A 72,089-nucleotide genomic window follows, 5' to 3' on the forward strand; every position below is an offset into this window, starting at 1 on the left:
TGTGTGAAACACCTGCAAAGTCATCCATTCACCTGAAAAACAAAACCATGTGTGGTCATGCATCTGTGTCTTTTGCAAATGTGTATAGTTAATTCTACTTTCCATTCAAACTAGTTCCATTTTGAAAAAATAAAAATCAATGCCCTGTGTCTGCACTTTTGATTTTGGCTATCTAATAAAATATTTAAAATGTTTCCTGGTTACTATTATCCACTTATATCTAAATACCAAACAGCAGGTATTCAATGATACTTTTCACCCAGGTTTCCCTGTTACCTGATTCTTCAGTCCCTGCAACCCCAATCCCACTCCTGCCTCCAGATTATCAGCCTCTTTGGTTACAGGCTCATATTTTGAGGCCAGGCTATTTATCAGCTGGTGCTCCTATTAAGCACTTTTCTTGCCACATAGACACTGTAAATGATGCTGAAACACCTTGTTAAATCATAAGTATTATTGATAGGCAGTAACTATCTCACTGAAACAGGCATGGCAGAACTTTCCCAAGCAAACTGTCCCAATCATATATTTAATATGTATTGATTTAATTGTATAAAAACATGTCTACACAGTTAACTTTTTTGCACTCCTCAGAACACAGTGAAACCACTGATCAGCACCTGCACCTGGTTGCTATGGAATCCTTAATTCATGCACAACCTTTTCGCAATCCTTTCAACAGGTGTGATGGAATACAGAATGGTTCTTCCATCCATCCATCCAAACAGAACAGCAGGGCTGAGGTTTCATTTCTGGGAGTGTACCTGTAAGAGTAGAGGTGATTGTCATGAAAATGGGGAAACCATTTTTATGACATTAAAAAAAAAAATCCCAACAACTTATGTTTCTCTGTTACACAATTTCTTGAAATAAAAAGATGAAGCCTCCACAGCATAGCCTGTGTTAATATCATAACTTGACTGAGAAAGCCAAAGGTCATTTCCAGTGGGATGCCAGCAAAGCTGATGCCACATTGCAACACAGCATGTCTTATTTAATTCCCTAGTGAAGAAGCATGTAGTGGGATGGCTGCTGTCCTGTTGGAAGGCAAAGCTTTGTATTGAAGGAGCACAGCAGGGAAAATTGCTCTAAGGAACAGATACAATGTCTGGCTCCAGTTCCTATCTGGGATTACACATTTGATTTTCTGGTTTCTGAAAAAGTGAGCATGAATGCAACTGTAACTTGTCTTTATGGCTGGCAGAAACCTCTCACATACTCCTTGCATCTCTGAACCACCTGGTATGGCAGGCCTGCTCCTGTGCTTCACTAAAAGACCACCAAACCCGGTATGAACCACAAATAACCTCAAGTTTTACAAAAGAGTCAGCCCTGCCAAGTCTTTCAGATCAGAGAAGTTCAGAATAACATTTGAGTGCATCTGAATAAAAATTTTCAGGGCCCTGTGGGGCCTGCCTCCTTCCTTCCCTCCCTCGTTTCTTCCTAGAAGGAAGGCTGGGCTGTTGTACCCCTTAAAATCACCAGATTATCAGAAAGACAGTAGTCAAAGCTTTGGACCACAAGCATTAGGATTACAAGATGATAATAAATTTAGTAATATGGGACTTAGCTTTTAAAGAGTGTCACGTTTCTGAATAAATCTAGCCTAACAGATTTTGAGAGTAGCATTAAAAAACTATATCCTTTCTATCTACCAGTAAAAATGAAAATAATATACTGTACACACAGTCATTTGTTATGGGATTGAAAACACTGACAGTAGTCCCATTATCATAGTGCTGGCATCAGAAAACATTTGTTGTATATTAGAAAGAATCCAAAACAGCTAATACATTCAGAAAGAAAGAAAGAAGAAAGAACAACCACCTCAAAGAATTCTTGTAGACAAAATTGTTTCTTTTTTTTTTTTTCTTTTTTTTTTTTAACAACCTTCAGGACTAGAATATCTGTAGCTATTTTTTAGTCTGCTTTGTGAGTGAGAACACATCCCATCCTTCCTGCAGAACTTCTCTGTTTTTCAAGACCTCATCATTCAAGACCTACAAGCATAACCTTGCAGAGAATGGAACTGTTTAAGTGTGGCAATAGGTGGCCTAATGAAATATTACCATACTGTTTCTTCAAGGGCTCCTTTGGCTTCTTGTGCCATTTATCATTCTCAGGATCACAGTGTTTACTTTGGACCTTTTTTCTGAAATTGCTCCTTGGTGTCTGATTGATTTGATGAATCACTGGGCCACCACTGCCCCTTGACCCTGTTCAAGAACAGGAATGTTTCTCCAAGGCTGGCAGCCCGTGCTCACTCCAGGCTCTGCTCCAGGTCTCTAAGGAGGAGCAGTCTTTCATGACACACAGTCTGCTTGGAGGAGTCCTGTTGACATCATCAGAATTGGCTTCCCTTGCACTCAGGTGGTAGGAGATGCAATTCAAGGAGGCATGAAAGATACAGGAGGATGGGGGAAAGAATGGTCTTCTTCCAGTCACAGATCAAATGTATTTTTTCATCACCAGACCAGAAATAGATTGCTTCAAATTGCCACTAAGGATCTGAGGCTGTTGGCCTGAGTGCAGCTGGGATTCCAGCTGAGCTGCTGTTGTTTGTTTAGGAACAACAATTGTTCTCAGTCAGGAACTTCAGAAAACAGCATGTGTTTGGAGAGGCAGGAGGATGCTGTCATTGCTGTGAAGTACCGTGTCCTCATGTCCCTACTCTGACTGCAGTGAGAGCTGAGACCTCTCAGCACTTTGTTGGCAGTGATCACCACCTCATGATTAGGTCCATGGACAATTAAGGCTTTCAGATATTCCCACAAGAAGTGATGAAGAGTTGCAAACATGAGGTTCTGATTCTCACTACTGTTATGAAGTGTGACTGCTGAAACATTAATTTCCACTTTGAGTATTTATCCGAATGTGTACTCCTCTCCTGTATGCACACACAACATGGGGTTGCAGTTTGAAATCTTTGGCCAGCAGGATCTGCTGGGAACATTCCTAATTCTTCTATGTCCACCTGCTGTGATGCCAAACTATAAGGGGCAGTTCATGTATGATAGGTTCTTGATATGATATGAGCACAGGTTCTTCTCAGCAGTCCTTTTCTCCCAGGATAATCATTGGTACTATACTCAATAGATGCAGTAGGGTTAGTTTAACAGTGGTAATTAGGTAGCCGTTCCCTGAAAGTTCTTTAATCAGATTTAGTTTGTAGACAGAAATCAAATGAGATTCCTTCTTTGGGATAAGCTCCTCCACACTGGGATTGCTGGATTGAAACAATGCCCATCTTTTAAGAAAAATTATTTCTTACTTAAAGAAAGCATCTTTTTACCAAGAAGGACCTCAGAAACTGCAAGAAGTATTTAAGGAGACCTAGTCAGCATCTGTAACAATGTCCTTACCTAATTATCCATGTGGAGACTGGAATAACTGCTAAGCTTTTTTTACAGAGACCAGAGGCTTTGTTAAGTTCAATAATAGAAAGGAAATCAACATTATTTACTTTTGCTTCTTTACCTTATGTCCTTGCTGGTTCAGAAAGGAACTCAGAGCACTGAGTAGAATCACAGCAGCATTGGACATCCAGATCTTGAAAGAAAAGATCAGTCCTGCTCTCAAAGGGGCCAACCATTCTTCCAGTTCACCCATAGCAGGGGACAACTGATACAGACAAGTGGAAAAGCAACCAACCGTCCAAACAGAAAGTAGGTTGCACAGAATTGGGGCAGTACTGTACATGAGAGGTGACCACAAAATAAACTTCTGAAAAAATTAAACTTCATACTGGATACTTATAAACTGGAGAGTGGTTTTGCAAGACACATGATGCAATCCTTCTGCTTCTAATCAGATTTGGAGCATTTTTTGACAAGCATGTTGAGAAACAGGACACCTGAAAATACTACAGTGGAAAAAAGAAAGGTGTTTCTGGCCTATAATGTGCCACTTATGAGAATAAATTGATACTGGATTGCATGGGAGGAAGTGATATAGAAAAAAATAAGTCTTCAAATAGTTTGGTAGTGAAGTAGTGCCTATGTTCACTGTGGATAGGACACGAAGTAATTGATTCATAGAGCAGCTAGAAATACTTCATAAATTAGGGAAATTCTGTCTGCAGCTGTGGTTAAGCATAATATCTAGGGCAGTTGTGAAATTCCTTCTCTGAAGAACAGACCAAGAAAATAATCTGTCAGGAATGGGTTAGATAGATGCTGCCCTGTCTTGAGGAGGAAGCATGGATCTGGACCATGGATCTTTCCTATTCTACAGCAATGATTTGATAGAGTATAAAACTATTTTTCATTGAAATAGAAGCAGCAGACCCTTGAACTACATTATTTTTTTCCCCTAAATATTTTCCTACCTTTCCCCCTGAATGCATGCCTTTTACTTTTATCCATGTCAGTGTCCAATACCATGAAGGAAGATAATTAGTCTAAAAGATCTTACCTGCTAGAGGACAAACTAAACTCATTCCTCTCGGCTGTTCAAATCCTGCCTAAGACTTCCCATATAGATACTAATGAGAAAGAACAAAACCTGACATTTGGGAAAATTGTGTTCTGTTCCTCCATGACCTGTGGAAATCTGGGGAAACTCCCTTGACCTGCCTATTACACAATTCTCCATCTGCCCTTCTCTCCTCTCTTGACTTCCACACAGGTTTAAACATGTGTACCTTTAGTCTATCTTGGGCACTCAACAGATTTTCCAGGACAGCAAAATGCACCTCAAACTGTGCTTGTGCAGTACCCAGCAAGTTATCCATGAGTCTTGACTAGTACTAATACAGAACAAAGAAATTGAAACTTGGTTTTGTTTGTTTGCTTTAGTTCCACAGGAATAGACCACCTATGAGGGTTCTGAGGTATTTCCAGGGAGACATGCAACTCCATGGGCACTGGAACATCCCTCAGGAGCTTTATAAGACATCAAAGAGAAAGAGATTAAAGATCTGCCAATTATGAGGAAAGATTTCAATCTTTTTGTAACTTACTAGTAAAAAAGAGAGAATCCACATGGAAGAGAAAACTTAATCAATCCTATTGGCACAAAAATCATATATACTTTATAATCTTCAAAATGTCTGTAAAATTCAGCTCTGTCAAGTCAATTAAAAAACTTTCCAATGAGCTTAAAACTTCTGCTAGTAAGTAATTTACTAGCAGGTGATAGGCAGATGGAGAGCGTGGTTGTGCCAGCTTAATTTCTTTGAGAAACTAGGATTTGTAAGAACTCTACTCCAATTGCTAGTTAATTTTTCACAGTAAGATGGATACAAAGCATTTTCAGTATCTTTAATAGTTTACTGCTTTTGACTGTGTTTATTTTTTTCTGTTTTAAACTTTTCTTATTTTGACTGCTCTCAAAACAAAACCTTTTCAGTCAGAGAAATAAAGAGATAGAAGTCTTTGTAAAGATGCATCATCACAATTCTATCCAAGTGTCTAATTTTCTGATGGAAAGCAGGTATCTTGGGACCACTCAGGTAGTCCTGTTAGTAGTTAAAAGCAGTTCCAGCTCTAGATATCTACTGGTGTAAGTAGGACTGTACTCACTTCCTGCATCTGTCTAATAGAGTAGTCAGGACCCTGTCTTCCTTCGAGATCTGTGTAATTTGATAGTCTGCATGTGGTACTAAATACAGGTTAAATAGAAGATAACTGTACAGCCTCGCACATATCACTGTCTTAAACTCAGATTTAAGTTCACCACTGATTACAGATTTTCCTGCTCAGTCTAGTTTGCTGTTGAAACTTTGCTATTAACAATGAAACACCTGAATACAGTGCTTCTAGGAGTCTGTGTAAGAGCTCCTTTATTTTTCCATCATTTTCTATACTGTCACAGAGTGGCTGAAGTGGAAATGGACTGCTAGAAAATGTTTAGCCAAACTCTCTGCTCCAAGCAGAGCCAGCTGGAACAGTTACTCAAAACTGATTTTTGGTTTAGTGATGAGGTCTCTTACATCCAAGCAATGGCCTATATCTCACTGCAGCATTGCTAAATTTTTGGGAGATGACTTGTAGCTATTCCAATATTGTTAATAACTCTAAAATTAGCAATGTCAGGTGAATGCAGCTGTTAGGATCCAGAATCACAAACCTTTGGGTCCTTCTGTCTGATCAGAGATTTTTGCTTCAGTTCAGAAATAAGTCATTATTAAGTCATTCTATTCAAATGCCTTAGTGCAGGGATGTGAGTCAAAGACAAGGTCATCTTGGATGAAGTCACTCCAGTGAGCACAGGCAGTGAATCCTCCTGAATCTGCATTGTCAAACAAACACTTGCTCTCATCTGCCTGGATAAAATTAAGTGCATCTTGAAAATAATGATTTTATTTATATCCTGTTAGCGTTCAGGAACACATAGTCACGGAATGATTTTATGTAGGTGCTTTTATTGAAGAGCTCTGGGTGTCAGGGGTACAGACCCAAATCTGGCTCCTCCATGGGTTCGTGATGAACATGTTTGAATATTCTATCGTTATATAACTTACATATTAATTATTAAAATTACATTGTTCTACTGTATACATTGATTTCATCCAAGCATAGGTTTCTCGTGATCCCCCTCAAACCCTTGAACATAGTTTCTCATGATTCTTTTTACTATTAAACAATAATCATATCTAAACAATCATCACATCTAACAATTGTATCATTTATCATGTACTGGTTACGCAGGTGCAATTTCACATGACCTGGCAAACACAAGGCCTAATGTTTCCCAGGGCCTATTTTAACATTTTCCCAGGGCCTACTAAGCCTAGGTTTCTTTCTAACTCCCCAAATTTTCTATGATTTTAAAATGTTTTACTATCAATCCCACTAGGAGTTTGTAAGATAAATTTTCTCACTTAAAGGCTGTAACAGAAAGATATGGAATAATTATGATTTTATATTCACTTTTCAGTAGATCACAACAGGAATGGTGTTTTCCCTCTGCATCCAAAAGAACCGTTTTTAAAATCTTCTTTTAAGTCTTCTTCTGGCTTGGACTTGAGCTTTTCAGCTTTACTTGTCCTATCTTATATACCTAAATTAAAAAACAAAAAAAGTGTTCCAAGAAAAGACTGTTTTCCTATGCTAACTGAAAAGAATGTATAAAAAGTTAAGCCAGGTGTAGATATCTACTCAGATGGTTAAATGCCATTTCTGGTTGGGTTTGGTAGTTGGTTTTCTCTCCTTCTCCCCTTTCCCCCCCTATCCCCCTCCCATAACATCTTCTGTCTCACACATCTGGAAATAAATCTTTACTTACAGCTATATCTGCAAATGGGGCATTGTGGTACACAGACCAAATGGAATGGCCAATCCTTTATGACCGGCATTCCTTTGGGAAACTTGATTTAACAGTTGTCCTCAGTTCAACATTAACAATCTCAAATAATTTCTGTTTTCATCTCTAAGAGCCCTCAGTATTTCCTAGTTATGAACATGGATCAGTGGTCTTCATACTGTTCTGAAAGTATTAAGAAAACAGAAAAAGAGAAAAATCTCCCAAGCAAAAGGAATATAAGTGAAGAATGCCATCTCTGTAAACTCACTCTGAGGAAGATAATGTCTGTATTTTACATATACATCAAACTCTTCATCCTGCTTTTGCACAAGCGAAGTAAGAATTTGGCTTTCTGCTTTTATAGTTATTTAATAAAAAATGTACAGCAACAAAGAAAGCCTAGCAGCTGACTGCTGATGCACACAGCACAGCAGCTCCCCAGGGTATTCTGCCATGCATCTTAGGTGGTTCAGATAGTGGCTGATAGTCTCTGCAGACTAGACCATACATTTCTGCAAGTACTGCATATGACCTGGGCACAGTATTTTTCTCCCTCTGCCCACTTCTTTTGTGTGGTTTGTCAGTTGCTATAAAATTTCATGTGATTTTATTGCTGCTGCTTTTCCTGTACTCATTCCTCTAAGCCACATCTAGAATGTTACATGTCTGCATATGACAGATTTCTGCTGGCTTTTCAATAGCTTCAACAAAGTGATATCAGCATAAATACTGTAAAAACGTGGAGGCCCTTTGCAGCACAAATCATCACAATATGTCTCCATCTGCCACTGAAAGTTTAGTACTGATATTTTTTTGTCTATGACTATTTTGAGTCAGCAGCTATGCTGTTGTTAACAGGAATTGTGCAATAAATACATTTCTCATTGTGAATTGCATGCTAAACTCTGTTCACATGAACATCTACTTTGAATATGTCTAAATACAGTTTTGTCTATTTGTACATACATAGTCACAAGTGCTTTTTGCTTTTTGAATGACTCACAGGGTGAGTAAAGTGAGTAACGTTAGTATCCTTGACTCAGTAATCAACAGAAGACCTATATTAATAGACTTTATTAATTGAGTTTCCCAAGGCTTTGTGCCTCAGAGTTAAATCACACAAATTCAGATGCACTCCCCCTGCTCCTCACCATGCATTATCTTAGTCTCACCACAAGAGCTGGACTTCTCCCTTCCTCCATGGCAGCATCTCTGGCACTCATGAAGCTCTGTAATGCTTTCTAAATAAGCAAAAAAGCTCTCTCTGAGAGTTAAACAGTTAAACAATTTTCTTTATAGTACACAAAATGTGTTTCATTTAGTAGGAATATAAGGAGGATTATTTTTTTGCAATTTACTCCCTGGAGTGAAATATCATCAATAGAAAGGGAATGAAAAAGAACTTTCGATAGATAAGGTAGCAGATATATTGACATTCATAGTTCTGTATTAGACAAGTTTTACAAAAAGTCCCCTTGGCTTAATATACTTCAGGAAATAAAACTGAAGAAAATTTAGAAATCCCTGAAAGCCCCCATCAGGAACTGCTATTAGATGCTGTTGGACCTGGCAAGTAGCAGTAGCAATTCCTACCATCGGCCTTTTTATCTTAATTTTTCTTTTTTCACCTTCTCAGAACGTGATGGTCTGTAATGCTAAGTGACTCCCACCACCTTGACATTGCTATGCACTTCCAAGATTTGTGGCAGGTAAAAAGGGGAGGATTTTCTATCTTTCCTATAGGTTACCCTAAGAGAAATGGAACAACTTTTCATACAATAGGGACGTTACAGACATAAATCTGCGTCACAGCCTCAGATGATGAGATAGAAAATTATGGTTATGGCAGGAAATTAAAATGCTCTGAGATTGTTTCCTTTTGAATCAATAACTTTTTCACAGTTTCAGTTTTATTTTACATTTCAAATACAAAACATTTGCAACATAATTGTCAAGCTTTTTGCTAAAAAATGATGTATGTATCTCAAAATTTTGAACATGTCAATGGAAAACTAGCAGTCATGATAAAGCAAATTGCCAACATTTTCTTATCCTACAAGGACACATCTATGCAGACTATTGAATGAACAGTAGAAGAGGTAAAGGTACTTCCATTTATTACCTTATTAATCACAGTGAAATGTTTACAGTTTCTTGCAAAAATTAATGTTTCCTCTTGAGAAATACCAGTTCTGTGTCTTGAATTGTTTAGATGTCACACCCCAAAGGTTTTCCAAGTCATTCCCCAGTGTTAAAACTTTACTAGAATATTGCAGGAAGGGGCATAAAAATGTGCACTGATAATGTCTTTTCCATATCCATATGGAAATGCAGCATCAAAATTGGACAGAAAAGTGAACTTTCTCTTTATAAGAAGGTCATATGTGCCAACACACACATTAATCTCTTTTGAAACTATAGATATTAATGCAACCATTTTACAAATAATCTTTTATTTCTGAAAGTACTACAAAAACTAGTGGCTCCATTCTGTCTTGGGAATATGCATGAAGAAGTTAATATGAATAGTTGATATGGAATAGGTTGTGATTTACCAACTGCATTGGTAAATCACAATATTTAATACTTTGTCAGGAGAAACAACAGAGGGAAGAAAGTATGTATATAATTAGGGAGCTAAACAATGGACACTTTTTGAGAAATAGGACCCACCACATTATGAACTTGTCCTGGACAGGAAACAAAATGCACAAGCAATGATCCTTCCAGTATTATAACACTACAGTGGTTTGCACTGGAGTTTCCCTAAGAACTCTTTCAAATCATTCCATTCTCTGGGACATACAGGAGCACTATGAAACCCCGGTTCATAGAAGGAAAAAAAAAGCAGCACTGGCACAAATGTTCCAGAAATAAACAAGTAAGACTGTTTAATTTTAGTCTGTATGCATCATTAAGAAAACAAATAAATCTTAAGTGCAGTATTCAGGTGCTAAATCTGGAACTAGATTGTACGCAGATGCATTGCCGTAAGGCTAGGGGAACGTAATTTTAGTACAGGCAACACAGAAGCCGTGGAGCTGACCTGCAAATTTCAGAGGGTGAAATACTGTCCATGGTCTTGGCACATATTCCCCCTTCTCTGTACAAGACTGTACCCAGGACAGCTGTAAGCAGAACTTCTTACCTTGCCTATTTCTTTGGCTGTCATGACAGGTCAAATGGATTCGTGCCACAGATGCCAGGTTCTGATTTCAGTAACTCAGTTGTACTACATCTCTTATCAGAAGGCTATTAATGCCTTCTGGAAGAGAATTGGAAGAGAACAGTTCTTCCCCTCCACAGAAGAGTCAAATGGTTCTGGATAGAACATTCCTGCCCAGGACATGTGATTTCAGTAAAAACCAGACTTCAGATCTTCCATGCAGTTAAGAATGGTTGCTAATAACAAAAATAATCTCCTCATTTTTATGTTACTATAGATGGAAACAGAAAAAAAACCCACAACTCTAAGAACTGAAAAGGTTACATGGAGGATCCTTCAGTCACTGCAAAAAAGTGGGTATTATCCATGCATCTTCAAATATTTAAAACAGTAAATATTTCACCCCCACTTTGAAAATATTCCATAGACATTATTTGTCTTAATAATAAACTCAGATAATATATTGAATACCAGGGTAATTTTTTTAATTAGGCATTAGCTCCAAAGCATTTTTCTGCACTCAAAACTGCAGATATGTTTGAAAATCTGGACCTTACAGTGTATTGGTTTCAACCTGCCGAATATAACAAGTTAGCAGGAAAGAGTTCTTTTCATACGTGCCTCTAGCATAGTGCCCCACGGTTGAATGAATAACTAGAAGGTAAACAAGGAAATATGGAAGCATTCAGTTAAGATTGCCTATCTTAATTTCTCTTAAAGGGATGTCAATTCATTTTTAGAGGAAATTCTGAAACAGAAATAGCAGGAGATGATTTTTTTTCATATTGTCATAATGACTTGTGCCTTCATGTTTTAAAATAGATGGTCTTGTGATAAAGTCAATGCCTTAGTGTTCAGAATCTCACTGTTTCATTTCTGTTCAGCTACAGCTTCCCTTTTCCTTATGTTTAGGAGCAGGAGGATATTATCTTCTCACACCACAGCAATGGCTGATGCTAGGCACAAAGAACAACAGGTTTCTTGATTGTCCAGTGATGGACAATACAATTTCTATGCAGAGTTGAGAAGTCTTCCTGTCTATAACCACGAATGGCCTAATTTAATTCCATTTAATGAATAATACTGATTTAAGGTGTATTTCAAGTTTGGACACCAGTCTTTGGTGGAGACATCAAATAAGATGACCCAAAAAGATAATTTATCATTGCTGACCCTTTTAATATTGTTAAATAAACAAAGAAAGCTATAAAGTCTTCTACAAGAAGTAATTAACTAAATCCTATGGAGGGATTTGGAACTGCAGAAAAAAATAATTGTCTGAGTGTCCTCTGTGTAAAATTGAGTTTGCTTCCTTCTGAAATAAGTAGGAGTTTTACATTGATATGTAACAAATCTGAAAGCTAAGTGACTCTTTATTTCTGTCTTCAAATTAAAAAAAAACTACTTAAAAGAAATAATTTCCAAGAAGAAAAAACCAAAAAATAATGTGGTCTATTGCCATTTACTGCCTGTATATGCTCCATTTCTCTGAAAATTGTGTAGATTTTATCTGAGCATTTAATAGTGTTCTGGTTTCCTTCCCTCTCCTTTATAGCACTGGAACTTTTTAAATGGAGAACTGTTGTTTTCTAGAACAGTGATTGACAATGTCTTTGGAACTTAATCTCACTTGAGAAGGCAATTGATCTTCCAGTTGTCACTAGTTTCAGCTCCAAACACTGTCCCTATTTCTTCAGAATCCAGTGACCTACTACATGTAGTTAAACCCACTGGATTACATCCACATCCAGATGGGTGGTCCTTTGCTTCTGGCTGCAAAAACCTAGACACTGAGCTGAATCTTTAAAAACCAGGGCAGATTAATTTGCTTGGGCTCCACCTCTAAAATGCTGTAAACTCAAAAGTACTCCAGTCTCACCAGCAAGGAGTGTCTTAACAATGTCTTTCTAGTGGGTTATTGCTATTTGCAAGAAGGCAGAAGCAGCAACTCCAGGAAGTACACTGGATTGAATGATCAGTCCATCTTGCATGAAACTGAAACCATTAGGTTTACATGTGAAAAAAAAATTGATCAAAAATTATCTTTTGCAGCAGCTAACAGTGCCTGCAGCTTGCTATCCTTTCCTGTTTTCTTTTCCATCAATATTATTTAAAGAGAAAAAATCAGCTCATAAAGGGGGTGTCAAGACTATCTGCCAGAAGTTACTGAATGACTATGTAATCTCAATGATTAAAATAATTTTCTAAATTAAAAGTTACCTTATTACAGCTTTTGCTAAGATGCGAAGTGTAATTTGTAATGCAACCCTACAGCTTCCAGAGGCTGGTGCATTTAGCAATGCTGAAAAGAATTCAGAAATGACAGCAGTGTCTAAAAAGAAATTCACTTGCTTCTAAAAGAGAAACACCAAACACTTCTAGCTCTAAATATATGAGGAAGAACAGGTAATGATCAGTGATAATTGACAAGAGGAAAGGTTGTAAGAGATCTGTCCAACTCATTTACCTGATTCCAAGCGCGGCCAGCAGCAGCTGGCTAGGGAAGGCATTAAGAACAAGCCAAGCGCAGAATGATACTTAATCTTTGCAAAATATGTAGATGTTCTTCTCTGTGCATGTGCGTATATATATCATATCTGCACAAGATCTAAAATGATAGATTTGGAGAAGGCCATAAACATGGAGAGCATCCTGTACCTACAACAAAATATCAACAACACAACAGCTGATCTTTTTAGCAAGCAGAGGAAATTCTTCTACCTTTGATGTACCACATGAACCCATCACAGACACTTGCACAAAGCAGTAAAAGCAAAGTAGGATATTGTTTTTCTAACACAGCTTTATGATGAAATACATACTATTAATTCCTTTCCAAAGTCTGGGAGAAATCAAGCCTGTCAATGAAATTTAACTGCAACAGATGTGAAATTGGTAAAAAGGAAATTTATACTGCACAGAGTGTATAATCAATCTCCAGAGCTCTCAATAGGAGGAGAATTGGGATTAAAAATCTGGGATATTTTTATGAATAACAATAATATTTGCAGTTATGTTAGTGCAAAATAAACCACGCAGGCACAAAGGCAGACCCACCCATTTATTGCCTGCGACTAAGAATGATGTTTTCCTTCCAGGAGTGCTAATGTATGGTTTTTAATGATAAATACTTGACATCTTGCTCTAGTGAATTTGATATAGGCAGCTTTCAAGAAGTAGGATAATAGATTAGAAGAACCTTTGGTTTAATCAGCACCAGGTTTCTTTTCCTTCAAAGTCTGCCTTCCTCATCTACAAGGGTGGTCTCCACAATGGAAACAATGCTGTGCCAAGTTATTACATCATTATATATTTTTTTCAAATGGCTTTAGAGATCAGATGTTCCCATGCAAGCATTAGAGCTCTTGCTCTGTGGATGTCTGCAGCACAAACCAAACACTGAATATCATCCAGCTATCACTGAAGCAAAACTTTGAGCTGACCAAGACAAGGGTTTGGCCCACTGACCGTGATAGTCTGTTCATTTCCTGTCCTGTCATGTAGCTAGCAGGGAGTACACACATATGTTAGTACTCATGATATATTACTTGGGCTGCCTGATGTGCAAAATCACTGGTATAATCCTTGGGTGGAATTATTTCCTTTCTTTCTGGAAGAAACCATGGCAAATCTGCTTCTCTTATAATGGAGAAATCCTTAAATACTGTGAGCTCATCTTAACTTTTCAGTGGCTTATCCGAAGTGTACCCAAAACCCCCACATTTTAGAAGTGGTCAAGAAGTCTCACCAGAACTTAATTTTAGGAGGGTTTTATGATTTCACAATTTCCTGGTTTTCTGGCTGGCTCAAAACCAGTTAAATGCACATAAGATATAACAAATATTTTAAAGGTGAGGAAACATATCACTAAATTTTAGTAGGTGGGAACATGACGCCCAGGGAAGTGAAAAAAAATTCTGCCTAGTATTACTCATATATTAGTGGCAGAATCCTCACCTGCTCTACTCAGCTTCCCCTTGTGAGAAAAAACAGCCTCTTCACAGGAATTTCACACCTTCTTCCATACCCATCTCTTCTTGGGAACCAGATGTGCAGACACCATATAATTTTTAAATATGTGTTTTCACCAAATTATGCAAATGCTTCTGAGTATATTCAAAAACATTAAGAAAGGTAGTTAGAGCAATGGACACAGGTCAGAGGATGCCGCTGCTTTAGGTGAACCTGCTCATTCCCAGCAATTTTGCTTTTTTTGGTTCCTTCCCTTCTGTATTTCCGAGACTCTGTATTAGTGCTAAAGTGCTGCTGTGTAGCACTCACATTCTCTGGAAAAATCCCTTCGCCCAGAATTTTTCACCTGGGAAGCTGAGAAGCCTCAGAGAAAAGGAAAACAGTAATTATCTCATTTGCTTCTCCCGTGTTTTGCTCCTTTGGAAAGTGTTTGGAGATTGTTTAGGCAGTTGTTTCATTGGTTTCTGGTGTGAGTTGTTTTCACTCATTGGCCAATCAGTGCCAAGCTGTGTGGGGACTCTGGAGAGAGTAATGAGTTTTCATTATTATCTTTTGAGCTTTGTTTTTCATTATTATCTTTTCATTCATTCTCTTATTATCTTTTCATTATTATCTTTTGAGCTTTTTCATTATTATCTTTTGAGCTTCATTATTAGCTTTTCTGTATTCTTTAGTATAGTATAGTATTCTTTAATATAATATAGTATTATAAAGTAATAAATTAGCCTTCTGAGAACATGGAGTCAGATGCATCATTCCTCCCTGCCACAGGGATCCCTGCAAATACAATACTGCTGTTATCTTTTCATACCAAACAGTTTACAAAACTCTTGAGAAAGTGGAGAATAAGTTCTTGATCACATTCTATTAGCTGAATAATGTCAATCACTGATGTCCAAGCAGCTGTCTACAGGACTGAAGATTTGTATTTTTTTAAAGGACCCACCAAGAAATGTGCTGAAGGCTACATAGCTTTCTTGTGTAACGTTTCAAGTATTCTCATGGGAATCAAAAGCCAAGGAAACCAAATAGCTGGGATATTTGTAAAGTCAAGAAAAGTTAGAACTTGTGTTCACAGCTCAAAAGTGGCATTTGACATGCTTGGCATTCTTATTTTTCCTAATGCAATTCAAATTCCCCTCCCTGTGCGTTGTTTATATTCATACGAAAGATGTCTCATGCTAAGAATTATTGTCTTGTATTTTATTCTCTTTGGTTTGTAATGACTCACCGGTTCCTGAAATTCTCCAGAAGGAAGGCAATCCCCACTCGCACCAACGAATCCCAATGACTCAGATGGGACTCAGAGAAGCAGCAGTTGCAAAATAAGATATATTTGTTCAAACACATAGCCAAGACACGATACAGAGAAGCAGGACCAAAATTTCTCATTCACAACACTATAAATAAAATTTGTGATTGTTTGCCAGATAAAAACTTCATGATGAATGATGTCTTGTCAGAGATATTAGGAAACCTGCTGTTTACAAACTTAGAAGACAGTCAGTGATTTTTTAGCAAAGCAACAGATTTCTTGGTTTGCTTGAAATGAACTGGTTTCCAGCAAGGCAAGAGGCTTAGCTAAGGGCTTAGCAGAATGGAATATTTTCTTTAAAGAAAAACTGTAACTATAAAAAAGGTAAAGAGATTTTGGATTATAAAAACTTTTTGCAGTTTATTTCCTATTGTTAATTTCTTAAAAATATATATATATAAATGAGGATCTGACTAAATGAATCAGGACGCCAATTGATAAATGTCTGTCCTTATAAACAAATAAATAATTATTTACAGTCTTTGGCAAAATGAAATTTCATCAGTCTCACTCTCTCACACACACTTGCAAGGAAAAAAAAAGAAAAAGAAATTTAAAAACCCTCATAAATAATTTACATAGAATAGGAAAATTATGATACAGTCCAAATATTAACATCTTCATCCCTAAACTGATGTCTGTCTGACAAAACAAAAAGCCCTACACAGCCATTACTCATTATATTTAATGAAGTCATCCTCCCTTCCACTTAGAAATTAGGGATGCCATTTGAAACACCAAAAGAAACAAATATTAAAAAAACCTCATAAAGAGGATTTGTGAAAACAAGAAAAAAATCCAAAACAAAAGAAAAACCAGAAACAAAACAAACTGAAATAAAGTAAAAAAAATTTGATAATATGAATACTATAAAATGTGCAATAAAGCCAGCAACTGTTGATTCCTTTCTAATGAATATAGCCACAAAATCTATTTAAAAGGAGAAAAAGTTGATACAACATTTAGCTCACTGTGCCCCAGAAGAAGGCAGAGGTACTGTATTCTTCCATCAGGTATCCCATCTATGAATAAAATTACATCAGCCTGTGTTCTTTTTGTGAACAAAGCTCATACATCTTAAACAAAACAAAAATGTTAAGCATGTCTATACTATTGTTTATCTGAGTAACTGTTGTATCTGTTTAGAATAAACACTGGTACCCCTTCAGCATTATTTAAGAAGTTCTATATACAGCAGACATAGGTAACAATACAAAAATATTAAAATTAGGGTAACTGAATATATATTAAGGTTCCATTTGTAAATTCCTTATTATTATTCATTTAACTTTAAAGTATACATGACTATAACCCATGGAACTATACTTAAGACATGCTCTGACAATATCTACATATTGTGATATGCTTTCAAAAATAGCTTTAAAATACCATTATTTGTGAATATATTACTGATGGATTATATGCTTTAAAATCAATTATCAGAGAAGGTAGCTTGGTGTGATAATCACAATAAATACTAACAAAATATTTATAAATGGAACCTTAAATTCATATGTTACCAAATTAAGTAATGGCAGCATTGCCACATTTTCAAAAACCCACATCAGGATTCAGGATGTCAAAGTGCTTTTTGCAGCAGAGGTGGAAAAGTGGTTCAGGTTCATTTTGCTCCACACAGTCACGGTATATTCTTTATTACAATGCAATGCAGAATATGATGAAAACAGGGCAACCGGAAATAACTTTTTGAAAGTCAGACAATAGTGATAGCTTCAGATGATTAAATGAATCACTCTTCCCCCTCACAAAAGAGTTTCTAGTTCAACTCTGTTTGGCCTAAAAGCCCCTACTAAAGAATGCTTTAGGTTGCAAATTTGACAGTTCTACCAATAATAATATTAAAGAGTGTTAATAAGAGCATCCTTATCAACTAAGCAAATAGTTTTCAAATAAAGAAATGTTTATAATTGATCTTTAATATCCAAAGTAATTTTCACTGTTGGTGTGGCCCTCCATTGCTTTGCTAAAATTAGACCAAGAAGCTCTGTGTTACTGAAGTCCAGTCTTGATCAGAGCTAGGGAGTGTCAAACATACACCCAAAAAATTAAGACACGTTTGTCCTCACTTAAACATAACAACTGATAATCATCATCCCCCCTCTTTTTCTTCATATATATAAATACATTAAGTAATTACATTTTTATATGTAAACGTCATTCTTTAAAAAAGACAAGTAAACAAACAAACACATTTTGCTAAGTTTTCACTCTACAAAAGTGTTCTAATGTATCAATCTGCTTTTGCTTCAGTGGTGGGTCCGACGTTCACATTTCATTAGTCCTGGCTGTGAGAAGGCACTTGGATAGAAGGGTGGCTGAAGCACTCCTGGCAGCTGGGAGGATCCTGGAGAGTGGAGCATGAGGAGAGAGGACAGGAGGTACACAAAAATAGAAACTGGGAGTACCAGGGTGTACTGAGGTGTCTGGGTTGCATAGCATCTACAGTACTTTGCTGGTAATGCAGCAACCATTGCTCAAGCATCTGAAAGAAATGGGAAAAATATATTAATTGTAATTGGGGTTTTTTTGGTTAGGAAGTCAATCAAACAAGAACTCCACCATGATACACTTAAGAGATGCAGTAGAACACCTTCTGTTCTTCATTTTCCTACAAACAGAAGGACATTTATATAAAAACACATGTGCCTACATATAAAGAGACAAGCATGTGTATGTGCAGCTATGTATCTAGCTGCATAAAATCATATACAAGAAAACCTAGAAAAGCATTATCTGTATTTCAAAACATTTCAGACAAGGCATTACAGACGGACATGCTCATTCAAGAGATCTGCTCTGTTTTCCATGCCTCTTGAAGGTGAGGGGTGATCCAGAAGTACCTCTCTGCCTGCAGGACATACAGAAATAGCCCACACAGGACAGTGGATATACAGAGAGAATTCTAAGCAAGTCTCTCTCAGAAATTTCTACCTCATTTTTTCCAGATGGATAATATTAAACATCTGGGGTTTATTATTCAAATTGAGGATATTTCTAGGGGGCAAGAGGTATTCATGGCATTTCACCAAAGGTTTATGCGACGCTATGATGATACAGATTGCTTTTCATTTACAGGATACTTTTAATTTAGACACGATGTGCTCATTCCACAAGTTATGAAAGGCTTAAGCGTCTTCCAGACATTTTTTGTAACTAACCTCTGCATTCATATTTGAGGTCAGAGAAATAGACCATCTCTTGAGAGAAGACAAAAAGACCTAATCGTCCACCAGCAAAAGTTGTATCATAGATTGGTCCAGAATCCACCATGACTTGTTTCCCTTCATAAACCAGAACTCTGTAAAGAAGAACATAAATTAAACAAGGAGGATAATACAGTATCCAGTGTAAGAGCTGGTAAGAGCCTGTAAAAACTGGAACACAATTAATTTTAACAAGGCACCAGAAAACCCAGCCTCAGTAGGTTGTAAGATCCTTGTAAGGATCACTTCTCATCTCTATCTCACACCCACATGGCTGGCAGTCATAACACATTAATCTGAAGCAGTGGGGCTGCTCCTTTAGTGTTTTCATGCACACCATCTGCAAAAGATTTCCCAGTTCTTTATTTAGAACAGTCATGTCTCCTGGAATGAACTGTCATGGACTAGCATTCACTGACAAGCCCTTGTCCCAGTGAACTCAGGGGTTAGCACATGACCTTGTCACATCATTGAACAAAGATGTCTTTGCAGCTGTGTGAACAGCTGATTTATTTATCTTTAGGTGCAAGGGCCAACATCAGAAATTGGAAGAACCATCCCTTTAGAGTCAAACAAAACATTAATCTGAGACATGCTGAATCTCAATTTCAGACATTTTAAGAGCTTAATGAAAGCTGGAAGGATTTGGACACAAAAAGCTAGACTAATAATAAATTGGAAAAGTAGAATTTTTGTTTTTTTGGTTCTTGGAGGTCTTTTTTAGTATTTCAGGCATTGACCCTGGAGACAAAAGACCTTGAAAGTCAGCACTTCATTTTCTTACTTTATCAGAGAGACTGCATTTCTGCAGACTTGAATCCTCTGCTTCTCCTGGGAGACCTTGAGATAGTCTAGATTTCTAGGATCTCTGTCTCCTTGCCCAAATGATAAATTGCTCTATAGTTTGTTAATTAGACTAGTCTTTGGAGTCAGGGATTATTGTCCTGCTTCAATTGATAATATATTAGTTATACACAGCAAGATGGTTTCACATGAGGATGAAAACACTTGAGCAGCTTCCTAGAACTCAGTGGTTAGGTAGGGGCAGATTTCTGTTAAGACAGAAATGCATGTCCAGCACTTGTAAAAAAAAAGTGTTCTGTTTCCTGAAAAGTGCACAAAGACAAGCATGAAACTGCTCCCTGAGATCAGTATTTATTGGATGGTGAAAAGAACAGTAAAAAAAATGACAGATTTTCATGTTCATGTAATCCTATTAAATATAATTCTCAAAATATCAAGAACCCAAAACATATGGAAAGAATTTAATAGTTCGTTGAACCCATCAAAAAAAAGTACATAGCTCTTATCATGTTCATATGGAATTTATATTTCTGTACAAATAAATTGTTTCATGACTTCATTCGTGAAAAAAAATTAATTCATTTTCTCTCAGAACACCCTAAAGTATGAAGGAATTTAATGCCCCAAACCACAGAATTTGCCATGCTAGATTAATCTAATGTGATACCAGTGGTAACATTTTTGTCTGACACCATGTAGATTCTGTAAAGGAAGTTACAGATAACAGCAACATGAATTAAAAAAAATAAAGTTTATTTTTGACCTTTGTCAGTCAATGCTTTGCACTGCAATACACTGAAGCATAAAGAAACTTCTCTCTTTAGAAAAAAACAGGTAACTTAATCTATCCGAATTTGTCTACCCTTTGTCTTTCACAGACAAATGAAAACTCCTGCACATACGCACAAGCAAGACCTTTGGAGGTAAGGTCTGACTCTACTCCATGAAAAATATCCTTTATAGTTACAGTAGTTAAGAAGATAAAACTGTCATGGGCAGTTAATGCTCAGTCTTTGGAACATCAGCTAAACAGCTGGGCTCTACAGAAAGTCATTTGCCACAGCTCCTTGTGTGCATCATAGATGTGCTCACGGTCACTTCTGCAGTGTCTTGTGTAAGCCATTACGGAAGACAGGATGCTGAAGTAGACAGGCCCTTGGCCTACTTCCCTGAGGCAATGTTCATATTTCTAATTATTTTCATTCACTGAAATTCCACAGGCTGGGGAGCAATCTCATGTTCTAATCTTGTTTTGAGTTTTGCTCAGGAATTTTTGGTCTCCTTACAGAAAAGCTATTGAAAAAGAGGCCTATTCTTTTTTCTTTAATTTAAGGGTATTTCACTGATGTAAATATTGAACCATCCAGACTAAATTAAAGACATCTGAAAAGGAATATAAATTATTCTCTAGATACTAAAATGTTCCCAAAATGTTGGGCAAACCATCACACAAGTAACAATTATCAGAAACAACAATGAAACCAATAACATAGCTTTTAAATCAACAGAGACAAAAGCATTGCTACTAGAAAATGTAGAGGTACAGAAATATTTCTTACTTTATTAATCCTGTTTTAGGCCTATGAATCAAGTGCCACCTGTAAGCAGTATAATCTTTCCAGCCAATGTTCTTGGGATCATGCCACAAAGTACGCACCTACAGTAAGAATACAAATGCCTTATTAGAAACACACCGTGCCTCAGTAACTCCACATCCACCACAGTAACTGCCAAAGTTTATTTTCTGCAGAGTATGAAACTGAAAATAGTTTAACATTTGGCTGTATCATCAAAAGACTTCTTTTATGGGGTAAAAGTAATGGAAATTTCTGTCTTAAACTCTAGTTATTCACCTGCAGTTTCATAGCTAGAGTCACTGAAGACCATTATGGCATTGAACCTTGACTTCCCTTATGATATCACAGAATCAGCTGAATTGGAACAGACCCACTAGGATCATCAAATCCAACTCCTGGCCATGCAAAGGACCATCCCCAAGAGTCACATCATGTGTCCAAGAGTATTGTCCAAATGCTTCTGGAACTCTTTGGGTTTGCACATACACGCAACCAGGCTGACAGAGTTGATGCTGAATGAGTACCTCCAGTGAGGGTGAGAAACTGCAGCTTGTACAGATGTTACTGTCTGTGGCTGCTCCTTGAAAATTTCCACTCAGTAACAGTCCTGTCAATTCCTATGTACATGTGAAGCCCTACTAATCTAATTTCCAAAATGCACAAGTTTCTTTCATGGTTGGACCTTATTTGGAACAGCAGCAGTTTTTTTGTCTTTTTTCAATGTCTTTTATCTTTTTCTGCCGCTGTACTCTAAACCACGTAGAATTCAAACAAGTTGGAACACAAAAGAAGCAAGTGCCAATACAGAAGTAACAAAGGATTTGTACATAATGGAGACATCTTTCTCATTTTCCTTTTGATCACACTTCATCTTCGCTTTTGTGCGGATGTCTTTGAAATACAATGCATGTGTTACTATTGACACTGCTAATAAGGGAATTGAAGAAAAACTGATAAACATCCACAAAAATTGAGGTGTGAAAGGAAATTCTTTTTGCAACATGTCCATTTAAAAATATTGGTCATTCATTGTTGTCTTAAAGTTTTAAATCTCTCACCTGTCCAGGGGTGTTTCCTGTGTGCCAGAGAGCATTTCGTAAGTGCTCACCAGTACCAGTTGTTGAATTCACTACTTTGAGTGACACACCAGAATAGCCATAAGCCCTGGTGGGCTTGTCCTCCCAATAGGTCTGAGTGACCTGCTTCCACATCAGAACGTAAAACCGACTGCTGGACTGGTAGCCAAACACAAAGCCAGCATAGTCATCATCACGGTCTGTGTTAACATAGAATGTCCCGCTGAAGTCAACAGAGCTGAACTCATCATAGCCTGGAAGAGGACAAGAGAGAGAAACGATTGAGTTACAATGCTGGGTCCAGTTACACATACCCAAGAGTCCCAGCTGAATTTTGGCAGGAGACATAAGTGGTATTTCTCAGTTTCCTCACTTGTAGAAGAGGCGGCAATTCCACTTGCCTGCATGGAGATTTCTGGAGAGAAATAAGTTGCTTACAAGGGCCATTGAAGACAGTAGGCACTACACTTACATACATTTTTTCAATTGGGTATTTTATGTATGTTACAGTCAGTGATGAGATGAATGGACAATAAATGCAGACAGCATTGAGCTGTTTATACTTTGGGCATACACACTGCCTCCATCATTAGTCCCATGTTTGCAGCACCAAAAAGGTACATTTATGTACCTTTTTCCCTACCTTTTCTATCATTTTATCTACTTTTTTTCCCTTTCCCTATCACAAAATAACATGCTACTTTTTCAAAGATGATTACATCTGATACTCACCTACAGCTATTCCAGGATCAGAGTTAGCAGTCTGCACCAGTTCCTTGCCTTGGTGGCGAATAACCCAGTTGGGATCAATCTGAGCTGTTCCCTTGGGGTCCAGAGGGACCATCTGGAACTTTCTGAAATCAGTTTCACTGATGGCATTGTTTTCAGGGCACACATCATAGATATCTGGAACATTGTCGTTGTCAAAGTCATCTTTGCAAATATCACCTCTGCCATCACCTGTAAGCAATGTGAATAAGCAGCAGTAATTGTTAGCAATTTATCCAGCCCCAGTTTATGCACCACTTTGGAATCAGGGTGGGAAAAGTTGGCAGTTTGCTGTGTTGATGTAATTCACTAATGCATGCATTACATTTTCAGTTTGATTTGTTACAGATGTGGATACAACACCACATTTTAATACGTGCTGCACAAATCAACTCAAATAGCATTAAAATCATAATCTTCCACATATTACTAAATCTTGATATATTGTTGATCATATTAAACTATTTTTCAGACTCTTATCACTGTCTTAAGATTCTTTCTGCAACAATCTAAGATGCCACAGACTACAGATGTGTCACCTCTATATCAAAAGAAAGGAGGAGAGTGTTGCAGTAAAGTATGCATACATGCTTAGCCACTCTTTCACTTTAGGCAGAACAATTTGACTTATAAATAACATAGTGCTTCAGAAAAACGCATGAGAAAAGAAGGCAGCACTGCATTCAACAGGACTAGCCTCAGAAGAATGAAAAAAATTAAGTTTTGTCATATGGATTGCAGGAAGATTTTTAGAGAACAAAAAAGTACAGCTCATCTATAGTTGTGCTTCTGCTCACAACTTTTACTACACTAAACATTTTAGAAAAACTAAAAATTATTTCCTTTCTTAGTTTACCTCTAATATTAATGGACACCACGAGACTTGACTTGCCTCAAGTAGCAAGAAGTGAAAGGAGGCATCTATAAAAAAAGCTCTTTGCCAATTACTCTATCATTCCATAGCATACAATAGCACACAGACCTGAAAATAATGTAGAAAAGCTTGGCTAGACAAGTATAGAAGCAAATTCCCAAATGGCTCCAACTTTTACAACAGAAACTGGATATTACATTGGGTACTAATGCAAAACCAGCGCTGCCAACTAATTTGTTTCTATCCTCACATAGCAGAGTGCTTGTTTTTGGGATTTTTTTCCCCCAGTGTTTATGACTGCCCTAAGAACATGGGAATTAACACAGTGAGAAATAGCAATGACCCAACTCATTCCATACTGACCTACTACTAGACATTTCCCAAAAAAATGGAAAGCTACGTTACCATGATTAACCAACACAGCATTACCCAAGTATGGAGCTTTCAGACAGAAAGCAGAATGAGTTTTAGGCAACAGCCAAAAAGAAAAGAGCAATTAGAGAAAATGGAAACATTTAATATCTCAGGGCTCTCTGCAGCTCAGATATGTGGCAAAATGGTCCCATTTTCCACCCTGGATATCTGCCATAGACAACTCCAAATCCTGACCAGCTGCGTGTTCCTCCACCTGTTTGTCTTAGCACTCATTGGAGAAAAAGGAATTAATTTTCTATTTTGTTTCCTTTGCCAAATCAAAGAGATAATTCACAGAAGAATCTAATTATTCACTAAAAGTCCAGCTGATGTTCATTTGGTAGAGAGTTGCTGCTGACAACATTCATTCCTTGTCAAGGAAAGTTAGAAAGTGTTTGTTTATCCAGTCACATCCAACATCTCTCTCCAGGGCCTCCTCTTTATGTGTTAAAACTCACATCTTCAAGAGCATAAGAGCAATTTTTGGCTTTATTTACTCCTTTTCCAAGATTTCTGTTGGACCTGCTGCTAATGACAGTGATGAGCTGGCTAAACTGATTAAATACATGCTTTTTCTGAATTGTTAATCCATACATCAATGTAGTTTCCTTTACAAGAACCAGGTAATGGATAATGTAAACTATCTCAGCCTGCGGTCACCCTTATTCTGGATTTATGAAATTAAGGGGCTGTTTCAGGGACTGATAAATACAAAGACATTCTGGACATATATTATAGGACTGAAAGGTTATATAAATTAAGAGCTACTACTAACTACCAATCAGAAACTTCCTCCTGACTGCAGTTGTCTTACCAGGAAATCAGACAAGGCTCAGCACATTGTCTTTCTAAATGTACATAAGAACATATTGTGTAGGTAATAAATTCTGCTTTCAATTTCTACAGCACAGCCATGGAACGGATCCAGCAAGTTGTATAACTTGCAACAGAAATTGCTTACCTGCATTTATTGCAAGGGTCATTATTGTAAACACATTTGGTGGTTTTTAAAGGATCATAGACATTTTCAAAATTAAAATTATAATTATGAAACTATCTCTATTTCATTATTTAAATAATGCCAAGCACAGAGAAGTACTGTCTGAGGTGACCAACAACATTTTACCAAAAAAAAAGGAAAAAAGGGCAAATATCCATTTTTTAAACTGTGACAAGTATATCATCAGGATATATTTAAAGCAGTCTGTAAAGAATATTTGAGAAAAGCTGCTCAGGAGTCAATTTAAAAAAAAATAATTGACTTCAGGAAAAAATCCTGAAGAAATAGTCTGTTTTTCAAAATAAAACAGAGTAGTAAACCATTTTTATTTCCATTTTAATTTTCAGATGAAAAGTGAAACAGTTCACTTTTCATTTATTAAGACATTTGTAATTCAAGCTATTTGAAGTATTTTCTGACACTTTCAGTATTTCAATTAAATGTGAAAATAAGAATATTAACAAAAACATGGATTTTTCTGTTTTTTTAAAAAATTTGTTGAAGGTTTTCTCCTATATTAAGTATGTGCATGTTTGAGCTCCTGTCAAAGATGTTTCCTAATGCTCTAACCCTTGACCAAACTGAGCAGTTCAGTTTCATCTAATTCCTGGCGTCTCAAATGTCAAAAGCAGCTTGGTTTGATGTGAAGTCTCTCTTCATCAGATGTTATGACTCCAAGATCAAAATCAGATACTAAGAACTAAATGAAATTCACATGACCTTGCTCTTACCATCTGAGTCCTCCTGCTCAGGGTTGTATCTGAGGCGGCAGTTGTCCCTGTCATCTGGGACACCATCATTGTCATCATCAGGATCACAGGCATCTCCTTTACCGTCCTGATCATGGTCAGCTTGGTTAGCATTGGGGATGTAAGGGCAGTTATCCTGGTTGTTCTGGTGGCCATCTTCATCTATGTCCTCATTATTATCACATTGGTCACCAACAAGGTCATTATCTGCATCAGTCTACCCCAAAAAAGAATTGTACAGAGTAATTTTATTATTTTTATTCAATACAAAAGTACAGCATGGTACTTAACTGTTCAACACTTCATTGTGACAAAGATCACAATGACAACTGTGCTAAAAGCACAAGCATAACTTCTAGCTAGTATGGCAACTTATTCTTCTATCAGTGGGTAAGATCAGGTCCCCAGGATACTCACAGGGCAGGGCTTTACCTCCAGATGGATTAAAGCAGTCATCACTGTACTTCCCTTTCATCTCTTACAAAGGGATCTCACAACATGAGATGTGAAAGTGAGCAATATAAATCCACCTTTTCAGCTGTTCAGTACAGAGACTGATAGCAGCTCCTGTGGTCTTTTCTCTGCCCTTGTTTTGATGTTACCATTAAGGAAACTGTATTCATTTACCTGCTCTGGATTATGCATCAATGGACAATTATCACACTGATCACCAACTCCATCACCATCTGTATCACTCTGGTCTGTGTTGTAGACGTAAGGGCAATTATCTCGTTCGTTGAAAATGTCTAGGGGAAAAAACCCCAACAAAACGTTGAAAAAAATCAAAATGAGACAACATACAATGCAGACAGCCATAGACTTGGAGAAGAAGCAGAACTCTTAAGGGGCTCATAAGCCTTCTGATTGCTACAACATCATTGCTACAAATAGTTAAAACTAATATTAGAAAAAATATTATGTTCAATTTTTCTTATTGTGACATAGTTTCCTGTATGTATTTTCCTATGGAAGAATAAGGGCTGATTACATCTTAAGAATTTAGAGGTTTTTTAAAATTGTATAACAGGTAAAGGGGTGGGGCTTTTTTTTTTTAAATAATTTGGTTTGGATTTTATTCCCCTACTCTAAGAAATGGCATAGAATGCACAGCTACATCAGGTTCAAACTTCTGAACTTTTGTATAGAAACAACTGTATTGGTATTCAGCTGCCTCACCATTAAATAACTTAATTTCACCAGAACATGTGCACCATTAATTATATAGCGTGCCAAATTTTCAAAGAAAACTGTTCCTCCTCAGGCAACTTCATTATAAAATCAACAATCTCCTTCAAAATTATAAGATTAAAAGAAACAAACATGTGTTGGCATATTTTTCTGGGAAAGATACAAGGACCCTTCCCTGTATTACATGGTCCCTGTATATTTGCATAATCTTTCAGCCAATAAATAACATATGATTGGATTTTTCTTCAAATGCAGAACTACCATGAGCACTAGTATGAACCTGATGATCAGAAGGAGGATAAGAGATCTTAAGAATGTTTAGACAAAGTCAGATAAGCATCCAAATGTTTAAAACATTATTGAGGAAAACCCAAAGCTGGATTTCTTCAACTTTTAGTATTTCTGTATCCTCACACATTTGAAATGCCACAGGGGTATGATTTTTGAATAATATTTAGGTTTTTTTACCCCATCTTAATTCTGATCAAAGTGGGGTTATATAGGAATGTACTGGGGTTATATAGGAATGTACTGGTGGAGGAAATAAGCACAATATTTTAAGACATACTAAAAAAATTATATTTGGATTACTGTGAGTTTTGCATACTTATACATTCATAGAAAAGCAGATTACTTTACTATGGATATTGTCTTAGCTGCGTGAATGTTCTGATGTTCTTTTCCCTCCCTAAAAGAAAAAGGAAAAGTCAACAGAAGTGTTATATTACACCCTGATTACTTTGGAACACAGAAGAAAGAAAGTTGATTTTTTTTAATAATTATTATTTTTTGTGGGTTTTTTTTTTTTTTGGGTTTTTTTTTTTAAGATTACCCTGATAAAGAGTTGCTGTGATTTCTTCTTTAGTTATATTAATTATAGTCATTTAGGGACTGTATGGGCAACCATACTACACTGGACAAATTAATTTCAGCCTTCTGTCTTCTACATTTTTGAGCTGTTATATCCAATTTTATTCCATGTATAAAACCATGTAGCCCTTCTTACTGAACATAAGCAAAGTGCACTTGTGGAACAGAACCTAATTCTCAAAACTGGTAAAGCATACCATCTCCATCAATGTCCACAGCACAGGAGTCACCCTCCCCATTGTTGTCCGTGTCAATCTGAGCAGGGTTGTGCACATAGGGACAATTATCACAGCGGTCACCAACTTCATCCTTGTCATAATCAAACTGGCGAGGGTTGAACAGAAGAGGGCAATTGTCCTAATAAGAAAAAAAAAGATTTCACAATCTAAATCACAATTTATGAGAGCATACTATGAAGTGGGAACTCCTGTTCATCTTGGACAGAATTCAAAAATCAAATATTGATCCTTTTTTTTTTTTTCCAATGGACAAGCTGTACCTATACTGAAGGCCTTGGCAGTAACAGGATGGCATCTGGACAGCCTGGCTCACTGTCTGTTTTGTACAAAACATGTGCATTGTTTTCCATATCTCACAGGGAGAGCAACAGGCATTTTGAACTGGATCTGTACTCAGACTTTAAATGAAGGTGTATCACTGGTACATGTACTTAAATCAGAACACACTGCAAAATCAGGTCAACTTCAGCTGCACCTTATAACTTTCGAAAAACAAAAAAGAAACAACTAGAATTGTTACTCTGACTTTTTTGGAACAAACTATTGTTAGTATTTTCAAGTTTATATAACATATTTTGATTTTTCAATTTAAACAAGTATTAACTTTTTATTGGTTGTGTTCTATTAAACAAGATAATAAAATATAAAAAGTTTTCTTTTAATGTTAAAATGAAATACACTTATTTACCAAAAATCATTTTACCTGATACCTTCTAATGGAATTTTGAAAATTTCCTGTCACTTTAATTTAAAAATATGCCAGAAGAATAATTCTTACATTTCACACATTCCCAAACTGCACATGGACTTTTTCACATGCACAAGACAGCACTCAGTGAGAAATGCAAAGAAGAAATAAAACCAAAACAGTGATAGTGAGGGCTACATCAGTGGCATGGAATCTGAAGGGAGGTCACAAGGCAAAAAAAATCTTTAAACTTCTTTTTCCTCTGCTAAATAGAAAAAATGCACATTTAATAGGAAATAATTTTTAGCACAATACTTTAAATTCCCCAGAAATACATTTCATATAATCAAGGGCAACATATAGAGGCAAGTCAAAATTTTATGCTGTTCATAAAACAATTTCTAGCTGCAATTCGAAAAATACACATACTAAATCATATGTCTTTATCAAATTACTTTTTGGGGTTTTTTTTCAAGTTTTCCAAATAGAAACCAAATGAACGCAACTCTTACCCAACTTTAACCATCTGAAGCTCTAGAGCATCTAGGTTGCCTCTGAAGGGGGCAAAGTGGAACAGTAAAATTCTAATACCAATTCACTCATCCTAAACATGTTCTGAAAAGTGAGGGTGAAGCAAACTCTCAAAGTGCCTCCATCTTTTTGCTCACTGTACAAGGCAACAGTTTTAGACTAAGTGGCTATCTTTTAGGCTGCAGGTAAATGAATTTGTTTTCAGTGCAGATCTGAAGGAAAGTATAAACCAGGCTAGGTATTTTCCTCCCATCACTTTCCTTTGATACTGGCTTGTTTATAGTTGTTTTAGAAACAAGTTACAATGAATAAAAATAACATCATATATATAATATTTACCAGCTTTTCAAATACCGTAGACTTGTCATTCTCTATCATTACAATATAAAAAATCCAATACCACTTTCCATTAAATTGTTTTCATGTATGTAACTGAACTCACAACTGATACAGAGAACATAGTTCCTGGGGTTCCCCAGGCAGCTTTGCTCTGCACAGTACTGAACACACTTTACTCTGCACTACACATCATTCAGGGAAGGAAGTGCAGAATAACTCAGTTGAAGCTCTGAACAATTAAGTTCACATCTATTGTAATGATTTTCCTTAAAACCAGATGTTTAGGTCAAACATACTGCAGACAGATACACATCTTACTTTGTCATCTTCAACACCATCATTGTCATCATCCTCATCACAGGCATCTCCTTTGCCATCTTTATCAAAGTCTTCTTGGCCAGAATTAGGCAGAAGGGGGCAGTTATCCTGGCCAAAAGAAATAATCAATACATTATGTTTACATAATGTCAGGATAACTTGCCTGGGCAGAAGAGTAGATATGGTACACCAGAGACTATAAAACAAGAGCAATCAGCAAAGTACTTTTGAAAGTGCCTGGGTTTTTTTTTTGCCAAAGGTAGTATTCATTTGCTGCTTTCATATTGTAAAGTAAGTGAAATGCAGCTGCAAATCATTCTATTTCCCAGCTGCTATTAGTGTGACATTTCTAGTAAATTTTAGAGGGAACTAACAAAGAACAAACACACCACACACACAGACATGCACTCTTACACCAACTTTTTGTAGACAATTCATGAGATATGTTTGAAGATTACATTAAAAATCATCGGGTTTTGTTGCCAGAAAAATAAGAAACCAAGCCAAGAGGTCTTCAGAAACAGCTGTTCATATGGAAAGTTACTACACAGCAACGGAAAGTACTACACATCAATGAAGGGGAACACTCTAAAAAAGGATTTTGAAAAAGTGTCTCTATACGGTTCTGTAAAACAGTACAGTACCTTTGCACTCCAATGGCTTTAAAAATAAAAGTCAAACAGATCTCTTTATTTTGTATCACAGCTTTGTAAAGAATTATTATATTATATAAACAAGTCTTAAGTTACACTAAAAAATAAGGAAAATAGCTTGCCAAACTTTTAATATGCATTTAAAAAAAATACTAAAATCAGCTAAAATGGATTGCAATTCTACCACGTTGCTATGAATAAATACATCTATGAAAACACACTCTGTTATTCTCACTTTTACTCACACTCCAGATCTACCTCACCCAAAACTGAATCTGTCAAAAGAGTGCACATATATCTCTTTTGTAACACATACTCTAAAAAATGAGTATTATAGTAAGATGTTTTCAATCTGAGTGGTTCTAATAGTGCAAACAATTTAAGCAAAAGAGTACTGGAAATATTGTGATAAATATCAAATCCCCAAAATTTTTACCAAATACCTGTGAAGAATCTTGACTGTCCACCTCAACACTGATTACCAGTAATTAAAAAAAAAATTTTGAAATAATGAAAGAAAATAGTCACAAGCATAAGTTAATTTTCAATCATTTTCAGCTAAGAAAGAAGTTTTTTAAAATTAAATTACTCAACTAGGATATTTTGTAAAGAATACAAGGGCCTGGAAATTTGTGATATTTTTAAATGGGTTTTTTTTTGGCAGGTAGAGAGGTCCTATTAAATGAAGTACTTGTGTCTCTTAGATCAACACATTTTACAGAAAGCACTAAACAATCTTTGGAAACAGGTGTTTTGTTTTTTTTTCTGAAAGGGCTCAGCATGTTGCGTTTAACCAAAACTAATGCTTTGTGTTACATCAAGAGTGAACATGTGCAAATTCTGATGACAGGAACTGAAAGAAATATATATGAAGTGCAACAGCTAAGTTGGCTGAATCTACAATGAACAGACATCAATTACAGTGAGGAGGAAGACCAACATTTGGAAGATCAAATTTCCATCCATACCTGAAACTCTTTGGCTGACAGAGCCCAGGTTCACACGAGTGACTTATTCTCTCAAACAGCCTCATTTCAAACTTTCCTAGTCTCTTGGCCTATATTTGTCTTAACCACTATAGTAGTCCAGAGCTCAGTCATTTTTGCATTTCTTTCCTCTTTTTTAAGCAGAAGTTTTTGTGCTGGAACTTCAAGAAGATTTATAGGCAGAGCACTTTAACATGGAGAAGGAGAAGCAAAAATATTTCAGGTCTGGGAAAATAAACCCTCAAGAACCTCAAAAGAGAAAATTTTGCCCTTACAGCCACGACTGATTAGCAAAATACTTGAGCTTCTGCCTAGTGATCATATACAGGTAATCCAGTGTTGTCAGTGTCCCCAGAGGCAGGTGTTTAAAACTGAACACCTGCACATGCCTTCTACTCTGACAAAACTCCTCCATCCCAGTTGCTTAATTTGCTGCTGCAAACAGTGTATGCCCCTCTGTATTGTGCCTCTCATTCAGACATCAGCAAGGCCACCACTCAGAACTAGGATCCACGGAATTGCCTGTCAGAGGATGCCTTCACCAGTCAGCTATTTGAGCCATTGTTAAACTTGTGGAACAACTTTCAGCCTGGTTTCATACAGCATCAGGACAAGAGCTACAAGGAGGTTGTTCACCATTTCTGAGCAATTCCCACTGGAAGGACGCTCAGGCCATGAAACCAAGAAGGACTTACTGTGTGCTCCAGATGAGCACAGAACCAGGTCCCAGGGAACATACCTGGTGGACACACTCTACTAAACCTACATGCCACCATTTTTAGGCTCCTTGATGCTGATTTTTCTCGTTGGTGTCGTAATGTTTCATTGTTCACTACAACAGCACAGCTGCACAGCAAGATTGAATAGGTACCATTTGCCAGGTGTAGAGCCAATGGTGGCAGGCAGGTCAGGTGATTCCCCTTGAGAGGGTGAAAGCTGGGATTTCACATCTCTGAAGGGCGAGAGAGGCTGAATCTCTCATCCTGTTCCTGTGAGCCTTTGCAATAAGGAGAACTTCTCTGATTAGTCACGTTCATTCCTCTCTTAGGCTTCTATTGTTAAAAATTATCTCAGGGTCTGAATCCAGTTGTCACACTGTGTGGTCTGCTTAATTCTTTAAAAGGAAGGGTAGCTCAAGACAGCATTTTGAACTCTAGCCCTTACGTGGCTGTCTGTCTTTTTACAAGCCCTGCAGGTAGGATTTCACACTCGCCTGGGTCCTGAGATCCCTGTTTGGTTCTCACTAGCTCTGTGCCTCACACCCATGCTTTAGGCAACTCCTGCTCAGTGTGCTAACTCCATTCACAAGCATCCCAATTGTCCATGTGTTCTGAGTAGGAAGAAATCCAAGGCAGAGGACTCTGGATTTAGTTTTGAGAATCCCTTACTGTATCTTACCAGATTAAGTGAATACACATTTCATAGCATCTCCTAGAAAATGAGCATGCTGTAACAGTCAAAGCTTACTGAAAGCAACCACCAGCTTCATGAATTAAAAGGGTTACTCACAAGGAAGGGTTACTCCTATTTAGGAAAAAGTGAAAAAGTTGTTAACACATAGCATTTTTATCAACCTTTCTCACCTACCTTCACACAGTGGTATGTTGCATTAGCAGCACAGACCAAGTTGTTATTAGGCCAGCCATCCAAATCTGAATCCTCGCCACAAATGTGTCCATCACCAGCATAACCTGTCCTACATTCACATTTGTACATTGGATCACTGAAATGGCCCAGATAGATGCACTCTGCAGACTTGTGGCAGCTGTGTGTCTTGTCCTTGCATGGATTCTCAGGTTCACAGACCTAAAAATGATGAAGCATATTCAATAAAACCTGATAATCACAGCCAGCTGTGTGTGCCACAACTTCATCAAAATCAGACCAGTTATTTAGAGCTCTGAAGACAGGAACTTTGTTTTGATTGTGGTTAATAAATCATACTGCTCTCTCAGTTCACAACTCCAACAAATACGTACAATGAAAATAATTAAAACAAACCACTGGAAAAACTGGACATGATTTAAAAAGCAATTAAAGTGGTTAACAATTTCAGAACTGTATCTGCCTTCTTCCAGATGTCATTAAACTACAGAAATTACCTGCAACAGAAAGGAGATTGTACTCGCCTCTTTTCTTTAGTGTTTTGCCTGACAGTATAAAGGACTCTCTTATTTTCTTAAATCAGAGAGACCCTAAGTAATTCTTGTGTTCCCCTCATGTAGTTCTTTGTTACCTCCTCCTTATGACTACATTTTTCATTGGCAGTATTTGAGAATCTTACACAGATGGTTCACACGTAGAATTCACAAGCTGAGCTAACCACAGATTGATTCAACAGCAACAAAGACAAGGCAAATCATGACTTCCACTTTAACATTTTTTGTCTTTTCTAGGAAACTGTAGTCATCAACCTTACTTCTACTTCCTCCTGTCCTTCACCACTGACAAGCTTTGGCCCAATGGAATCTAGGGAGTGAGAACACCAGACATGTCTGGTAACACTGAAATTAACAGTGTCATACTCATGAAAAAAACAATACTAATTCTTCAGTTTCCATTCTCCAGAACAGACATGTTAACCTCAGAGAAAGGAATGTAAAGCAGGGAAATATTTGCTCCTGGAATTTTAGGCTCATTTGGTATGCAGATGCCCACAAAAAAATCAAACTCTTAAAAAAGCCAATCCCAAATTCAGTGTCTTGTTACTCAAAACACAAATACTCTGAAACAACAGTTAGATATTTCAAGCCATTTTTGTTTGGTACCCAAGTTTATCTTATGCCATCATTCAAAGATATTTCAGATGAGAATTACTCAAAGCCATCAAATTCCCTTCAATATCACTTACTTGCTTCTCTGTCTTGGCAACTTCGAGCCCTACTCCATAGGGCTGACTTCCTTTATAGCGTGGAGGACACGGCAAGCAGTGGAAACCTGGATTTGTGTTCACACAGCGATGGACCTGATTCACTTTAAAGCAAACATCTGACACAGCTATACACTGCAGATAAAGAAAGAAAAAAAAGAGAAATCAATCAGATGGATGTGTAATTCCCAAATAATTTTTCATGGTGATTTCATGAAGTTAATGGAAACAAAGCCAATACCTCATCAAGATCTTCACAGAAGGTACCATTGCCAAGGTATCCTGCTGGGCATGCCCCACATGACCAAGAACCATCTGGGTAACTGTTGCATTCTGCTCCAGGAAAGCAAGGATTTGACAAACACCCATCTGGCAATGACACACAAAACTGAAAATTAAGTAAGGAGCATAAAAAGCATGTAAAACTTCATTTAAGAAACAGATATTCTCTGATCATTACCTTGGATCACAATTGATGCAACGGACTCTTATGAAACCACTACAGTTAGGGTTATTAAGTGCATTTAAGACTAATTATTATTGATTTAATATGAAAAAAAATTACAGATTGCTACATCCAGTTTAATATATTACAGCATACTCAATCCCTATTTAAGAAAGGCATGCTTGCTCAAGAAAGTTGGTATCAAATATATATAAAATCCCACTAAATAGCACTCAAATAGTTTAATGTCCCCTACTGAAACGAAGCTATAATTAGCAGATTCCTGAGTGTCACTTCATAATTACTCATTAAAGAGATAACAGCAGTAATAGTTACTCAGACTGAGAAAAGAATGAATACCAACCAATTGGACAATCCTTCTTATTGCACATATCATGTTGCTTGGTATCTCCCACACACAGCTTTCCTCCATACTGTGGCTCTGGACTGTTACAGAGGCGAGACCTCTCACGAATTCCTCCTCCACAGGTGACAGTGCAGGCAGACCATGGAGACCAAGGACCCCACTGGCCATTCACTAAGACATGCAAAAGAGGAGAAAATCATAGGCAGTAAAGTGGGGACATCTGGTGCCAATAACAACAATCCTTCATCAGATCCCTGACTAAAGACAGTTCCTCACTATGTACATAGAAAGATGATGACAGATGTTTGCACTGAGATAGCAATATTTCAGAAACAAAGCAATGAAAAACACCCAACTGCTTCATAGGCATTTTTTTGCCAATAATTCAAAACAGCATGCCATGCCCACTAGACATGCAAAGAGAAAAAAAGGAGGAAAAATTATACGAAAGTGAAAGTGTATGGAATGAAAGGTCTCTAAAAAAGGTTAAAAGTGTAGATGAATAAGAAAGAATTATAATAGCAATTAATTGTGTTTAATACATTAAAAGTGTATACACAAATATCAAAGAAACCTGACTATTGGGGGATTCTATTCCTAACAAGTACAGAGACAGCTTCCTTTTAGAAAGGAAGTATTTATTTTTGGTATGTGGAGACATATCAGTAAAATGGAAATGTCTCAAACTCTTTAATATTTAAAGCCAAATTATAACTTGGAAGGTTTACAAAACCTCTGACTGCATTGTTGCCTTCATTGCCAAAACGCCCTTCTGTGTTATTTCACTCATAAGATAAAACTGTATTTTCCATCATAGAAATTCACTGCCATTTAGATCTGAACAAAGAAGGAATTCAGCTGGAATATTATTGTGTTAATTTTGATTCAAGACCACAGACATACCTGGACATGGAACCTTCTCACACTTCTCTGTTTCACGCCCATTTCCCACACAGTTTTTCCCACCCATCTGGGGAATAGGAGAATTGCAGAGGCGGATGCGGGTGATATTTCCCACTCCACAGGTAACTGAACAGGAAGACCAGGGAGACCAGTGACTCCAGCCACCATCTTGACGTACTGCCAGAGAAAAGAGCAAAACTCAAGCAAACAGCCCACTTGCAGCAGTAATACAAACTCACTTGTGAGGTTAGCCTTCTAAAGAGCCTCTCCCCACATCTGATGAATGTCCCATCTCTTTCCCACAATTTCACTTACAAAGGCCAGCATGCTAGCTCAGGTACTCAAGCACAGCTTTCTTAGAAATTTCAGTAACCAATGTATGACTAACAATTATGCCAGATATTTTACTTAAAAATAAACTTTTCCAATGAAACACTTGTTCAAAATGCCCATTTGGACATCTATCAGTCTCAGCTGCTAGATATTGCCTTAGGTATTATATTAGCCTGGATATCACAGGTACTTGCAATAGCATTAACTAAACTTCTGGAATACCATCCTTGTAAGTGCCTTAAATACAAAAGCAGTTTGATATTTTTCAGAAATCTTCCATGATTACTGTATTCCTAAACACAGATAAGTTAATGGAATGGCCAATCACTGAATGGCAGATGTAAACAGCCTTGAATATCATTTTTACGAACTAAGTGTTAATCTCTAAACTGAGTTCAAACAAAAGACTCTAGTTCATAATGTCAAAGAAAGGTTCACTCATCTTTTTTTTTTTTTTTACCATAGCTAAGCCCAGAATGTACATACCTATTAAATTGTCAGGAAAGTGACATTTGACATATTTGAAAGGGGAAAATTGGCAAAGAATCTAATGACAGCTACTTTATTGGTGCATATAGCATTTCTCAAGTACATACTGTCCTGACTAAATTTGGTCTTGCTTTGAGATGTCCAAAGAAGCTTTTAAAATGGAACAAATTTATTACTTACTGCGATGGTCACATTTCTTAAAGCTACACATCCTTGTTTGGATGTGCGGACCTGTGCAAGCACTCCTGGTGACATCACACGACCTTCCTCGCATCTGTGTCCCAGAGCCACAGGTAACTGAGCATTTTGTCCAGTCTGACCATGGTGACCAGCCCTCCTCACTGTCATCAGCTGCAGAGCAAAATGTAAGAAAAAGTGCTTTGCTTTTGAAGTTGCTCTATTATCCTACTTAGAAGATATTATCTTCTCTTTTTCTGCAGAATATGTACTTGAACATTTAGAACTCTCCTTTCCTAATTTTGCTTTCTCAAGCTGCCACTGACATTACAGAATTATGGTGTAATATAATGAGAGGTTAGTTGAGATAAGAATCCTGGATCTCCATGAACTTGTGCGCAGTGTGTTTGCACAAAGCACTGATCTTTGAAGGACGAACATCTTGTCTCTAGAATGGACCGAGCCAAAACCTAAGTCCAAACTACCTTTGGCTTCAGAATATAGGTCAGTGTGCTACATGGCCCACCTTTGAAAGCTGCATAATGGTGAACATGATCAAGAGCACATTGTAAGAATATCTCCTATGCTCTGAATGGGCAAAAAAATGTGACACATGACTAGGGAGAAGCATGCTTTTAACATTTTATGTCCAAGGTAGCTAAGCAGATTATCACCTTAATTCTAAGCAACCAATATAATCAATGAAGACAGACTCCTTCAGAGGGTAACTTCAAGCACCCAAGTTATGTATGATCTTTGCATACATACAAATTCTACATTTGATCGTATCTGCCTTGACATCTTACTTGTTTTAAGCTTTCAAAAACACTAGTAATGATTTTAAATAATGCCAAAGATTATCTGTCTTTCTCCACAGCTGAATACTCACAATGAGAGCAGACTGGACAGCATTCACCTTCAACAAAAACTGGATCAGCACAGGAAACTGCTGGGCAGGTGATTTGATTGCACACAATTTTGGAATCCTAAAGGCAAAGAAATCAATTTACTGATTTATGCTCACAGAGAGGTAAATTAAGGTGGGCATCTGGGGAAGTTTCATGTGTGGAAATGTTTTGAATCATGGACATGGGGACTACTTTTTATAAATGTCGTTATGGACAGGTGAGCTGGAACTCCATTTCTGCAGAGAAGAATATTTCCAAAATCTTACCTGGCAAATGCACTTGGTGCAGCTATCCACAATCCAGTTTTCATTATCTGCAAAGACACGGCCATCCTGCCAGCAAACTGGTTGGTTCTTCATTGTTTTGTTAGGCCCAATCAGTTCCCACATAATTTGGTTCTCTTCAGACTAGAAGATGAATTTAATGAAAACAAATTGTGTATTTCATATGCAAACTGTTTTAAATAGACAAAACTGAAATATGATTGCACTAAATTCTTCCATCAAAGACAAATTTTATGTATTTTATTTTTATGTATTTATGTACATAAGGAAGATGATCTTAAGTATTGCAGTCCCGCATAACAATTCTTCTAGCAATGGTACAAACACAGTCACACAAGACTAAGGGAAATCTGTTCTTAGTAATTTTGCTTTATTCTAACACAGCTCATCTTTAGGTGAGAAGATTTTACTCCTGACACATATGGCACACTAATAAAATTCCTTCAGAAATAATTAGCTGATTCAGAATAAGAAGAGGGGCAGACTTCAGCAAAACATCACCATCATACTTCAACTATGAAAATCCCATACATTTACCAGCAGTTTAGGTACCCCATGTAGCCACTTACTGAGGTATTCATAAATGGTGTAAACATGGTAATAAGGCTTTAACTGTATGAAAACAAGGTTGGGATTGCTAGCTACCAATTTCCAAACCTTTAGAAGGATTTCCCCCATGTATGAGTGCATGTGTGTGTGTGTGTTCTTTTAAAGCCAGTCTGTGAAAACCAAGCCTTGATTAAAGTGTTATACTCAAGAACTACCAATTCGTCTCAATGAAAAGAGGACATCTTTGCATTACACAGAAATATTAACAGGTGTTCATATGCAATATAGTAATCTCTATTAAATACCCTGGCATAAAATAAGGAAAGAAAGAGCACTGCACAGCAGACCTCCATGAGTTCTCCAGACTTGCAGGTACCTACCACTTTTTGGAGGTTGTCAGCCAAGTTGTTGACCACAATGCGCAGGCCGGTGAGCTCTGTGAACATTGATCCCAGCTCCTCACAGGAGCGGTCACAGAACTCGGCCTTCGGTTTCTCACCCACATATTCGATTGTGACAGCAGGGCTCAAGTGAAGGATTTCAGTGCTCTCATTGATGGTATTCACTTCAGCTGGTAGCGAGAGAATGAAAGAGAAGAGAAGCATATATAAAGCTCTTCCACAGATTACAGATTTCTGCTGAAATCACAGATTGGCACCCATAGGTAGGGTTTAAACACATCTATTTTGGCACAGCTTCATGCTTATTATACCCATGAATAAAAGAGGGGCTAGATGTCAGCTGGTTCCAATTATAGGCTTTCCCTTTTCAAATTTAAGAGCCAAGGGGTGTCTCACATGGCCCTCACTTTAAAATTGTTGGCACTGCAACACATTAATTTATGAAGGCTAACAAAAGGATACAGTATCAAAAAAGCAAACCTATTTTATCCACTCAGACATAAAAGGTTTCAGATTTTTTCATGACCTATCACATTTCCTCAAGGCAGAGAAAAAGGCAGGAGAAAGAGTTTCCTTGCAGAAAGTCATTGTCCTTTTCTTCCATGAATTCCATGGTTGGATCAAATTTGGACCATTATGCAGTGTATACCAGACTGGGCTGCTCTATACTGCACTGCCCAGTATTAAACTCAGAGAAGCTGTTATTAAAACAGTTCCAAACTCCAAAACAGTCCTCCAAAAGGCAGATTGTAATTAAAACAGAACTTCACATGCATTAGACAGGGAGAGCTGGACATGTTCTAATATAATTTTAAAAGACATCCCTGTCTACAGTAAATTCCTGAAAAATAACATAACAGAACGCATTATTTTAATTAATTAAAAAGTACATAGAAAACTAAATAAAACAGTATGTTCTGTTAAGCATTTGAATCTCTATCAGGTGGAGATTCCATGGACACTTTCTCTAAGGACTCCATGAGAAACTCAAAATTGGTATCAGCTATACAGCAATCCATATTTCCCTATCTCTCAATAAAGACTTCTTTACCAGATTTAGAGACTTTGGAATAGCTCAAGGCTACCAAAGAGAGAAGACAAGCAAAGGATATAGCAATTTGAATAGGAGAAATCTGCACAGGAACATGTGTCATAAAACACACGTGTCAAAACCCCAATAGCATTCAGTGCTGACAGATCACCAAAGGTGGCAAATCTTCAGAAATGTTAAGGGCTTGATTTGATGCTTTACCATACAATGCAAAGTGTGATATATAAATATAAAAGGAAATGAAAACAGGAGCAAAGTATTCATTCATTTGGAAGGGTAAAAATAAAAGAACAAAGAATCAACCCACAATATGACATTGATTACTTCTCAACCAAACTTAAAATTATTGGCTTGATGTGCTTTTAAATTAGCTATGAAACATCTGCCACTAGCCAAGGTCTACAAGAAATTGTTCTCAGTTTTCCAAAGTTGAAGAAATTGTCCAGCTTCATTTACAGGATGGGAGAAAACCACATAGCAGATCAGAACTCTCTGTGTCATAACAGTTTATTTCAGCTGCTTTTTGGTTCCCTGGAAAGAATGTAATTTTCCTACCACACTGGAACTAGATTTCTCAGATCCCCCCACAGCACTTCTCAGATCATTAATTTCATATTTTTCAAGCCAACATGGAGTGTGCCTTGACCAGAACATTCTGAGGACATCAATAAAGTTGCAATCTCAGCAGGAAACATAAACCAAAACTATGTTAGAAGAATTAAATCCTCACTTCCTACTGGTACTTGGCAGTGACTGAAAGAAGATGCCTGGGGATCACTGAGAAATTGGTTCTCTTCTGCTGGCTTCCTGCTAATTTCCTAAGGACCAGATGATTAAAATGAGAAATCAGAAGAGCAAAATGTGCAGCCTCTCACATATGCAAATATCATTCTGTTGATATAATTCAAAAAGGGATTTTATTGATGTTCCTATTTAGGTGTGTTTTTGTCATCTTTCCTATCCAGTGCAGTGTATAAATCCGGCCTAAAGGATCAGCAGTCACCACACTACAGACATACTTTCCTACCCTCAACCAAACAGCAATCCCAAGCCATTGTTTCACTACATGTCACATTCCCATATTAGGCTTAAAGATGCATTGGGAAAACACAGTCCTGTCTCCTTTTGTGTCCTTAGGGCTGAGGGAACTTCATTGGTAACATCAGCCTTGCTGTCATGGGACATTAACATATAAATATGTCATCTTAATGCCTGTAGTTTAGGTCAATGAGTCTGCCATCAAAACAGGAAAATATCTTGGGGTCAGTAAAATGGCTTTTCAACTGTGGTAATGTCATCAGCAGCATCCCCCAAGTTTCAATACTGGGCCCAGTCTTGTTTAACTTATCCATCAATGACTTGGATGAAGCGACAGATGCCTCCTCAGAAAGTTCACAGATAACACAGAGTCGGGAGGAGTGACCAATACCCCCAGAGGGCTGTGCAGACCTTCAGAATCACCTCAACAGGCTGCAGAGATGAGGAGAGAAGAACCATTCTGCTCCTTTCCTCATCCTCAGCTGTATCTGGAGTGCTGTGTCCAGTTCTAGGCTTCTCAGTACAAGAAAGAGATGGAGCTCCTGGACTGGGTCCAACCACAGACTACAAAGTTATTTAAGGGATTGGAGCCTCCCTCTTATGAGGAAAGGCTGAGGGAGTTGGGCCTGTTCAGCCTCAAGGAGAGACAACAGAAAGGGGACCTCATCAAGGTGTATAAATATCTAAAGGGGATGGAGCCAGGCTCTGTTAAGTGGTACCAAGCAATAGGACAAGAGGCAATGGGCAGATCTAATGCACAGGAAGTTCCACCTGCATATGAGGAAGAACTTCCTCACTGTGTGGGAGACCAAGCACTGGAGCAGCTGCCCAGAGAGATTGTGGAGTCTCCCTCACTGGAGATATTCAAGCAGCACCTGGACACAACCCTGTGCCACGTGCTCTGGATGACTCTCCTTGAGCAGGGAGGTTACACTGATGATGCCCTGCAGTCCTTTTCCACCTGACCCATTCTGTGAGTATGTAATTAAACTGGATAGGCAATGTAAAACTCTGACACGCACATAAAAAACTCTCGACTAATTTTGATGGCCTCACTGTGCTATTAGTTGTTTTCCGTTTACCGCATAAGAAATTTCCATCCTGTAGTGTTCTCTAGGGGTTGCAAAGTAAAAGCAGAAATACTGTGAATTATTTGCTAAATAATTCCCAGTAAGGATAAAACAAAAACCCCAAATCTGTATATTTTATAGTACTGAAAATTTGGCAATTAACAGATGTGATAAAAATACATTAAGAAAATATTATCTGTTGGTTATCAGCAGCTTATAGCTGTACAAGAATTCCTCCTAAGGTATGTATTAGCATGAAGAATTCAATTATTCCTTCAGGCTCCCATGGGTTTCCTCTTCATAGCAGAAGTACAGTATTGGTGGTATTTCAAAACATTTAGTACTCATTTGAAGAAGTCAAGATCTGCTATTGTTTAATTTCTGGATTTTGCATAAACAAGGAAAAAATTGAGTTCAATCTGCTTAATTGATTTTCTATATACCACATATTTTAGCAAAGTAACAGAAATAATGGCATTTCAGGTGACAGGAGTTTCAAACAAAACCCTGAAGTGCTGTCTTGTGTACCCACAACATTCCTCTGACAGATTGAGCTGGCTCTGATCCTTAACTGAGCTCTTGTCAGCTACAAGCAGTGGGAAGTATAACAGTCAACACCTCCTATAAAACTGAGTACAAAAGCTTAGCACGTATTTGACAAATACTCCTAATTCTTTTATGGGACTCCATTACACACCTACACAGAATGCTCCCCTCCTGGCAGGGTAAGCATGAACTGGACTAACAAGAATACATGTCAGCCCTTAACATACATGCCTTGCATATCTCTTCCTTTGATTTCTTATTTTACTGAGGCTGTTTTGATTAACAATACGTTGGGAGTCAAACCCAAAGCCTCTTTCAGTCTAAGATATTGTCACGGAATTCAGTGTCTTTAGGAATGGCAGACTAGTTTGTAGGCCCACTGACAGTCAGCAGCAGAATTCAGAAGCAATGCTACCTGTCTTGTGTACAAAGGACTGCAGAAAACTCAAGTAAGAAAATATATATTTTCCTACATATATGCTTTTTTCCCTTTCATTTCTACTAATTTATTGCTCAACACTTTTTTCCCCAACTTAAAAAGAGAGGTTCAGATTTATAAACCTAAGTAACTGAACTAAAATAATAGGCTAGAAAGTAGAAATTACGTCATATAAACATGTAAGTACCCATTACCACCAAAAAGCAACTTATGCTCCTTTTCATTTCAAAGGGATCTGTTGCCTGGTTTTAGGAGAATATTTCACAGCTAACATTTCTAATTTTCAGATTCAACTGAACAGTATTAACAAGATAACAAAAGCCTTACTTGACTGGCTTCTCTGGCATCCTTTCTTACGCAGAACATCCTCTACTGAAGTATCAAAGATTAACTGAATATTTTGCAAAAGACCCTGTAATCATAATTTTAAAAAGCAATTAAAAGCAGTAAGATCAATCTTTGAGTAACTAAAAACTGATCTGTATCAATTCCATGCTACTGACTGGATTCAGACATAAGCAAATACATAAAAAACAATCTACAAGTCATTAAACCTGACTCACAGGAAAAAAAAAAAAAAGTGGTTATAGCTTTTTTATATACAATTTAAATATTATAAGCCACAAAGCTAGATATGCACTGAAACAAGTAATAATAAAATATATTAATCTGCTACAAGCTCAAATCTCCATTTTCATAGTGAATTTTAGACTTGTCACACTTCCATCCTTAGCCAGCCATTCCCATGCACCATAGTTCACCGCCTCCTCAATTGTGTTGATGCTACCCTGAGACAACACTCTAAAACCAGACTGGTATCTATTTTACTTGGGAAAAAAATACTCAAAGAAAAAAAAATAAAAATTAAAAACCAGATTGTTTCAGTCAGCCACTTAACAGTACAGCTTCAGAACCAGTTGTATGAGCACTACTGATGGAGTAACATAGTCACAGAGGCAGGAATGGAGAGGCTGTGGGCAAGAACTTCTGAAGTCCCTGTCAAAACTGGTCATCCCATGGATCCAAACTCCAGCATATCAGGCTCTGGCTGAAAACTAGATGGCACAACATGAGAAAGAAAGGGCTTTTTGAATTTTTTGGAGCCATGAGTTCAAGTCTGACTTCAGCTCTGACTGAAAAAAAGCCACCCTTAAAACAGTTGGGCCAGATCACATCACTAGATTATGAGACAGAAGGTTGCTTTTATATGATAGGAAAACCAAAATGCTTATAATTGCTTCACCTCAAATGTTTTCCGCAAAAAGAAAAATAATCTCATTTACAGGACTGATCAAATCTTTTTGTTGTATTTATTTTCTCAATTTTTTCCTCTTTTTAAAATTTAAATTGAAAAGAAACATTCAAAATGGCAAAACAGCATGTTCTGTTACAGGATGGACCAACACAATATGCTTCAGCTCCATTAAAAATTCTTTTTTTTCTTCTTCTTCCAAATAGAAAAATAAAAATATTGACATGTTCTGATGATTTGAATGGATTAATTCAATGTAAAAACAGTTGTTCAAGAAATTCACAAAAAATTCTACTAATCACCACAAAAGATCTCTAGAAGTCTTACATTTGGAAGAGAAAAGGGATGGTTGCACAGAAAACCCAAAAATTGGTCTTGCATACTTTTTCTGGATTTAGACTTCACTTTGCCTTTGCTTTCAGGAACCCCAAAATCACACAACACAGATCCAGCAATTAATAAAAGCACACTCTGAAGAAAGTCTGCTTGGGAACACCTGTGATCCCATCAAATCCCACAATCATTGGGACAACAAAACTGCACCCACTGCAACTTCCCAAACTACTTGCAGTTACCCTCTTACCACACCAGAGACCCAAGCTTCTGCAGGTCACCTACCCTGAAATGATTCTCCCGACTGGACCCTTTTGCCACATACAGCCTGCTGCTCTCTGCTTTCAGATGCTCATAGAAAGGCTCCTCCAGGATGAAGCTGTCAATAAGGTCACAGCCAACATAAAGGTTGTAGTTCTCCCCCGTTATCTGCACGGTGAGGTTCTTCCACTGGGAGTCAGCAAGGTCCACATCTTCCAGGGAAATCACATTCTGGAAGCCATCCACCCAATAGATAAGGTCCAGGGTGTTGGCCCGGCCATTGGAAATGATCTCAAACTGCCTCTCACTGATGCCAGGACCCTCTAAAGCAAGGACAGTGCCTCTAGATTGCCTGTCCTGCCTCAGGGTGGCTGAGAGGATAAAGCCCTCATTCTGCCGTATTAGTTTTAGGATCTTTTTTAGTTTCTCGGGTTTACATGGAGGAATATGGTCAAACCGAATGAAACGATATGCTGGCATAGTGGGGTCTGGGCCCCGGAACACCTTTGCTCCAATTGTCTTTCGGTTTATGTTACTGACTTGAAGTAAATCAAAGGTAGTCTCCTCTTCCTTGTCACCATCTGAAAAAGTTAACAGCATGTGACAATGTGTCTACAAGTCTTACAAGAAACAGCACTGTACAGTACACTTAGTAACTAGTAACTGCAATTGTATGACAGACCTTAAGGACCATCAGAGTAAACTCAGTACTTTCTGGTCTCCACAAATGGAACTGTTCCTACAAGAAGGCAAGTGAATCGTATTTTCTACCTGAAATTTTCATTTACATGAAAATTCTCTCCTTCTATGTGTACAAACACCTTTCATTATACACTTATACATATGGCTTCATATTTTATAGCACTATATTATACATACTTTTACATATATATCTATTCTGTAGGCCATGTATATGCCTACACATGGATACATGCAGCAATTTATTCATTAGGTATTTTTTATATATGATCGGATAAGGAACTTGAGACAATTTCTGTATTTTGATTACCAGATAATGGAAAATCAAATTATGAGAGTCCACATGCCGACACAACAACCGAAAAAAAGAGATTTGCTTTTAAAGATTGTAATCAAGAAATCAGATGTAAATGAGGGTCTGGCACTGTGCCAATTTGTATTCTACTTATATTTGGTCTGTAGATGTCTATTTCTCTATTTTTATCTTTTTTAAATGTTGACCCCACTCAGTGATTCTGTTTCTGTTACTTTCACCATACATTTCCATCACACAGAAAAGTATAACATCAATTATTTCTGGGATTATATACATTTTAATCAATAATTTCTAAAGAAAGCAATTTTGAGATAATAATATTGAGAAATCTTCATTTAGCACTGGCAAGGTATATGTACCAAAAATACCCCAGGCACTTCTAAAAAAATCCTTTATGATTACTTTGCCCACCATAGTACAGGTAATCCAACATTTTATAACTTTTAACTTTGGGAGTTAGTCTGTACCCTGTTAAGCAGTGTCTGAACTTACCCTGAGCATTTGAGGAAACCCACAGGGTTATCAAGACAGCAAGCCACAACAACCCTCTCCTCTTCATCATAACTTCTATGAATAAACCAAAAAGAAGTAAGTATTAGGGAAATTATATTTATCAGCTACAAATAGTGCAATTTTCTTTATGAAATGCCATAAACAGCAACTATATATACAAAACAAGAATTTTTATTTTGACTGATTCTTGTAACACTTATTCTGGGTCTACTCTTGATGGGAGAAGTAAAATGTGACATCAGGTGAAGGCAAGAGGAATTATGGAAATGTCCTTAATAAAAAGGAAATGCATACCTTATTATTTTCTTAATGAAATTTCAGTAGCTGACATAGAGACCATATGACACTACATATGGTCAGGAGATACAGCTTATGGCTAGCACATCTTTACTTTGGAGCACAATATTCAGCCAAATATCCTTTAGGATAGTGGGATCTAAACTGGATGATGGTTCCAAGTAATAGGGGTACTTTTCAGTACCGTGATACAAACACTCTCTTCCATATATGTAAAAATATATACAATCCTCTGTATGCAACCACAGCTGGATAAAGTGACTCTTAACGTGATGTCGGGTTTGCCCTGTAGCACTGTGCAGTTATAAACCACGTAATTGCATCTCCATATGTGTCTCAGCTCACAATGAATGGAGCAGGAGCATTCCCCCGAATGCGCAGAAATCCAGTTCTCTGCGTACAGCCAAATAATTTCAACACTGCCAACTCTACACATTATAGCAAGGACTCAGGGATGCCGCCAGTGCTTCCCGTCTACATTTTCTTTGTTCTCCCCGGAACTTTTATTACTTGGCATAGCCAGGGTACCTCCGCTACGGCCAACTACCGGCAGCCGTCAGGATGCCTCTCTCACCTCTCGAACCCAGGGGCTCCTGGCGGGACAGACCCTGCCTGGGCGGCGGGCGCGGCGACGGCAGAGCTGCTGCGGGCAGGTGCCACACACCCGCCTGCCCACGGCTGCTCCCCTCACCCCGCACCCCGACTGCCGCGGGGTCGGCAGCGGGGTGACTGCTCACGGCGAGCTCCGAGCGGGGGGCGGCAGAGCGGGCTGACAGCCTCCTCCGCCCGCCGAGCGGGCTTCGCGGCAGGCACGGCACCTCGCCACCCGGCGCCTCACCTGGCATCGGGGAGCCGACGGCGACCTGGGGCTCTGCGGGGCGAGGCCGGCCGAGACTGGAGCGCGATGCCGACGCCGCGGCAAGTCCCTGCAGGGCACCGCGCCCCGCGCCTTTATGGGCTGAGGGCCGGGCCCCGCTGTCAATCAGTGGCTCCGAGGCGCACCCCCGGCTCGCCCCTCCGCGGCGGTGACATAAACCCCCGCCGCCCCCTCCCCACCTCGCCTACCTGCGGGGCCATCCCCCGCTCGGGCCCGCCTCCGGTGCAGTGGGCGGGCAGGCCGGCAGCGGCCTCCCCTCGAGCAGCGGAGCGGGGCGGAGCGGCGGGCAGGGGAGCGCGCTGTCGCTGTGGCGGGGGCCGAGCGCGGCAGAGTCCCCGGGAGGCGGCGCCAGGCCCCGCGGCGGGGCAGGAGCGCGGCCGGGAGCCACCGTCGGGGCCAGCCGAGCCCGGGCTAGCGAAAGAAACCTCACTCTTAGGCTGATCCTAGACACGTTAGGAGAACAGAACTGTCTCCACAAGCAGGGGCTCCAGTCACAAACATTGAGTTTTAAAGGTCATCGTCCTGAAGAGCAGCTAGCACAGCCTCCGGCATCACGCTCCACAGACAGCAGGAGGATGGATCCCTGTAGAAGGTCTACGCACAGAACCTGCCACGACACGTGGATACATTTCAGAAGTCAAAGGGGAAGACCATGATCCCAGCCGCTGAGTCCTGAACTGGGGTTCCAGAACATCTGTGAAAGAATCCTTCAGCTGATGTGAAGAGGCATGGATTTGGCTCAGTTGCCCGCAGAATCCAAGAAATGTAGCCCTGTCAAATGCATAGGTAGACAAACTTCACAAATCTTAACACACAAAAATCCAAAACCAAAACAAATCCCCCCCCCCAAAAAAAAAACCAAAAACAAACAAAACAACAACAACAACAACAACAAAAAGCAGCACAGGAAGTCATTAACTTTGCCCTTCAGAATTTGAAATTCCAGTAGAAAAAGTTTTTGATATTTCAGAGCTCAGAAGACTTTAATAGGCTCAATCTGTCACTACAGCAGAAACTGCCGATGCAAGCACTGCTCCTTTTCCATTTGCCACAGAAGCTCCTTCCAACTTGGCTGGCCTTGGCCTTGCAGGGTAGCAGGAGCCAAGGAGCCTTCCCCTTTCTCACAGGGTCCAGGCGACTGAGCCAAAATAGGAGGGAGAGGGCTTTTTTGTCTTCCTGAGACATTGGGTGTTCAGTTTTGCAAAACCTCAAGAATTTAAAAAAATAGTTAATGATGCTCACAAAACCTCAAATTCTAGTCCGTTTACTCATCCCTCCTGCTATATTAAAACTTAGTCTTTATATTTATATATGTAGCTGTGTGGTGTGTTTTCCACTAGATTGAACTGTGCTGGGATAACTCTCATCAGGAAGCTGCTCTAGGATTACAGCTGGAGAAGAGAATGAAGCAAAGTGTTTAAGAGACCAAGAAGAAACTATCTTTGAGATAGTTTCATTAATTATTTGTACACTTGTATGGAAAGCCTTTTTACAAGAGAAATTTTTAAGTCAATAAAATAACAATAAATTAAAGAGACAAATTTTATTGTGTCAGCTTCTAACCAGCTGCCTAATAGCAAATCTTTCCTTTCAATCTCTGTGAATGTTATAGGAATGAGGGATTGATAGTATATTGTTTTGAGCTGAGTGGTTTATATATAGGATGATGACCTTTGAGAAGACAGTTTTGATTGTAGTCTTTCCACAACCATGAAAATGCTTACTTGCTCACTTTCCCTCTGGCCACCTTGGAAGAGGTAAACATCTTCTTTCCAAGATTCCTGATGGAAAGTCTCAAAGAAACAAATATGCACTCTGCTTTGCGCAGTGAGCCAATGTACATGTGCAAACATTGGAATAACATTCACATGTCTCAATTTGCCTGATTTTTCAGTGCAAAGGGAAAGTGAACTCTGGTAATTAGAGAGATTGTAAAGTCAGATTTGCTAGCATATAGGAACACAACTGAGGTAACAGTAGATCTCATACTGATGGTTTTCTGTAGTATTTTACTTTCAGTACTCCAGACCGACACATCAGACAAGAGCACAGGTCCTTAACTTCTCATCTCTTTATGCACCTCCCTTTGCCTTTTTCAGTCTACTGTTTTCCTTCTGTACTAGCCCTTGGGACCTTCCATTTTGGATCATGTAAACATCGTACAAGGTAACATACATTACTGAAAATCACTGGGGAACGTCAGGATTCTGGTATGGCACTGTCTCAGAAGGAACTGTGATTTGGTGGTTGTCCACCAAATATTCCCTGGTTTTGCCTAGGACTTTATCACTGACCTTCTGACTTAGCTTGACTTTGGGGAAGACTTGAGCTCTCCTACATTAGAAGGAATCCCAATAACGTGGAATATGCTTTACATGCTAATTTTTTTTCTTTTACTGCTTTTCTGATAAAATTGAAACTGTGCTTTTGACGTGATCCAAAAGAAAAATTCTGTGACTTTTGCTGGGTGAAATTCTGATCTTTTTTTTTCCTCTTCTGACAAAAGCATCCCCACTAGTTGAAACAGATCTAGTTGCATGAGCATGATAAGGTCCTTCAAGTTTTATCCTGCAGTCCTGGATTTCACCTGCTGCTGATAGTCATTCTTACAAAAAAGCTGTCAAAAAGCCATGAAGAATTTTTCTTTTTTTTTCTTCCGGTGGTGGAATTTGATTTTCATAATTCCCTGTACTGAGGTTGCAAAACCGAAGCAGGTAACTTAAATTAGCATGTGGCTCAGTTGCTGAGTTTCTTGAATGAGCTAGTAGGGACAAGGGAGAGACACCTGAGTGCTTCCTCTGATAACATGTTTAAGTACTTCAGCTAAATGCAGATTTTGAGTCCTGGAACAGAATACACAAGGGAGGGAATTCATCTATGATGAGGGAGAGAGGCAGTTTTGACCAAGTTTTATGTATGCTTTACTTTAAGTTCTGGTGCCAGATAACAATGGATATCATAATCAGGTACTTAGCCTTCTGCTCTTTGTTTCAGAGGAAGAAGTGTTTTGGGCTTGTTTTAAACCTTCCTTAAGTAATTTCCAGGTATAAAATATATCCAGATACAAATGCTAATGCATTCTGTCAGAACAAATGGCCATCGACTGCACAAGCACCAGTTGGTATGCTTTTACAATAAACTTGTCAAAGAGGGAAATACTGCTACTACCCATTTGCAAACTTCATCTTTACTTTAAAATGGGCTATACACAAAAACTTGTGCAGTGGTTTCAGCAGGAAGACTTTGAGTTTAAAGCTAAGTCCATGTCTGAGTGTTTTATTACATTGGTTCCTACATGATTTAACTGGTGTCACACAGTAAGTTATGGAAAGAGCCATACATAAATGGAGCCCAAGACTCTTTACTCATGGTCAGAAACCTGGATCTGGAAACCCTTTTTATTCCCTGTTCTTGCAGTACATGTGACAAAACAAATATCCATCTACAAACAGTTAACTGTGTCCTTAACCATTTTACAGAATTTTTGTACTCTATCGCCACGTGAGCTGCTGAACATATGAAGAGTGCCAAGTATTTTCAGCCTCCAAAAAGGAACATTCCCCTATGAAGTGCAGTGCAAATGAGCACTGAAAATGTTTTGTAAATCCCATGTTGCTGATCTGGGTTAAAAAAAGTCAAACTTTTTACCAGATTCAGATCAAATTTATTACCCAAAGACCTGCTTTTGTTCAACTTTGTTGCATAGTTTCACATTCTATCGCAGAATTATTGATGTTTTCAGTTACAACAGGATAAAGTCACTAAAGCACTGACTTTTAAGCTAAGATTATCCTTACAGGCTGTAATATTATAATTTTTATTATATTTCCAATACCATGATTTCTGTATGTCAATGGGATTTGTTCTGTTGTATCTACATATGTTCAAAGCCAACCCAGTCTCCAAACTTTTAAATTATTGGGATTAAATCTGTATTTAGAAGTAAAACATGCTGAAGTTGACAGTAGCTTTAGCTGAGGGGTAAGTGAATACTACTAAAATTATTACTTCAGTGGTCCAGCTGGATTTTAAAAGTTGTTTGGGGGAATAGATGCCATTCATTTCAGGAGGATATAGCCAAACTACTTTTGCAGGCTTGGACCTAGTTTATTTTCATTTAGTTACCTGAAACAAAATGCCAAATGCTTACTGAGAGCTCAATGAGCTAGAACAAATGTTTGAATGATCTTAGTCTAAAAAGAATTTTTTATTGCAATGAGACCCACACTTTTGTTTCATCAGAATTGTGATGGGTCTTTGCCTTACCTGCCCTGTGCAATGTGGATTATTCCCACTGCTGTGTGTGTTGACTGTTGCAGGGCCCATCCTGAGAGGACTTGAGGTGCAAACACAGGAGAGGACCCCTTCTCTTGGAAGACATGCAGTCCCTTGACCAAGGGTGCTGCCTCTCCTATGCTTTCTCTCTCCTTCCAGCAAGGCCCTGGGTATCTGAACTCTTCTCCTTGGCCCCATTTTTCTATAGGTACAGCAGGTTGGCTGGCTGTCAGCAAAATATGGCTCACCAGGTACAGTGTGTCCCTGAAACATGGGATTCACAGAGTCTGGAGAGATCGGGAGGCATAACTGGGTAGAGAAACTAATGGAAGAAAGCTCCAACAGGCCAAGAAAAAAAAAATACACACTGAAAAGAGTTGAAATTGGTTGCAAAAAATTTGTAAGGCCACAGAGAAGAGTCTGGGGGTTTGATATATCTCCATATGTTCAAAACTCCCACAGATGGAGTCATGAGTCCCACAGGATGAAGAGATGAAAGAAGGCAATTCATGAAATTGCTACTGCTGGTTGTGTCTCTAACTGGGAGAAAGAACATCATTAAGCTGTGACCTGATAATGATTATGAAGATTAAAGCTAAACAAATAATCCCTTTTGTTTTTGTTTTTTTTTTCCTTTGTTTTTGCCTCTTTTTCTCCTCGTAAGAACATCCACACTCAGACCACATTTTCCCCTAGCACATTAATAATCTGGGTGTGGTCATATAGCTGTTACTTGAATTGTTGATAAATATTTAAAATCCAACTCATCTTGCTTAGCTGTAAATGGTTAGAGGAGTCAGATGGCAGCATTTTTGCTCCCCAGTTAGCACACCATCACTTCCCAAACAAATACTTAGCTACAGATGTTAAAAGTAGGACCTTTTACAGTACTTATGCTTACAAACATCCATTTTGCTCTGAAATTTCTCTGAAAGACACCATCCACATAGAACAAAATAATTTCAACCATCCTCTGAAAGAGTTCAAAGGTAAAGAAAGTCAGTTTTGCTGTTATATTCTGTGTTTCACTGTAGTTGTCTCTGCTCTTGAAGAGGGCAATGAATTTGGTTTAGTCATATAATGGAATGCTGAAAAAGTATTCCTTACAACATACACCAGGAACAAAGCCATGTATCTTCACACATATTCATTGCAAATTTGCCACTTTTTGCAAGTTACTAGCCTTTAATTTATTTATTTATTTGTGATTAGCTTTGTGTTTTGCTCTATTGAAGGACTAATTGCATTCACATCAGTGATAGACTACAAGGAAACTGCAATTTGTTCCCCTTGCTATGAAACATTCTCTTGCTATTTCTATAATTGTTCTCTGACAATAAGAAAATGATAAGCTAAACAGCAGTGATGTAATTCAACCTATACATGGTTTACTTATATTAGTATTTTTACTTATTTACGTACTTTACAGAAATTAACTGTATTTTTCCCAAGTGATACTGCTTTCTTAGCATTGGTTCACTTTCCTTTCCATAAACCCTTACAACCAGGTGTTGGAAATGGGGGCACAGCAATGGAATTCTACTTGGTCGGATCAAGAGGTACATTAGTATTTATTATTGTCTTTTGTCTATTTAGTTAGTTATTTTATATTTCCTAATGTTCGCTTCTATGAAGCCCCAAGAAAAAAAGATGGTTCTACTTCAAGAAAGTTCTGCTGAGCATAAAGCTTCTAATTTTTCTTTCAGCTAACCACACAATGCATCTTAAATTTTCATGGCAATTTGCATGGTTCACAGCAATAAGGAAGAGAGAAGTAGGGTTGATGATTGTGGCACTTTTGCCATTGGATGAATGATTTGCAGACGTTGGGGTGATCCTGTGTCTCATGTCACTGGTGGCGGAATCCTGCATGTTGAGGTTTGTGTGGGGTCCTGTTAATGCATTTGTGAGCGCAAGTGTGTAACTGTTCAAAGATGTGTCCATTGCATAAACCTGGTAAGCTCCTTGTTTTACGCTATGTTGAAAACACTGAATTTCAGACTTAGCTTCGGTGCAAATATGTATCTTTACTGCTTTTCGTTTTGGTGAAATATATACTACCTGTTAATCCTGTCATCAGACACCCCTTGTTCAAATACAGCAGAATGCCTTTCATATGCTTTTAATTTGAATGTAATACATATTTGTCTCAAAAATGAAATAGCAAACAAGAAATTATTCACTTAATTTTAATTATTCTTACTGTTATTCCTCATTTTTCTGTGCCCACTTAAAGGTCTAATCCTTTGCATGTTTATAAAATTCTACCCAAATACCATCAGCTCAATAACGACCATCAGAAAATGTTGTGCTTGAGGCAGTTTCCTAGCTACTTATCTGCCAGCCTGGATGACTCTTCATTCAAAATTCCAGCTCTTGTAGCAGCCTTCTTTCCTACAATTTAACTGATAATTCTTCACTTATTAACTGCAGAATTAGATATTTTGCATTTTCCTTCAGTACAAGGTCTGTCTTAGCATAAAAGTCACCATGAGTTTCCTTTGGTAAATAGATCTTGCTTTTATCCAGTTTTCCCCCCTATCTTCATTTGCTCCTGGTTTCAGTAATTTAAAATTCACAGTGCTTTACTGAGACTGATTTCCTCTCCTCCTTTATTTTTTAATTTTACCCATTTCCTTTGAGACTGTCCAAGATAAGACAGATTCAAATTACTTACTTTTGGGTTTGGAACCTCCGGTGCCAGTTCCTTCAAATTCCTGATGCAGAAATTATTAGGTGATGTAAATTTTGGGAATCTCTGACTCAGGGAGTTTAGCCTTTTCTTCCACCTCAGATGTTATATTCTTTTTCAATACCCTTTATTAATTTTTTCCCTTTTTTTCCCCCCTTTTATTTTTCCTCCTTGTATTCAAAATCTGTGTCTATTTTTGAAATAAGAACACCAGAAGCGGATATAGCTTTCCAGTGAAATATGTGATAAAAATATCTTCCCTGTTCTACTTGGTATTTGCCTTTGTATGTGTGTCCAAGATGTGTGTCATGGATTGACACTGGCACAGTGCCAGTGCCCCCATGAAAGGTGTATCCCCCAAAATGGTTACTGTGAGATGTGACCCGGGAACAGAACAAAGCAGGCTCTAACTTGGGAATGGAGGAAAAAGACAACACTTTATTAATCTACACAGACACAAAAAGCAAGGGGAAAAAACTACACACACAACAGACACAAGAGAACACTTTCAAAACACTCTCCTCCTCCCCCCAGTCCTCTAATTCAAATCCCCTCTAGCAACTTCCCCCTCAGTCTCTGCTCCTATTGCTTCTTCTTGCGGCCTTATCATTCTTGGCGTCTGGCCAACCACCTCTCCCAAGGTGCAGTCTCTGCATTAACGGAAGAAACTGGCTTCGCTCGTGGCTGTGTAAGAGGAAAAAGTCCGGCCACAGCCACTCCAATCATCTCCTCCATCTCGGGTGTTCTATCTGCTGGCATTCCTTCACTTACTCAAACCTTCTTCATCTTTCGCCCCTGTGTGTTCTCAGAGGCGTATCCAAGTCCCCAGTGGCCACACCAGGTGCCAATCTGAAATCTGGCCACTGATTGGTTTGACCATAACTTCCCAAAACCTCACTTCCGGGTCAAACGACGACAAAGTGCTTTTTCATAATCCTGTTGTAGTTCTTGATGGATTGTTCAATTAATTATTGCATTATGTCCCTGTGCAAAGTTTAGAGTCACTGCTTCCTATGTTCTCATATTTAGTTGGACTAAATTGTGTGTTCTAAAGGGACACCATGTCAAATATTTATGTAATCTGAAGACCTCAGCAGTTTTGGTATTTTGTTTCAGGTAAATGCAACTGGTGGACGTGGCTGCAATGAGAAGGGCCCCTTGTAGGACCTCTCGGCAGTACTTTCTTCAGCCACCTACAGTGAAGGTCTTTCTCTTATAACTATTACTGCAATCAAAAGGGTTACTATGCTTTATTTACTATTGCTTTTAATCTATGATGGATCTGTGGTAAAAAGATTCTTGAGACACTAAATGACAAACTCTTAATATAAACATCAGCAGAAGAATTTAAATTTTGCTCAGAAAAGCCTTTAATTATTTTTGTGATCCTCCTCTCAAAGAAAACTAAGTTTCTGTCTGGGAGAACGTATTTCTGTACTAGCTTTCCTACTAAATTTCTTAATAAGTGCTCTCTTAGAACTGAGATAGAAAAAGTCAACCATATTTTTCTTCCAAAGTAAATAATGTAATTTTGATTAATTATTTTGTTAAATTATGAAAATTCTCTCTCCTTCCTTTGGGCCCCAGAATTACTGTGGTACTTTAATGTCCTCGAGGGTGGCAGAGGGAGGTACCCAACTACCACCCTCTGCATCCCAGAAGTATTGAAGTGTTTTTTATATAAAGCTGGTTATATATCTTTATTTATTGTTTCAGACACTCAAATTCATACTAAAATCCCTTTGTCTCCCACATTCAAATAAACAAGTAACTGAACCTGTTTTTTAAGCGACTCAACACACCTTCAGAATCACTAGTTCCTATAGTGTAAGTCTATGGAAATGTAATTCCATAATTCATTAGAAACAGGCTTTTATGAGGGGTTGTTTTTCAATTTCTTTATAAAACACTGCAGAGAGAATTATATTCTTGTCACTGAATTTTGGCTACTAATTGAAAAACAATATGGTTCTTTGGAGTACCTCCTCTTGAGGACTTTTAGACTTTGCTTGACATTTCAGTTTTCTCTATGGCTTGCAACGTATGACTTGTGTTAAGATATTACTAGATAGTCTATAGTCCTGTTCAGGTTTAATCTTAAAGAAATATTCCTGGACAACTGTTTATGCATTTCTCTTCAGACATAAAGTAAGCACTAAGGCATATTCCCTGCATCAACCTTTCACTAAGAACTGTAACTACAACTTTCAATAACTAGTACCTGTGTGAGTCCCCTTGAGACCACATTCTTATGTGCAAAGAGAAGCCATTTTCAATGTAATAAAGTTTATGATTTTAAATTCAGTGGAAGTCTATAAGATATTTAAAAGTTGGTTGTTTTTTTACATCATCAGAGATGGTTAACTAAGTCCTACTTTGTGTCCTTTCTTAATTTCTCAGTACTCTTGTGATTTTCTCAGATTAATTTCCAGTATAAATAACTTAGTGGAATATTAGTTGTGTCCACATATTTTAATCCAAAATTAGATTAAGGTTATTTCTTTGTTGGAAATCAAGCCGTTAGTAATTAATAAAAATCTAGCTGACTGACCTTTGTTTAGAATTAGTAATTTAGCCTCTTATGTTGAAAAGTAAAACTAGACACCACCTCTAAAAGAATGTGTTTCACTCTGTAAATGGAAGTGGTGCAATCTCTTTATCCAGCCTGGGGTTCCTTATATGGAGTAGGATATATTCAGCCAAATACTGCTTCCAGTCTCTTAAACCACCTTCTGAAGGGAGCTGATGGATGACATATAACCAGAGGATGAGGTTATTTGTCCTAAGTAGCTTTCACAGGGTTGCTTTTATATGCCGAAGTGTAAACTTGTCTTTCCACCCTCCTTTCTCCTCAGAGGCATGCTGAGGAGAAACAGCAATCCAGTGTAAATAGGATGTAAATTTGAGTTATGTCTCTATTATTATGTGTTGCTTAAAAGACTGCCATGGTACAATCAGTACATTGACAGCTTCAGCACATCACAGAGAGACAGTAACAGTTAAATTTAGAGGTTTTTAGTTCAAGCAAACTTGAAAGACATCTGGCTAATTATGTGAGTAGCATAGCCATAGGTGTCCAAATTGCTCATTGACCATTGCTACTATCTCAGTTAAGAGGGTTCCTATTATCTTTTAAGCATACAATAGTGATTTTTTCTCCTGGTCAGATACAGTCTGACTTTGTCTTATAAATCTGCAATGGTTAGTTTCAGCAGAAAAATCAGTAGCTTCCAACTGCTTTATATGTACGGTCTCCAAAAGTCAAATCTATGGAAGAGCACAAAAGAAAATTATCTCAATTTACTGTTGGAAAAAAGCTGTTTTCTGAGGTGTGGCTGGTTAGAATGTTCATTTTCTTAGAAATTCAGTCCCAGATATAATTAAAACGTCATCAGACTTCTGCATCACTGAGGTCTGTGTTAGGTTGAACACACAGCCAAAAGGAAATGTGTTTTGGAACTTTCATAACAGAAGGCCAGCCCAAGATCTTCTTTGATCTTTACTGGATTGCTTTATAGGAAACCTATTTCACAACTGCATTTAGTCATCTGTCTTCATGATAAAAAGCACATTTGGTGTATGTCTGTGCATTATAAAAGTGTTAAGCAGGTCATGGTGCAGCACCATGGAAGGAGAGTTTTAAAACTAATGGGAAGTTAGTTTTCTTGCTGAGAGAAAAAAAAAAAAGTCAAATAGGAAACTGAGATTTTGAAAAATTCCAATTGTGATGTATTGAGAGCTGCCCTAACTATATTTTTTTTTTTCTCAGTTAACTCAGAAGCTGGTTATACCACACTTAGCTATACAACTTCTAGTCTTTCTGTGGTCAACAGAGAGACACAGGCATTTCCAGAGGATGACTCTTCCCCTCCTAAAAGCTAGTCTGAAATGAACAAGATCCAAAACGCTTACCAAAGACCAAAATTAACAAAACATGACTTTAAAAGTTGCAGTGACAGTAAATGACTGAGTTGTCAGAGTTCACAAATTGTTCTGATAAGCCTGTACACAATTTTTTCCTTAGTGTTGCTGTGTATCCAACATTTTAAAGGCCCTTTAGGTCTTTCCTGGTTAATCTCTGCATTAATAATTTGTTCTTTGACTACCAATTTGTTACCTCCTCTTACAATTCAACAGGTGACCAAAAGAACAAATGCGATAAATGCAGATAATGAAAACTAACAGTGAAGAGCAAAGAAGCAATGCCTAAAATCTCCGAGTGAATGAATGAGGACACTAAGTCCATACACAGAACCAGAAGATGTGCTAAATTCAGGTATAGATTTGGATGTTTAAGTCAATAATGGACTCAGATTCTGAAGGGAAGTTAATTTCCAATTGACCTCCTAAACTCTGTTAGAGCAAGATAAACCAAGATAGGTTGGAAAGGTAAAAAGTACAAATTATTCCAGCACTTGTAGCACACCTCATTATTTAGAGGTTCTAAAAGTGATACGTGACCCAATGAAAACACCCAGGAGTTCCTTCATGTCAAACATTTGCCCACAGGTTGGATCATTAATACAGACTTCTGACAAAAATTGGAGATACCAAAGAGTAGGAAAAGCAGTGACTGAGTAATGATGTAGGCTTTGGACAAGGATAATCCTACCCTTTCCTGCAGGTTTCACACAAATATCTCTTGGGAGCCATTAATTCAACCTCCTAAAAGTTCAATTCTGCAGTGAGGGTGCTAAAACTGTCTGTAAGAATTCTCTTTCAAGTCAGTGTCTCTCTTGGATGTCATTTCTTATTCTCTTGCTACTATATTCCAAGGTCTTCCTCTTAAAGATATGCCATTATTGGTCCCCCATGTGTGGCACCAATCATATGATGTCCTTCCTGTTTTCATCTCTCTAGTACCCAAATGTCCTTCTATCTCCTGACCAGCACTACTTTCCGTGACTCCTGACTCCCCTGATCTGATCTTCAAAGTAACTCCCAAACTACTTTCTCAGCATTTCCAAGTAAAACTGCTTGCTCTTTTAATTGAATTTTGATACTTTATTCCAAAAATGGGGATGCAAAACTGCTTCTAAATGATGGTTTACATATGAGTTGAGGATATCAGATGTAAGATGTGCTCATTCCAACTTTATAAACAACCTTCCCAAGTTTTTTCCCGCAGCATTTCTAAAAAATATCTCTGGGACAGCCTCAAAACCAGAAAATTTTAATTGAGAGTATTAGCTTAGGAAAAACTTAAAAAGCTAACAAAAAGATAATCAAATTGCCTCAATGGTGAAATGTTGATATCTACACTGCCTGTGATATTTCTATCACGTATATAGCAGTTGTTACTGGATCCCTTGGGATAATCCAAAAGTATCGGATTATCTACACTACCAAATATTAAGCAAACAGAAGAGATTTATGTCAGTAGGAAATAGAAATTGACCCTCACTGTGTAGGAATGTTCCTAGGAAGGGAGGATCAAGGAATTTTTCCTAGTCAGACCATGATCTGTTGAGTGATTATTCTAATAAGAAATTTATCTCTAAATCTTTGCCTAGTCCAAAAAGTTGAAGTTAAGAATGGCTGGGGGAAAAAAACTGAGAAAACCAACCCAAAAACTGACAAAAACATCCTTGAATTCTGTACTGATTAAAAAATTAATTTGGACTTTTTTTAGACACAAACTGAACTGGCATCAATACAAATCTTAACGCATGAAAGAAAATCCACAGTAAATACACAGTTCATATTTCAAGCGGGCAACATGAAGAGAAAATGTGATCCTCATTGTATAAACCTCCAGAAGTAGAAGGAGACTTGCAGGAAAACTTAGATAGCCCAGAAAAGTAGCATGCACATTTCACAAAGTCATAAAAAACTGCTCGCAAAGTGAAGCTGATCCTTTATATTTTTTGGGAACATTTTGCATGCCTGACATTTTTTTCTTGTCAGTTCTATGTATTCAGTTTACATAAAAATGCTCGGCTAAAAGTAAAACCTACAGGTGAAATGTCTGATGTTTCTTGCACTACAAACATAGAATAGTTTTGTTGGTTCTTTCACCCATGAGACTTAGGAAGTCTCAAATGGTCACTACTAAATTGTATCCTACAGACTGACATGAAAAGAACTTCTCATGTTAAATGGACAGCCATAAGTAACTCCTCATTACAGCTGCTTTTGGCAGGGAGTGGGAAGAGGTCTAAGCTCTACATCAAATGGGAAGTCATGCCAGGAAAACATGCATTTCTGTAGTTGACACAGCAGTGTGCAGTGTCTCAGCATTATGGTGTATGAAACAAATTCTGATCTCGCTACTCAGTTTTAATCATTCTTTAGTCAAAAATGTCAAAGAATGAAAGAGGAACAGTGCCAGAATAAAGACTGAGTTACAGTTGGGATTGACAGTGGTTTACTGTTTCAAAGATGACTATTCCAAGTACTCCAAAATTCACATATAACCCTGGCTGTTTGGAAGACTGTTGGACTCCTGAGGCTGAAGGTAGGGTTTGTGTCCCAAGCAATTGATTCCAAATTGCCCCCTTCCTGTACCTGTGGAACAGCACTCAAAGCCACTTGATCCTTCATTTTCTATGTACAACTAAGCCTCACAACCTTGGCTCAACCTTTCTCAAAAATGAACCAAGACCTTTTGGATGTGTGTCAAGCACATAATAGCCATGGCCTTTTAGGCAAAGAGGTAGTGGGAAGGAGTTCACATAAAAACTTCTCAAGGTTTAAGTTGGAAGTTCAAAGCCAGCCAGGAAAATAAGCCAAAAGATGCGACCCATTCATGTTGAGGCTTTGTTTGTCTTGAGTAGCAAAGGAGCTCCACACATGGAGTGACTCAATGTCTGTGAGGCTCAAAGAGATGGGTAACCTAACGTCAGGTTTGGTGCCTCTGGAGAACCTGCAGGATTCTTGCCACCTGCCAGTGGGTGTGTTCTGGGAAGTTTCCCATGGTCAGATACAACTGTACAGAATGTGCATGCATCTGTGCACTGAGCCATGGGTTGTCCAGTCTAGGCAATGACAGAAATGAGTTATGCCTACTTTCTGGACTGCAGGCTGGATTTCTTTTCCAAGAAAATGGAAAAATGAGGATACATGAGGTCATAAGGAAGGGCCTAGAATTTGCATGGATGCTGTTTGAAACATGAATTATGTTAAATCATATCATATTTTGAGTTTGAAGGGACCCACTCAGATCATCAAAGTTCAACTCCTGGCCCTTCACAGGACAGCCCCAAGAATGTCCTTGAGAGCACTGTCCAAACAATTCTTGAGCTCTGTCAGTCTTGGTGCTGTGACCACTTCCCTGGGGAGCTGTTCCAGTGCCCAGCTGCCCTCTGGGTGAAGAACCTTTTCCTAATATCCAACCTAAACCTTCCCTGAAACAACTCCATTCCTTTGCATCCTGTCTCTTATCACCAGAGAGAAAAGATCAGTGTCTTCCCATCCTCTTCCCCTCCCAAGGAAATTCTGCAATGAAGTCTCCCTTTAGTCTCCTCTTCTCCAGGCTGAACAGATCAAGTGACATGAGCCTCTCCTCACAGAGCTGCTCCTCCAGGCCCTTCACCATCTTCATTGCCCTCTTTGAGACACTGTAATAATTTAATGTCTTTCTTACATTGTGCTGCCCAAAACTGCACACAATATTCAAGGTGAGGATGCCCCAGTGTGGAGCAGAGTAGGACAATCCCCACCCTTGCCCGGCTGGTGATGCTGTGCCTGATGCCTCCCACGACAGGGTTGGCCCTTCTGGTTGCCAGGGCACTGCTGATTCATGTTCAACTTGCCAGAGACCAGGACCCCCAGGGTTCTGCAGGTACCCTTCAGGATTCTGCAAGGTTGCTCTCCAACCTCTCCTTCCCCAGTCTGCACATACAGCCAGGATTGCCCCATTCCAGGTGCAGAATCCATCACTTCCCCTGTTAAAATGCATGCATCTGGTATGTGCATGCAGAGCTGAAAGCTTGGAGTATGCAAAGATGTCACAATGTAGCTATAACCCAATGCGCATAAAATCACTTTTGCATTTCTGGGCACAAAACACTTTTTCAAAGTGTTTGAAGATCTATATATAGATTCCAGTTTTAGAATTGCTTTTCAAGGAAATTAACACTGATGTACTAGCTAGGATTAACCTGGTATACTCCCTGACAAACAGAGCTGAATATAAACAAGGCACAAGTCACTAGGTTGTGTGGTCAAGGGATCTGTCGTGCAGATCCTGTAGAAAAGCTCTTCATAACTCTTCCAGATGCTTATCAGATGTTTTCTTGGGATGTACAGTGAAAGAGGGTGCTCCAGAGACAGAAGAGAACATGTGCATTAATTACATTTAATTTTTTTCAAAATTTGAAATTTATATTACATTGAGTAGCAGGTTTTGTATTCTAAGCTCCTTAATAACAAAGCTCAGATAATTTTTATTTAAGTATAGTTAAGACCGTAAAATTTTGACACTATATATGTTCCGAGTGTTTTTAGAAGTGTCTTGAAGGAAATTTGATATTCTAAGAAAATGTATCATTTGTCTCTAACCAGTTCTAACCAGTCAGAGTTATAACCAGTCAGACAGCCACTGAGGAACTTCCACAGCTCTTTCAAGTCCATGTAATTTAAAAATTACAAACCATGGAAAGTCAAAAGTCCGCAAATAGTGTGAGTACATCAGTCCCCTTGTTGTTATGTAATGCATATTTTAATTGAGAAAAAATGTTATTGATATTTATCATAACTGTATGTTTATACATAGTGGTTAGCCAACTGTGAAAAATATCTCCATCAGCTATTTCCTTTCTCTGTCATGTTTTGCAAAAAGTCTTCTGGCATATTTTAGACAAGAAATATGAAGCTACTTTTTTACATATTCCATTAGGACTATTTCCTCAGTCCAAGAAAGTGATGGATGGTAAGTTGAACAGGGAGTAGACTCATATAGTCAAATGTTCATTGGCTTGTGTCAAAAATCTTGGGCAAAATCTTGACAATTCTGCAGAAAAAAATACAGATGCATATCTGAAAAAAAATTGACTGGGGAAGGAATTAAAGGTGTGAAGCATTCTCTTTGTATATAGGAGTTCTTTGGCTGATGTAACAGTACAAGCAATTTTTTTCATTGACTAGCTTTTTGGATTTGGCACAAAGAAGTCTTTACTGACATTCAGTGATTGATACTGTACATGACAACAGTAAAATTCCCTTCACTTTCTCTTCTCTGCATGAGTGATGACTGTAATGACTCTCTCTGTTCCTTTGTTCCCTCCTTGAATTGCTCCTTGCTATTGCCAAGTTGCTTTGCACCTGATTTGTCAAAAGAAAGTCTTCTCTTTAGCACTCAAAACTAGCAAAAGAAATCATCTGAGGTTTGTTCAGTGGTTTCCAGAATAAACCAGTCCTCATAGGCTGTGTGTTGTTGGCTTGCCTTATTCTCTTCCTTGTTATCATCTTTTTGATTACTTCTGATTCCTTTTCTTCTCTCAGTTCTGCATGTCATGGTGGTAGATCTAATAAAATTTTTGAAATGAAATAGTGCTTTTGAACCTGCACAGCATTTACTTCTCATTAAACACCTCTGAGAAGAGTCTGAGAAGTGAATTGTTTGACACTAAGAGGAATTCCCTGCTGGGAAAATGACAATATGCAGAAATGACACTTGCAGCTTCTTAGTTCTCCCCAGATGAGATCCTTCTCACAGTAACATGAAGGGCAGGATTTCCAGATGTCACTGTCTCCAAGGGAAATGAGAACTTCTGTTTACATGGCCCCTAAAATGTGTTTCACTTCAGTGCACACTACTATGCCAGGAGTGCAGTACAGCATCAGTTCTGTATCCCATAGCCTTAAGGGATGACAAAATATAGGACTACAAAGAAAATCTGTGGTGGGTGAAGTACAGTTCAGTGGTTCAATTCATGTTATGTTGAATCTCAACATTTGAAATCAGTTGAGGAGGGACTGATTATATTTAATCCCTGGATGCCCTTTCCAAGAAGAGAACAAAATGGTTCATTGGAAAAATAGCCAAACTAACACCTGTGCTCTCTGAATCTAACAAATAAATACTCCTTGATATCCTTGATACAGCCCTTTCTAAGAAGAGAACAAAATGGTTCACTAGAAAAACAGCCAAACTAACACCTGTGCTCTCTGAATCTAGCAAATAAATGCTCCTTGATGTCCTTGATACAGTCAATGAAAGATATGTGACTGCCATCTACCAGGTGACCTGGGGGCTGTAAGGAAAAAGCACCACTTGTGTTCTGGATAAGCTGAGCTAAAGCTGTCTACACTAACTTGAATGTCAAGTGAGGCAACTGCACATTCAAGTGCTATATTTTGCTGAAAAAAATATTTTAAATACAAGCCAGCATTTTTTGTTCTAGTCACTGAATTTGCAAACAGGAGAAGGAGAATTTTCCCATTTAAAACCTTGAGTACAACTTAATTTGGCTTTTCTCTGGTGACTGTGTCAAGGCTGGGTCAGTTTACTACAACTGAGGAATGAACCTGATGTGCATTACAGAAAAATACAGAAAAAGTACAAAAAGATTTCTTTATTACAAAGCAGTACAGATTTTCATTTGAAGCCGTTGAATCTCCATATTCCACTTAGAATGATCTATTTATTCAGCACATCCCTCTGAGCCCATTTTGAGAGTTAGCCCACAAACATGGTCTTTAGAGGGCAGATTTTCTTTGCTTCTTGCCCAGATTCTGGAGTAGTTTGGTCACTTAACAAAAGGCTTCCTGACTTTTGAGAAGTCTGGGGGTTTAGATGAGTCCAAAACTCATTTTGCTTTCTTTTTGGTTCAGACACTGAAATGAGAGCAAAACTATGCACTTGCATAGTGAATTTTGAGACACCCTCAGGGGCATGAACAGGAACCAACAGTAATTGATATATGAACCAGCATGCTGTAGGTGCAGGGCCTGGGGTAACTGTAGTGCTTTCTGTGATACTGGATACAGTTACCTCTGTATTTCCAGCTGTTTGTCCAAGTTTTGTGCACAGAATAATTTTAAAGGCTATATTGAGCTGTGGAAAGTCCATTAAGAAAGTAGCAACTCCTTAAGTACCTTCCCTGCCTATGCACTAGTAAAAAGACTATTGCAATACTTTCCTCCATTTCCCTTCCTTCATTTGCTCTTAGTTCTTCTGTCTGTAGTTGCCACATTGCCCTGCACATGATTAACACCCAAATCCTATATTTTCTAAACATAACAAAAGTAAATGTCATGGGTTGGGGCTGCTGTTGGAGGAAGAATTAAAGAAGCTTGATGAAAATTGCATCAGTTTTCAGAAGCTTGCAAAGGGGAAGGAATATGCAGGAGAGGTGCGAGGATCAAAGTTATGAGTAGACCAAACATGTGAGAAAGGTACGGGGTCTAAGTCATTCTTCACTAGCAACAGAAATTTCCTGAAGAAGCTGTTCTGTTTACTGCAGCCCTAAGATTCAGCTGCTTGTGACCTGGGATCCTTTACAGCCAGTTAGAAAGGCTGACACTAGCATTCCTCAATAGTGATCATGGTGACTGAAAGGACAGGTGAGTTACAAACTTCTCTTTATATAATTGTAAGATTTGCAGCACAAAAGCCATCAGGTAATCTCTTCTAATTGAATTCAGCACAAAGAGCATGTGATGTTAATTTAAAGTGGTGATCTACAGAAGAAATAAAATGCAGGTAGAAAAGGAAAGGTTAAGGAGTTGGAGAGAGAAAATTACAGAGAGGAGAAAAAAAAGTAAGGCACTAGAAGTGGGAAAAACCCATTCATAAAATAGGTGCTATAAAAATATTTCTTTTGCTATGCATTATTCAAGAAATATTTCTCTGGCATATTGGAAAAGCAATGTCATTTTTGGATGGCAGTGATGTTCTACCTGAGTCAATCTGATATGTACCATAACCCCATATGTTGAGAAATGCCATGTCAGGAAGTAAAGACTTCATTTATGTAGACATGGAAAGGAAATCATAAACCCCATTCTTTCCACTCATATTTTTGCTGAGTGGAATAAGGCTTCCTGTATCTTACCATCTCAGCCAGATAAACATTCATTTTATTTCACAGACCTGAACAGAGCCCAATCTCCTCATGGGCCATTTGCCTTTCTGTCTGACCATATAATCCAAATAAGCCACAAATACCAAACAGTGAGAAAATAGAGAAAAGGATTCCATGGAAGAGAGTGAAATAAGCAACTGTATTCTATTGTGAGGAATTATCAGAGTTTCTAATTACTTAGTTTCTCAGAAAGGTGCTAGAGATGTTATTGTGTTGCAAAAGATACATTCTATCAGTTGAAGAACCTGGCTGGTATATTAATAATTACATGGTAACAGCATTTTCTTTAAATTTCAGTGGAAAGACAGAGGGAAAATGTAAATCAGTCTTTGCACTTAGATCTAGAAAGGTGGACTTACAGAGGTTTTCCAGTTCTAGGCTAGACAACAGACAGACATAGTATTTACTGTCATAATAGCAAACATGACTAGGACTAAAAAGTTTTTAAGCAAAGTAAGTAATCATTATACACCACCTTAAATTTCCCCACAGATAAAAGTAACATACTAGTTTGGTTTTTCTAGCCAAAAATGATTCAGTTTCTGAGGCGCTGGGTAAGAGGGGAGAGAGACTCTTATTTCTTCTTTTCCTTCTGTTCTTCAGTGGTTTGTGAGGGAACAGGAAATATCAGCATCAATGAGAAGAAGGGAGTAGTGGCTCTTTCTGAGAACATTTCCATACTTTATATGGCCAATGAATGAAGCAACTCAATAGAGTAAATCAAAATGCTTTAAAGAGATACAGGACTCTCCCCCACAACTACTCTAGATTATACTGAGTAGCAGTTATGCAGAGGGTAAATACTTAGTCTTCCATAAAATATTTTTTCTTTAAAATGTTAGCGCAGCCTGAAAATGAGACAGAGCATGAGGGATAGAGTTTTTTGTGTATGTATGCATGTGTGTAAATAGAATGAAAAAATAAAATAAATAAAAAATAATTGAGGTCTACTTGTGGAATTTGTTATTGGTTAAGGAAAAATAGTAGTAAAAAACATATTCCCTGTGCTGGGTATTTGATCTGTGTGGCTATTGCTATGAAAAGCTGCAGGCTTTTCATAGCAATAGTCACACAGATCAAATACCCAGACAGATCGGGGGTACTAGACATTGTTAAAATGTCAGAAGTACTGTGCCTGTGGCTTCCCTCATGTGTCTACCAAGAAATAGCAGGAACATGAATGGTGTCATAAGGTGTGTAGAGTGAAGAAATAAAAAGCAGATATTTCCATTTTGAAGACTAAATTTTGGAGAGAAAAAAAATAAAGATTTCTTGCACAACTTTAATATGTCTTGGGGAAAAAATTCTCTGGAAACCACAGGTTTTTATCCTCTCAGAAACCTTTTACTGAAAGCAATAATAATGAAAAAAAGAACATTCCTAAGTCTGGAAAAAAGCATTTAACCTTTCTAAACATAAATCATCATCTCCCCCCACTTTGTTTCTCTAGCACAGAGCACCTGCTTTTGCTTCATCCAGCTCTGGCTGCATATTAAATCTCCTGACTTTTCCTAGAGAAGGAATGTGTCTTCGCTGCAAACTGCCCTGCAGTCAGCACTCGGTTTGCAGGAGAAACCTAATCTCTGAGAACCTTCAGAGAACAAACAACTTCCTAAATCACATAAGGTCTAAGTAGTGGAATTGCTTTACAATCCAAGTTGGTTCTTGTGTTTGATTTGGTTGGGTTTCTTACTTAAATTGCATTGAGGAACTTCCTCACCCCCTCACTGTGAGTTTGCTTTTACATAAATTGCAAAATCAGAACATGCTACCGTCATCAATAACATATTTGTGCTGCCCATAAGTTTGATGAATCTTGTTATTTCTATAGCTCTATGCGATCTATAGAATCTGTCTGCATGCATGTAAAAGGTGGTTTTTTTGAGTTACTCTTCCAGAATAGCTGTTGTGCTTGAACATCACAAATGTTCTCACCTTCCATACTCAGCAGACAAACCTCAGACACGACACCTTTCCAGTCCATATGTTTTCCAGAGAGGAAGATATGGCAACAAACACAGAGCCTGAGAAGTAGAATTTGCTCTTTTTTTCTTGTTGTTCTTGAGAATCTGCTCATACATTGCTCCAGTACTTTTTTTTTTTCTTTTAAGTATTTAATTACAGAAAGGAGGCACACACCAGCTGTATTTGTCTGCTCTTGTGTACACACAATTTCATTATTAAAAACAAGGGCAGGCAGCACAACTGTCTCCCTCCTCCTTCAGTTTTGTAATGGACATTTTTCTTTTGTTCTCTCAGCTTCTTGAGCCACTCTTCATTATGACTGCAGTGCTCCACCCCAGAGTTGCATGCTAGTAATACATGGAGTGCAGATGCCCCACTATGAACAGTATTTCATGATCTTGGCTATAAAGTTAGTATTAGTGACACAGCAGACTGCAATAACTTTGGATCATGTGTTTCTGTTAGTTTAATTCTACTATGTCTCCAACTTTTGCCCCTTTTTTTCTCCCACCTTATATTCCATTTCAGGGAAGCATATAAGCCAATAAATTAAAAAGCATATAAGCCAATAAATAAAAATGCGTATGTGCATGAAATCTAACACGTACCCAAGGACTTAGGTAAAGCTGCCTTAATGGCAAAATGATAATACTGTCAAAAGCCCTGTGTTCCATTTAGAAGTGTGTAGTTTTAACTGTGATTCTTTTAATTGAGCATTAGCATTTTATAGGGAAAAGGACAAATATCTGTGTAATCTTTAAACACACTTCACGTCTGTCCACCAATAACAAAAACAGAGTTTGGTTGGAGAAAATTCTGTGAAGTGGGTTTTTCCTTGGTTCCAACCTCTCAAATTGCTGCTATATAAGGTAGGCAAGCCCTGGCAGCTCAGCACATCCATCCATCAAATTTGCCCACTGCTTTGTAGCATTAATATACATTTTCCCATCAGATTTGCATCTGCTGAGTCAGATACAGCATGCCAATGCTAACTGATACTGAGGTCAGGGGAAGGTCTGTAGAAAATGCGTATTAATCAAAAATACCAAGAACATATAGTGACTGATATCTTTGAGTAGGTACAGGAGCATACACTCCTGTAAGTCACTACTGTTTACTTGAAATTAAAGTTCCAAGGAAGTCCCTTGTTCTATGTGTCATTTTGTTTGTGACACTGTTCAGTGTGTTGATGCTCAAGTTTCCTTATGTGTATAAAATGGGGAGAAACTGTCCCAGCTAAAGTTAATAAGAGAACTGTCAAACTGCCATGCATTTTAGTACAGCCAGGAATTCAAGTAATGTTCATAATGTGAATGCAAAATAACTTCCAAAGTTAATAGTGCTCTTCTAATGTTACAAGTTAAAAGGCATAAGCCAAATCATGTGTTCTTTGCTGCTTTTAATCAGTAGTGTGAAAAAAGAAATGGCTAAAACAAAAAAGAAGATTAAAGGCGTCTAACTGAACACTTTTGTTGCTTGCTTTCTGTAATGTGTATGCTTTATCAAGCCTCAGGGTCAAGTGTGTTCATTTAGATCATACTGTATATTGTGCTTTATTCTGTCTAAACTTTAGTTCTCATTTTCTGCAAACTAATAGCAATGATGTTATTACACATTTTCTTTTGCTTTTATGTACAGATTGCATAGAATTTTCTGATATATTCCTCTATTTCAGTTGTTGACATAATAATCTCATCCCAAAGTCACTTTATAGACCTAGTAATTGAAAAAGCAGATTAAGATTTTTCATGCTGTAAGGTCTTCTCATTCTCATTTACCGTGAGCATTTTCAAGGAAAGAAAGAGAAAACAAACTCCTGTTTGATCTTTTCCCCAGACATATTTTTTTCCCAAATGGACTTGAAATGTTTTATGACTATTGTGTCAGCCCATCACTTTGCTTTGTGGGTAATTAAGTCATTACAATGACATATTATTTTACCATAGGAGAGGCAAAAATGCCTGCCTTCTGTCAGGAAACTGTAAAAGGCCAGATGTTTCTAAGAGTTCAAGCAGAATCAAAGAGTTATCACTAATCACAGGGCTTCTTTGTGTAGGAGAAAGTGAACCAATGAAGTCAATGTTAAACTTCCTACACAGTTAACTCAAATCCATAAACTAAGCTGCAGTTTATCTTTTGAACTTAAAGTGACAGAATTTAAAGCTATGCAGAGATCAGAAGTATCTGTGGCTTTCATGTCTCTCACATCAGATCTGACTGCTATTTCCCTGAAACGTATATATCCAATGAAAAATCAATTCTCGGTACACAATTTCAGCCCAAGTATTCAGGACACAGGATACAGGTTGCATGCCAGCTTTATGCTTTTAAGCCAACAGTATGCCAGCTGTGGGAGACAGATGATATTCATATTGGCATAAAGCTTGAATGATTTAGACAGGAAACAGTTGATTCAATGTTAAACTTGGAAGGACAAAATTAACAGACTGGAAGTTTTTGATTCATTTGAATCAGAAAAAATAACACATACCTGGTTATTGCTTTGTATCCAGTGGTCTCAGCACTTACTAATTAGAAACCCAGAGGCAGCTTATTGCTGGCCAGAAAGCTTGTGAATTCTATAGAGAACAAGGAAAATCTGAGCTTTGGAGCAGTGATTGCTTACCACCTAGGATTCCAACATTGATCTATCCTTTGTGCTCCTATTTACTTTTTACTTTAAAGGGTTCATTATGATATTAGGCAAAGAACATC

The 72,089-nt window shown here is 38.0% G+C and overlaps 1 protein-coding gene across 2 annotated transcripts; it reads right to left on the reverse strand.

The window, feature by feature from the left end:
* Positions 1-16,073: 16,073 nt before the first annotated feature.
* On the reverse strand, positions 16,074-48,621 carry THBS2 (thrombospondin 2). 2 transcript variants are annotated; one of them, XM_041423934.1, is made up of 22 exons: positions 48,602-48,621; positions 47,219-47,293; positions 45,736-46,292; positions 44,193-44,277; positions 39,701-39,891; positions 38,754-38,894; positions 38,469-38,565; positions 37,583-37,753; positions 36,581-36,757; positions 35,675-35,848; positions 35,107-35,234; positions 34,848-35,000; positions 33,584-33,802; positions 30,358-30,465; positions 28,440-28,599; positions 26,812-26,930; positions 26,167-26,401; positions 23,112-23,339; positions 22,362-22,633; positions 21,286-21,383; positions 18,878-19,017; positions 16,074-18,201 (listed from the first exon to the last, which is right to left on the reverse strand). In XM_041423934.1, exons 2-22 carry the CDS (start codon positions 47,286-47,288, stop codon positions 18,194-18,196), a joined length of 3,531 nt encoding a protein of 1,176 aa, XP_041279868.1. In that variant the 5' UTR covers positions 47,289-47,293; positions 48,602-48,621; the 3' UTR covers positions 16,074-18,193. The 2 variants fall into 2 exon arrangements, with proteins under 2 accessions (XP_041279868.1, XP_041279859.1); XM_041423925.1 differs by having other exon boundaries at positions 48,375-48,610.
* Positions 48,622-72,089: the final 23,468 nt, after the last annotated feature.

This window comes from Onychostruthus taczanowskii, unplaced genomic scaffold (assembly GCF_017590055.1).
Source record: "Onychostruthus taczanowskii isolate IOZ18803 unplaced genomic scaffold, ASM1759005v1 scaffold111, whole genome shotgun sequence".
Classification (NCBI taxonomy): domain Eukaryota; kingdom Metazoa; phylum Chordata; class Aves; order Passeriformes; family Passeridae; genus Onychostruthus; species Onychostruthus taczanowskii.

Excerpts from the sequence above, each read along its gene's own strand:
- THBS2 (XM_041423925.1), bottom strand. Across the intron at positions 28,600-30,357 it reads ATGGTGTTGAAGATGACAAA|GACAATTGCCCTCTTCTGTT; the intron begins GTAAGATGTGTA and ends TTTTCTTATTAG. Across the intron at positions 19,018-21,285 it reads CCTAAAACAGGATTAATAAA|AGTTCTGGTTTATGAAGGGA; the intron begins GTAAGAAATATT and ends TCTTCTTTACAG.